Source organism: Dreissena polymorpha, chromosome 3, assembly GCF_020536995.1.
Source record: "Dreissena polymorpha isolate Duluth1 chromosome 3, UMN_Dpol_1.0, whole genome shotgun sequence".
In the NCBI taxonomy this organism is placed as follows: domain Eukaryota; kingdom Metazoa; phylum Mollusca; class Bivalvia; order Myida; family Dreissenidae; genus Dreissena; species Dreissena polymorpha.
Window position 1 is genome coordinate 148,781,161 of NC_068357.1, and position 72,089 is coordinate 148,853,249.

Sequence of the window (72,089 nt, forward strand, 5' to 3'; positions counted from 1 at the left end):
GTGGAATAAGAAGAAATTGCTCAAATGAGCAATTTCTCCTTTTCCCACAATGATTTCTACCCTACCAAAGCAATTATTTTATATTCTTTTACAATTTAAATTAGTGTCTGCAACCTCTTTCAATTTAGGACAGTACAAAAGTTATCGTTTGGTAAAGAGTTAAACTAAATGAGAGCCCTTGCCTCGAGGTTATAAAAGTTTGAGCATGCTCACACCAAAAAGGAACTCAAGGATTCCTCCTTATGTTTAGATATTATTTAACTTGATTAATATCTAATTTGGTCAAAAGTTTTGCCCAATTATGATCTGATTGAAGCAAAACAATAATGAACCGATAAACAAACTTTGGACTTTTTGAGTTAGCTTTGACTTGAGTTTGCTTACTTCAGGGCCTGGTTCTCAAAATGGTCTACAGTAAAGAATAAGTTATAAAACGCATTGAGGTAGTAAATGCCTAATGGTGTCGCAACATTTTGGATATAGTGACGTTAAGCATGTTAATAAAGTTTTCCAAATGAATTCATTTGGAAGACTTTGTCAACGTGCTCAACGTCACTATTTCCAAAATGTTGCGGAACCATTAGGCATTACTACCTTAATTTCACTGCATGTAAACTGCATTTAAAAAAAAAATGTAATTCTTGTGACAAATGGGGGAAATGCTTATGAAATTTTGATGTGGAGAAAACAAAACTGTAATAATGTGAGATGGTTTTATATTGCTTTCCTTTTGGGAAGTGTTTTTCTAGTATATTTCTAGGATGCATCAGGTAAGCAGTGTTTTGAAAGTGAACCAATGTCGGAATGTGCCATCTGGTTCAGTCTTTTTGAAGCACTGGTGACCTTCCAACATATACAGAGGCACATTCAGGACATCAAACGGAATGTTCTGTTCGCTTCCATTATTTGTTGAACGGATTGTTACATCGAATGGAAGTGAACAGAAAAAAGTAAAGTCATTCAGGAGCAAAAATTGTTCGATCGAACGTAAGTGCTATTGTTCGCTTCGGTTTTGTTTCTTGAACGGCCTCAGATGTGAACCACAGGTAAAAAACCCTGTAAGTAGTCTATTTTTTATCTAATATATGTTAAAAGACAATTTTTTTGTGATATAATATACTTTTTATTTTAAAATCACATTTTTTTCTGGATTGATGTAAGGTCAGATGTCATTTGTCACAAGAAGAATGTTAACAAATACTTCACTGTCACTTCTTTGTAATGAAATAAATATATTCTTTTCAAAATTTCACCTTACTGTTTTACCTACTTTTGTGTCATTAGGCACTCGAAAGCCTGAAACTTTAACCCTTTCCCAAATACAAAAGCCTTCCAATACCTTTACAGCAGAGAATATTAAAAGACATTGAGTCTGTAAATTATATATGTATACCTTTTCTCTCCGAGAGTTCTAATTTTCTGTTTCTGCTATATATTTCAGGATGATATTCACATAGCGTTTGACGTCACAAAAGTTCCCCCTATATGCTTGTGTTACGTTGCTGTCTTCATTGCCACAGTCTGCGTTTTGTTTTATTACCTCATTGATAACATGTTTGCTAAAAGTAAACTTTCCCCTAAAAGGATCAGAAGATGGTGAGAATTTGTTATTCCTGAATATCTGACTCTTAACCAATTACCAAATAATAACGAGATTTTTACAAGTTGGTTGCAGACACATCTAGAAATCATTGTGATAAAAAGAGAAATTGCTCAATATAATATGATTTCTTCTTTTATCACAATGATTTATACCCTATCAAATATACTTCTTTATATTATATAACAATTTAATTGTCGTATGCTAACCTCTCTATACTTTTTTGACACTTCAATATTTTTTGTTTGGTAAAGAGTTAATTATGATCAAAACCCTATGTTGTAGTTACTCATTAGAATCGTTTCGATGAGATGATTATAGTAAGCACCAACATCATAGGACTTTATGAACAATAAATGAGTTTTAAACTGGTAGACCCTTTTACTCCACCTTATCTAGACCCCTTTGTATTTGGTTGCATGCTGTCTGTCTTCATTTTGTAATGGTCATAAAACTATGAGACAATACCAATGAGCACCAACAACATAGGTTTTTATGAACAATGAATGAGTTATGAACTGGTAAAGACCTATTTACTCTCCATAGCCTAGACACCTGATTGCTATTATTGAATAACATCAACCCATTCACTTATACAAAAACCGTCTTGTACAGCAGACATTTATTTGAAAACATTGAGACAAAATGATAATTTTCTCATTATAAGCCAATTTTCGATATATTTCAGTGTAATCAACTTCAATTTATAATAAAGTGGTCATGGGGTAGAGCGTCGGACTCAAGATCCGAAGGTCGTGGGTCTGAATCCCGTGATGAGCGGGGTCAACCTTTGCGATTTTCACAATCCACGTTTCGGCGCGAGTACTGGTTATGTATCCAGGAAGCAGAATCGAGAGTGATTAATCTAAGTTGTAAGAACTTGTTTCATAATCGATGTAAAATAAATATGTTTAAACTAAACTAATTTATAATTCCACAGCTATTGATTAAGAATTTGCTTCTTTTTTCTTGACACATGAAAAGTTGTCCTTTGCAAAGTTCTTTAAACAGAACAAGAGCCATGTTGACAGGCCATCACCGCCGAAATGTGTTTGCTTGTATGAGAACATTTGTTTTGGACAATCATTTTCTTTGAAATTAAATAATAAAGGGCAATAACTTCTAAATTATGCACATTGGAGTAATGGTTATTGTACGCTGCATGTCTGCTCATCAAAATCTATCTACCTATGGAGTTTGATGTTAATACCTCTTATAGTTTTTGAGTAATGCTTCTTGTTACTTTTCCATTGCAGACAGCATTTGCAAAAATATTTTTTTATTTGATTCGTTGATAATTTCTTGCAAAAGTATAATTAAATTAAGACATGATTGTATGTGCATTTTAATGAGTATTTGACTTTTGCCATTTTTCCAAAATTCGGCAAATTAAGAATGGACTTGTTTGCACAGAGACTATATATACAATTGATTAGTGTTCATTCTAGACCGCTTGATTTGCGCTATTTTTTCAAAGATCACATACATTTTTAGCTCACCTGAGCACTCTGTGCTCAAGGTGAGCTATTGAAATCACCCACCGTCCGTCTGTCTGTCCGTCCACCGTCTGTCAACAATTGGTAAAAACATCTTCTTCTCCTAAACCATTGAGCCAATTTCAACCAAATTTCATGTGGAGCATCCCTAGGTCATGGGGAAAAAATATTGTTAAAACAAATTTGGCTTTGATGCCCATATATGGTTAAAACCTTAAAAAATCTTCTTGTCAGAAACTGCTCGTCGGATAAAAAAAAAATACAGGGATGATCCTTGAAGGCTCCCCTAAAAAAGTTGTTCAAGAAAATTATCTTCCCTTGAGATGGCTGATTTAAACATATTTAGAGTAAACTCTTTATTTCTTGGAGAAAGCTGGAAATATGGAGATTATGCATGTCATTTAATTTTGTTCCTACGTCAAGAATTCTGGTTGCTATGGCAACGAATAGACTAGCTACAGGTAGGGGACTTTTATTGCTTGGCAATAGTCTTTTTCTTCTTCTGTCAAATTGTTTCATGTGGGCGATTTAGGGCCATCATTGCCATCTTGATAGAATGTGTGCGAGAAAATGTGCGCAATCAATATCTGTTTATGGGTCTTCTAAGCTATTAAATTTTGATTCACGTATTATTGAGAGAAACACCGGGAGTAAAAGGGAATGAATTCTCTGATACTTGGGTTAATAAACTTTAAAGATTTTTCGTTTAAAATGATACTGGGGTAATAAAAAATAAGAAATTAGTTTAGAAAACCAGGGGATGGGACTCTTGAATGATTTAGGAAGAAAAAGCAAATGATTTTATACTTCGTAATGTTGAAGAAGCGGATTACTTATTTCTTTTATAAAACTGGAATCGGTGAGAGAGATTGGTGTTGAGTCGCAATCCAATACGCCGGAGTCCGAACGAAATGATAGCCCAAATAGTGAATCCGAACCCAGTTTGTCATAAAAAATGAAACCATCCACTTTCCAAAGTTCATGAATGAATGACTGGCCCTGGCTTTTTCAAAACGAAAATGGTATTTGATCAATTCCCCGTTTGTTGAAAAATCCCCCTTATTTTTCAAAGTGAGGGGGAAATTCCCCCTACTTTTGGATTTCTTGAATGAACACTGAATTGATATATACCATTAGTCCCAGATGTACACAACAATGACAACATTAAATTAACGACTATGATTCTTTTAATCTATCAAGACAAAATAAGAATTTTCTAATCAATAACCCTTTCCATGCTTTACAAAGTATGCAAGAGACTATTATGAAAATAAAAGATGCAACACTTCTGAAACCTCTATAAAAAAGTATGTTTCAATAGCTCAAGAGAAAAACATTGAAATAAAATGAAAATTTGCTTATCCTGAGCAAATTCACCTTTTGTCTCAAAGCTTTCTTATGTCGTTTCCTGCAAAGGTGTCAGAAGGCAATGCTGCATGTATAATAGGGAAATGGCTAACTCACTTGTACCTGTTACAATTTGCAGCAGATAACTTTAACATTATTTGTATCAAATAACTTATTGCAATTAACTAATTAGAACTGCTTTAGTATGCATTATAAACCATTGAAAGCATTGGGACAGAAGCATCATGAGCAATTTCTCATTTTGTCACAAAGTTTTCAAATGTTGTTTGCTGCAAAATGCAAAACACAAAAAAAACGTCTGCAGGAACTAAAGAGATAAAGATTAATTTTGTTTCAGGGCAATGCTGCTTACTGCTTCAGGAACTTGGACATTCTTACTAATTGTAACCTTGGTGATAGCTCTGAGGACAGAGGTCTCCATAGAAACCAATATACATGCTTTGTCTGATGCTTTGGTAAGTAAATTTGTGGTTCTCCTCCATTTTTGAAGCACTTGATTTGTCAAAGGCATTTCTGTAGTATTATCTAATAAAGAGTTTGTATTTGGCATTGACTCAACTTATTATTTTAACAAATCCTTATTTAAATCGGCAGTATCTCTTCACCAATTGACAAATTGTAAATTTTACCGATTTAAAGAGGTTGCAGACGACAATTAAAACTGTAAGACAATGTGAATCAATTGTTTTTGATAGAGTTGACACCATTGAAGCATAAGGAGAAATCGCTCATTTTGTGCAATTACTCCTTTACCCACAATAACTTCTTGAGAAGTCTGCAATAAACTCGTAAAATAACGTTACTGTTTGGTGATGGGTTTACTCTTTCCCATATCGAGGGTTCAACGCAAGACAAGAGTAAGTCCTTCACATTTGTGAAGGACTTACTATTGTCTTACGTTGAACCCTCGATATACAAACTTCTGACACCTTTTCAGCAATCGTTTGAAAACTTTTAGGGGAAAGGAGAATTTGATCAAGATTGAAAGAAAAACAAGGAATAGCTCGTAAAGAGCAATTTCTTATTTTCCCACAAATATTTAAAGAAGTCTGAAGCTGACATGTTAACCAATTTGTGTTATATGCTCAAAGGGACGTATTATATTATGAGGTATGTGTCTGGCGTCAGTCTGTCCTTTAGCAAATTATTGAATGCACTAGATCTCAAAAACTATACATTGGATTTTCACCAAACCTCACGCAAATGATAACAATGATATGTAGTTATGCATGAATTAAAAAATTTCCAGATCAGATATGTAACCCCAAAGTTATGTGCCCTTGACTATTAATTTTCTGGCATATATTGCTCCGCAGTGCTTTTGTTTACACTTTCCATGATACAAACTTCTGTTACTATCTCAGCAGTCTTGAAAACATTGGGGCAAAATAGCAAATTTTCCTTTTGTCTTAACCCATTACCACACAGTAACATGATTTTACGGGTCTGTTGCAGAAGACTCTAGAAATCATCGAGATAAAAGGAGAAATTGCTCAGTTTGATTTCTACCCTAACAACTCAATTTCTTCATATTCTAATTCGATTATATTTATGGTCTGCAACTTCTTTCAATTTTGAACAGTCCAAAATGTGTCGTTTGGTAAAGGGTTAAAGGGTTTCCTCTTAATCATTTAACCATACACATTTTAATGTAGATTTTCGGATATTTGCCTCTATGACTATGATGTTCTCTGCTGCAGATTTTGCAAATCAGGGAAAATGTTAACAGTCCCCTCATGTTTTTTGCAGGCAGATGTCATTTCATCCGATCTGAACTCCGACAAAATTCATGTGATATTAACATACTGGCGAACACGCTGTCTCCCGCCAATGACCCACGGCACTGTCCATATATTTGGATTTTTACCCGTCAGAGACATAACTTTTTATCTCAAGTATTAGTTTATTCCGATTGTCACCATTTTATTTGCTCCTATTTTTACTGCTAAGAAAAGGGTCAAATTCTCTCCCTTACCTAGACCCCTGATAATTTTGTGTTTACCCTTTTCCTGTTTTAAGGTAGTAGATACCTAATGGTTCCGCAACATTTTGGATATAGTGACGTTAAGCATGTTAACGAAGTCTTCCAAATGAATTCATTGAATTCATTTCGAAGACTTTGTAAACATGCTTGGGGCAAAATAGCAAATTATCCCTTTGTCTTAACCCATTACCACACAGTAACATGATTTTACGGGTCTGTTGCAGAAGACTCTAGAAATCATCGAGATATAAGGAGAAATTGCTCAGTTTGATTTCTACCCTAACAACTCAATTTCTTCATATTCTAATTCGATTTAATTTATGGTCTGCAACTTCTTTCAATTTTGAACAGTCCAAAATGTGTCGTTTGGTAAAGGGTTAAAGGGTTTCCTCTTAATCATTTAACCATACACATTTTAATGTAGATTTTCGGATATTTGCCTCTATGACTATGATGTTCTCTGCTGCAGATTTTGCAAATCAGGGAAAATGTTAACAGTCCCTTCATGTTTTTTGCAGGCAGATGTCATTTCATCCGATCTGAACTCCGACAAAATTCATGTGATATTAACATACTGGCGAACACGCTGTCTCCCGCCAATGACCCACGACACTGTCCATATATTTGGATTTTTACCCGTCAGAGACATAACTTTTTATCTCCAGTATTAGTTTATTCCGATTGTCACCATTTTATTTGCTCCTATTTTTAGGCTGATTGTAGCAGTAATGACCGTGCATAATTCTTGAATAAAAATGTTAGAATTTTATTAATGATGCTTTTAGGTATCAAGTTTTGGGGAGTATTTCCATTGCTAACCTTCTTGTTTGGGATCAATATCCTATGTTGAGTCAATTCTAATGAGCACAAAAAATACGTAGGATTTAGTGCAGAATAACAATGATACTGCTAAGAAAAAGGTCAAATTCTCTCCCTTACCTAGACCCCTGATAATTTTGTGTTTATCCTTTTCCTGTTTTAAGGTAGTAGATACCTAATGGTTCCGCAACATTTTGGATATAGTGACGTTAAGCATGTTAACGAAGTCTTCCAAATGAATTCATTTAATTCATTTCGAAGACTTTGTAAACATGCTTAACGTCACTATATCCAAAATGTTGCCGAACCATTAGGTATCTACTACCTTAAGAAATATGCAGCAGACGACAATAAAAGGTTAAAGGATATATGTGAACAAGTGTTTATATGATTGATTTAAGTTGAAAACATGGAGTCAAAAGGTGAATTTTCTCATCATGAGCAAATTCACCTTTTGATGCAGTGTTTTCAAATGCCGTCTGCTGCAAAGGCGTCAGAAAGCATTTGTTTTAGGGAAATGATTAAAGAAAATTCTTGCATGGAATTGGATGGGTTCATTTACTTGTTAGTATCATAAACCCATTTTATTAGCTCACCTGAGCGGTAGCTCAGGATGAGCTGTTGTGATCACTCACCATGCGGCGTCCGGCCATCCACATTTGGTTTATCATTTTCTCCTAAACCATTGAGCCAATTTCAACCAAATTTCATGTGGAGCATCTTTAGGTCACGGGAAAAATATATTGTTAAAATAACTTTGTCACATAACCAAACCAGGTGACTCTAAAAGAAATTGTAAGAAAATGACATACAGCTCAAAATTAGCAGTTTCTCTTTATCCCACAATACTTTCTACCCTACCAAAGTAATTTCGTCATATCTTTTTACAATTTTTGTCTTCTGCAAACTCTTTCAATTTGGGACAGTCCTTAACTTGTTGTTTGGTAAAGAGTTAAAGGTTTTGCTTACCTACAGAGATATTTGAATATATTGAGAACAAGACTATTGCAAAGCAATAAAAGTCCCCTACCAGTAGCTAGTCTATTTGTTGCCATAGCAACTAGAATTCTTGACGTAGGGACAAAATGAAATGACGTGCATAATCTCCAAATTGCCATCTATCTATTTATAAGTTTCATGAAAAAAAAGAACTTGAGAGTTATTGCTGGATCCAGAAAAGTTTGACAGACAGACACACAGAGCACAAATCATATGTCTCCTCCGGTGAAACTGGTTGGGGACTTAAAATGAATACAGCAGTAATGGCATTGCTCTTTACATCTTTGTTCGCCTTTATTTGTGACTGCTGTATTTAATCTACATTGTCTCATTGCATTTTAATCACAACCATATATAATTGGTCTTTTGATAGTGAAGCCCCGTCACAGCCTTACTTTTACGTTTAGGTTTCATTCAAAATATTTTTCGGGGCATTTGTCATCCTATGGAGACAGCTCTTGTTTATATATATTCTTTGCCTCCAAAATAACTTAGGCTTAAAAGTTATCAAAGGGCCATAAAAACATCATTCATTCCTTTAAAAAAAGGAGTAAACATTTGAAAGTTGTGATAAAGGAAAAGAAAAAGAGAAGCTTCTTCAACTGAAACATATTTGTTAATGTATTACTTTTATTGACATTTTCCCTATTTTAAGAGAACTGCAGTAGAGGACTTTGAAATTGTCAAGACAAAAGGAGCAAATTCTTTATAAATAGCAGTATAGTTATGGAACTAAAATTGAAAACTTTGAGAAAAATGACAATTTTCTTATTATGATCAAATTCTACTTTTGTCTCAAGGTTTTCAAACTGTTATCTGCTGCAAAGATGTCAAACAGTGTTTCTATAAGAGAATGGGTTAAAATTTATTCATTTATATATGTATCAAATTTGGAGCAGACAAATAACTTGTGTAAAACCAGGTGACTTCGTAACACAGGTTGCTAAGCATGCAGAAAGCTTCTATTGAAGCTTTCTATGTGCCAAGCATCCTGTATTTTGCTGCCATCTGTTTTTGAAGAAAGTTGTTTTATACAAAATGGATGTAATAGAAAAAGGAATAAAATACGTTGGTCAAAAAGAAATAATTGTTGGAGAAGGAGAAATTTCTAATTTTGAGCAATTTTTTCTTGTCCTTCAAATACTTCAAGAGTGATCTGCAACAAACTTGTAAAATCTAGTTTTTGTTTGGTGAAGGGTTATCTGCGGATATTTTAGATTTCGATGCTTTAAATAACCATAGATTGCAAGAGTTAGCTGCAAGATAACATTTTATTTGCATCAAAAACAACAACAACAACATGTATTATGCATAAATGTACACAGGAAACTTTAAATAAAAATACAATACACAAATACAGACTATGCTACTGTATGAACAGATAGGATCACAATTCCAAACAATAGAGGACAGTGGTCCAGGGTTAGAGTGATGGACTTCGGATCCGAAGGTCGTGGGTTCGAATCCCGTGGTGAGCTGGGTCAACCTTTACAATTGTTCACAATCCACATATTGGAGCAAGTGCTGGTTATTTATCCAGGAGGCAGAATCGAGAGTAATTAATCTAAGTTGTAAGAACTTGTTTGAGAATTAGCAAAATAAAACGTTTAAACTGAACTAATTGCCAATCAAGAACATCGACAACTCCAGAAATCATAGTGGGTAAAGGGGAAATTGCTCACCATGAGCAATTTCTCCCTATCCCATATTTATTTCTACCTTAGCAAAGCAGTTTCTTCATATTCCAATACAACTTGTTGTCAGCAACCTTATTGAATTTGGGAGAGTCCAAAACGTGTCGTTTGGTTAAGAGTTAACCAAATTGAAGGAGCTTGCAGACAACAATAAAACTTTTAATTTAATATGAAGAAATTTATTAGGTAGGGTATAAATCATTGTGATAAAAGGAGAAATTGCTCAAGATGAGCAATTTCCCCTTTTCCCACAATGATTTTTAACCGCAATAACTTCACGTTCTTTTACAATTGTAATTGTAGTCTGCACACCCTTTCAAAATGGGAGAGTCCAAAATGTGTCTTTTGGTAATGATTTAACCCTTTCCATTATGCAAACACATTCTGATGCATTTTCAGGAGACAAAATCACAAAACCTAGAGACAAAAGGAAAACTTACTGAACATGATCAACTTAATTTGATCAAACATGAAGTTTTTCATCAAGATTTCAGCTTATATCCATTCTTGATTTTCATGTGTGACAGAAGGACAAAGGGTTCATTTTGTTGTAAGGTTTTCAAATGCCTTCTTAAAAACACAAAATTTAACCTGCTTAACTAAGGGCCCAATGAGTTAAAAGACACAAAAGTAGTAGGAAGAATTTTAGATAAAATGTTATTCTTACTCATGTTTTCATGATACAAAATATTTGTTAACCCTTTACTAAACGACACATTTTGAAATACCCTAAATTCGAAGAGTTTGCAGACCACAATTCAGTTTCCAATACAGTTGAAGGTTTAGTACTATGTAAGATAGAAATCATTGTGATAAAAGTAGAAATTGCTCATCATGAGCAATTTCATCATTTTATTACACATATTTCTTGAGTTGCCTGCAACAAACACGTAAAATCTCGCTATTGTTTGGTAATGGGTTAAGAAATACATTTGGTGGGCGACAATGGTGCAGAGGTAGAGCGTCGGCCACTGGTACCCAGAGTCCTGAGTTCGAGCCCCGCTAAAAACAGGTAAAAATATCGGAACTAACCCACATATTAGCGCAAGTTCTGGTGTAGTGGCCAGGAAACAGACATCGTGAGTAATTATATAAGCTTCAAGCTTTCGTTACAATCGATGTAAAATAAATAAGTTTAAACTAAATACATTTTGGGACAGATCATGGTGTATGTTGATTCTGAATTAAGGAAAAATAAAAAGTTGCATATAACAAAATTTTCGGTTTTGGCACTGTCACCGACTGTCTCGGAGTCTCCTGCAGATTTCCCGCCGGTCTGGGAGACTATCTGGCATCGTCGCAGACTGTCTGGGAGTCTCCTGTTCGTTATGGCCACTATGAACGAAGCTCACATACACCGGAAGCTGGGATTGGAATTGCAGGAGACTCCCAGACAGTCTGCGACGGTGACAGAAAGTCTCCCAGACCGTCTGAGCAAAAGCAGGAGACTCCAAGCACTGTCCAGAGTCAGGCAAAGATCCTGATTTAGTAAGAGTCGTGACGTCATTACATTTTTTGCAAATTGGTTTTAAAACTGTAATGGACGTAACATTTTTACAAAACAGATATAATTAAGCCATGTCTGATAAGGCCTTAACCCCGACCATTTACTTGAACAATCGTATCATATGAATTTGGTATTAAGTTTTCAACGTCGCGTTCATATTGCTTTTAACAAGTTATTTATATGACACCATTGTTTTTCAGGTCCGGTTGTCTGTGAGGAAAATGTTTGGCGTTTAAAATAACACCATGAGTCACAATTTGTTTCAAGTTTAATTATACTATATTTATGCACATTTGTCGTCTTGAGCTATAGTGATATGTTATTTATATGTAATCATATTAATCGCAGTCAGCTCTATAAACATCACCATAATTATATAAGTCGATTTGGCGACAGTACTAAACTCTTTAAATAAAATCCAAAGTCTAATTGGGCTGCTATATGCAAACATATTTAGTGTTTGACGCCGGGTCGCCTATGGCCACAGTTACAGGTATGTATGATACGGACAAAGTTCTCGATGTCCTATCATCTATTGCAGCAGAAGTTGGTTATGTAAGTGTGCAACTACCGTGGCCAAGGATTACCAGACACGTTTAAGATATCTGTACAGAACTTTTGTTAAAATATATATGTGTAGACAATAGCTTAATGTAACTGATTAGTTATATATGTTTATGCATAGTACTGCAATGTTTCATAACATATATTTTAATTAATATTCCTTTACATATCTCTATATTTAATTATGCTGCGATAATGGGTATATTGCCATATGCGACCAGCGTTCCTCAAACCAGCTTGCGCATCCGCGAAATCTGGTCAGGAGCTACAATGTCCGCTCATTAGACCATCACACCTTTGGGAACGTCATAGCGTACCACGTAACTGCTGGCCAGACAATGCTATTGCGATTTCGCAGGCTGGTTTGGATCCCTGCTGGCCGCAAATGGCATAACGTTTCTCATCTAATATTTAATGAGAAACCCCGACTTTAAGAAAAGACGTGGATCGAACATTGCAATATGTAATCCGCACAGGCGGATCCACGAAGGGACTTTACAATACTGATGTTGGGTCGATATACATTCCTATAACGTCTTAATAAAAACAGATGATAACATTACGTATTTTTGTAAACTGAACTCAGGTTGTCATCATTTTGAACAGAATGTTTCATCTTGATTATGTGTTTACTCATACTCTATCCATTGCATCATTTTAAAACATCCACTGCGCTAGCACCACAACGTTGTTGCCATATGTGTCGTTATAAAAATAATATATCAACTTCATGTACAATGCCCCCGGACCACTCACTGGAATAAAAAGGGGTCGCGTTACGGGATGTAGAAGCCGTTAGTGTGGGTCACCTCCCGGTTCAAGAGATTGACAACGCTACAGTTGCTGCCGTCTCAACCTGCGGTCATCGCGTCTGCAATTGGGTAATGAAAAGAGTGCTGGCAATGGGGTTATGATAGAGGTCTGATAAGATACATGCAAAGAGACTGGGCATGCTTTTAGGCTTTATTTATAATAGAACTGTATTGCAGATATTCGCAAATAAAATATTAGAGCATGTTATCCGATTTGAACTTACGTTGACTGATTCTACCATTAAACTTGTAATAACGACTACACCTTTATAGTGGAAGTCGAAGCCGTTCATCCGGCCCCGGCATTAGCCGTACGCGCACGGTTGAGTCTGACAGGGGTGCCCCATGGGGCTGCAGCTGAATTCAATCCCTTGCAGGCGCTGGGATCGGATGACGCTGTGAAGGCCAATGTCTGATTTTTACCGGTATATTAGGCAGGCATGAATGAACTCATGATTGTTAACAAAGGCGGAATAGTTTATATTATTAAATGATAAACAAATGAATGCCAACTACTAAACAACGGCAAACAGTCGTGTGCTTAAGAACAAATGTACGTCAATGCCCGAAAAAAAGAATGTGGATTTGGCCCGGGTACTCAAACAAATTAACAAATTACACGTGTTTCAAAGGTTTAAACATTCAGTCACATGAATAACTTTGCTGAAAAATAAACAGCTTTATACCGTTTAAGTATTGACAATCCGGGCCTAGGACTTGAGATGATGTGATGATAAACGCTATGACATAACTGTATGCCTAATTAAAAGGAAAGATTCGACGAGGATGAGATTCGAACTCATGCGGGGAGACCCCAATGGATTAGCAGTCCATCTCCTTAACCACACGGCCACCTCGTCGCAAAGTGTTTTTGTCATTAGTTTTACTTATAGTTGTAATCTATGGTGTACGGATAGGTCCAAAAGTCGTATTCGTATCATACCATCGTATCAGACGGTTTAGCTAGAACCGTATCAGACGACTTTGGGGTCATAAACCGTCTGATACGATCGTATCAGACGGTTTTGACTTTTGGACCGATTGTACGCTTAAATGTTTGATGCGAAACCGTATGATACGATTCGTATCAGACGGTTTACGATTCGTATCATAGGGTTTAGCTTAAACCGTATCATACGGTTTACACTGAATACATTTATAAATTGGCTGATTGGACATTGAATAATACCCGTCATAAACCGTCTGATACGATTCGTATCATACGGTTTAGAATCATTTGTTAACGTACGAACCGGTCCAAAAGTATTTAAAGCGTATCATACGGTTTATAAACCGTATGATACGGTTCTAACTAAACCGTCTGATACGAATACAACTTTTGGACCTATCCATACACCATAGTAATCACACATTTACACAATTGAGCTGATATCTGTCAATAACAGATGGTGTAGCACATGCAAACATTTCACAGAATAAATAGTAATGCACCTTTTATAATGTATCTTTAACTATACGCAGATTAACTGTAAGTGTACCTATACGTAGTTTAATTATGAGTGTTAAGCTTAATGACGATTGCGAATTACAATTTAAGTGTTGCGAACGTAAAGGTATGTTGTCTTGCAAGTAAATAGAGCGAGCGTTAATCAAACTTATCATAGACGTTAATAGTTCATCCAATCATCAATGTTCTACATACAATATTATCACGCTGTAACTTTCTTTACATACAATTTTATATAAGTTAGTAGTGTGATTTAGCAAATACGGCAAATACGTATATTTATGTATATGCATGTGATTGGTAACGTTTGACTTTGTACCAACTAAATAATCATGCAGTAAACGGTACTTCATTAAAAGTCACACGGCCTTCACGATTGGGTCATTTTTTACATGCACTAGTATCTAAATAGTTTAATAAAACCGATGAAATCACAATCAATAACTTATATATAAACTGTGTTTTGTATCAAGTATTTTGAATTCGATCTAAAGGTCAAAATTATTTGATCAAAACAGAGAAACAATAATTTTAATAAGATGTTAGAGTTCAAAACTAGTATACATATTAATTAATACGAGCTTACCAATATACATCGTTTTTTCGCACGTCAATAGAACCAGTTTGTATCGAGCTATTTCATTTTAAGAAAGTAAACAAACAAATAAAGATGCATTCACTGGCTGGTAGGCATCACGTACAATTATATTAATATAAATATGGAGGCACAGCTTTTGCTTTTTTAACTTCATTGTTGAATTTGTGTTTGTTCAAAAGCATCGCTGTGTTTCAGTTTAGACGTGAATTGTTCTTTTAATATGAACCAAAACGCTATAATAATCTGTATGAAATTGTGAGGATAACTAACGTATGACAATCGCCAAGAATAGTCATTTTCATAGATCAGATGTTTATGCTCAACAAAAAATGTAAACGAGTTTTGCATTCAAGGTGCCTAACAAAAAGAAGGTAACATGATGAATAATTTGCAAGCACAAAAAAATAACTAAGTTTGTTTCTTTAATTTATGTGTTTTCGGTTTCATGAATCATATACTTTCCATCGTAACCTGTCGACTTTTGAAACATTGTCGTCGACTTCGGTTGAAGTCGAAAGATCCGCACATCCTAATGACATTTCAGAGCGATATAATATAATTAAATATAATCTTATGTCGTGTGTGTACAATTAAACAGCGATAAACTGTGCTTTAAAATGAAGGTATTATGCTATTAAGTTATTGAGTTATTGACTTGAGCCCGCATAAAATCCTGCTCCAAAGGGAGAACTAATCGAGATAATGCTGTCATGAAAGTACTGAACTGAAGCTTTCGTTTGTTTGTTAAATGTACAGCGGTGGTTAGTTAGTGCATTCGGAAACCAATTAAGCGGCTTCATTTCGGGGTCGACACTGGCAACTTGACCGAATGCTATATGCTATATACACAGCCTTTATTCCTATCTAATCGCAAGTACAGATAATTCTTAAATTATTCCACATAGTAAGTTGATAACACTTTCCATCTTGATTTAGTTATGTAGCTGTTTTTGTTTATGACCGTGGATAAAGCTTAAGTTTAAAAGTGAACTTTTGACAAAGATAAACATTATGGCATGTGCTGTTAATGCATTTGTGTATTAACATAGAGGTTTGATAGTTTCATATGACATAATACACTTCTTGCATATTCACTTAAAAATAAAAACGTACCTATCGTATAGTTTTGTTTGCTTTTTGCCCGGTTTTCGGGAAAATAAAATTAAAACAATATTAATATCTTTTCTAATCCAGTTTACAACTTTTAAAATGAATGTGTGTTTTACGTAAACTGTTCAATATAAAGTGAAACAGTTTAAAACAAACTATCTTGCATATGAATGTAGGTATCATTTTGCTTAAATAATGGTATTTCAGAATATCTACGACCATCCCGTTTTATTATCGCAGTACAATCAAACATGACATAATGTGAACACATCGCATATATTTTAATCCCGTTTTTACCCCCTTTTTATATTTTATTTTGAAAAAAATTAATCCCGACGACAATTACTAAGATAAGCATCACAACCCTTCATAAGATGACCTTAATCATTGACAAAGGGATCGACACTGCCATGTATTTATCCTGGTTTGCGTGATCATGCGGACCTAAAGTTAGTTCATCCTTACATCATGTCGTTTTGTGTATATGTTCGTGATATGTATACTGTACCATACAATATATGAATGAAGATTAATTATATAAACAATGTGAACACAGAAGCCGCTAGAAACGGCATAGTTAAGTATATTAATCTTATATTTGTGTTTGCTCAACTTGTATATGCGCCAAATCGGATCATAACGAATGCTCAACTACGATGTTACGCTTGAGTGTCGAGTTAAATAGAAAAGCACTGAATAAACTAGCTGATACTGATTGCTGTGGGTTGAGACAAGTTCACTGAGTCTCTGGCCTTTTTACAGTGCAGAACTACACACTTTCCCGTTCCTGTACTTTGTTCACAAGTTAAAGATAAGCAATGACATACATTTTACACAAACGCTCCCTATAAATGCCAATTGAATTAATGTCAACTATCTGCAGGATACTTGAAGGTACGACCAATCTCTCATTTTCTTATTTAATGCGTTATATTTTCCTAAACTTTTGTTTGTCATATACATAATATATAAGTTCATGTGACTTTATATTTTCACTTTTAAACCTGGCATCTTCGCATATATGTTTCGATAGCATTTATTCAAATATAAAAGAACAAAACACTGCAATGTCGTGATAAGTAAATATCTTTTTCAGAAATGGACCTTGTAATCCTCGTTGTGTGGTTTTTCCTTTGCTTCGATTCAGGTATTTGTTTAGTTGCAAAACCTACGTTTATTTCGCTGTTATAAATTATCATTGATTTAACTTAAAATGATTACAAAATGACGATCTTAGTTTACATTGACGTATAAACCGTCCGTATAGCAACCAATCATTGATTGTCAAGACGCAATCGCTCTACCTTCCGCTTTTAATTTGCGATACTCAAATGTTATAGAGCATTTACAGTGTGCATCATTTGTTTTTATATGGTGGCTAAGTGTGAGTTTTTGCATTTAAAAATCCATAAAGCTTTGCATTGACCGTTCCAAGGCGGTGGCGCAAGCTTTAATAACAACTTTACGTTTAATTACTCTTGTATGTATTGTATTGAATTATATTATTACTTGTTTGTGTCAAAAAAGCCTACACACATTTATCTCATGTAAATGTGTATGTGATTCTGGAGTTTGATTATTATTACAACTTTAAAATATACAGCAGATATCACACTATATTTTATCTTAACATTGTTTGAAATATTTAAAATCCCAGAATCATGTTATTGTAAGGCCACGATTTTGTTCTTCTGTAGTATGGCTGATTGAATGTGTTTAGTTTAAACTTCTTTATTTTAGCTCGATTGCATAGAAAGCCTAATGCTTATTTTTAAACGCGCTCGAGCCCGTTTTCTGTGACTAGAACCAGAACCTAAATGCGTTTAGTGAGTTATTGAAAGTCATGACAACGTATTACTTGATATTTAATATTTAAGGTAATCTTTGAGAGCAATCAGAACAATGTCATGATAGCTAATGGCTTTTTAGACGAGGCTAATTAATTAAGAACAACAGCAAACATGACTTCTCTTTTGCATCTCCTTCTGAATATCTCATTATATATAAATAACACAAGTACATGATACAACGACGAAACATTGTTTGCGTGTGAAGCCTTTATATGATTAGATAAAGCGTTTCAGTCATTAATACAATTTATAGTTTAAAAAAAATGGTGTTTTAAAACGCTCTTGAAAACAAATATCAACGATCTCAAAAAAGCTATTGGTATAATGATTATGTTATAAACTATCACCTACATATTTTGAATTATTTGTTCCAAGCAACTGGGACACACTGTCTAAGCTGTACATCTATGCCTAGTAGTTTCCCATGTGTTACCTCTACAACATGTTCAACTGGGCAAGTAAGTATTGTAATCAGTTTAACACTCCTTAATTCAATAAAATATATAACAATATCATTGCAATGTGCATTACACTGCTTAAATGTGAAGTTGTGTCTTAGGGTTTACCATAATATGCAAAATTTACGTGATGCGATCAATTTTTGCTTCCATGAATGCTATGCTAAGTACTTGTTGAAACCGAACGGAACGGTTAATTAAGAATTCGGTTTTCAGGACAGTAAGGTGTGTATTACATTAGATTTAAAAATGCAGTTAACACCCGTAGTGTGTGTATGTACATATTTTAATAATTATAATTATATATCTAAAAGGAGCACACAATTCTTACATGAGCAGGTAATGGAACAATGACCATTGACAAACTGTATCGATTGATTTTGCCTTAGCCTTTGAACACTTTATTATTCAACAAAGCATAATGATGTTTTTAGTAAGTGTTAATCTTTCTGCTATGAAATTTCTTTCTATGTATAGTCCATTGAACTTAGACCAATAGTTTTCTGGACAGGTTCATTGCTGTTACTCCAATTGTAATAACTATTGCACGATTATTGTCGTATTAAATTTATTGTATTACGTTGTGTAGGATATTGGTAATATGCTTTACTAAAAGTCAGGTCGACTTTTCTCCTGAAAAGGTTCATGCAATTAATGAAGCTCTCCACGTTTATACTATGTTACAGACTTGCCCCAGTCATTTAGGTACCAATGCGTTACTTGGCAAGCGTGCGACTGGCGATGTCGAATTATGTTACAAATGTTGCCAAGGAGATATGTGTAATCAAGGACCAATTTGTACAGGTTTGTGTCAACATTGATAAACATGTATTCTTTGCAATCTACTACCAATCACTAGCAAGCATCCATACTTCTAATCATATATATGCTATATATAAATGTATAGTTATGTAAATCACCTTCGCACTAGTAAATAGTAAATCGACGATTGTGGGACTGAGTAAACATAACAATTCAAACAATTTAAACCGTATTTGATGCGGTACTACTAAACAGAAAAACAATTATGCGAGGGTGGCATAAACGTCACATCGTGTGTACTTGGAGATATATAAATGCGGTTATCAATGTGAATCATTCACACACTATTAATTTTTAAAAAATATGTCGTAATATGTTCGGTATTGTTAAATAATAGTGATGCTAAATATCATGGATTGTATCATGATTGCAATAACGTCTGTCAAGAGCTTAAAATTGACGATTTTCGTAACTTATAGTTTACATTACTCTGACTAGTATATAATATGGTTAAATGTTTAATTTTCAGGCTCATCAACATCTGTCCAGCCAATGGTGGTTCCGACAACTGTGACCGGTAAGAAAATTTAGATCTTTGAGTAGTGAGACGTTTCTGTCGATGTCAATGTGAAATAAAATCCAACTGCGACACAGTTCACGATATAAACAAACAGAGGTCGCATCTTTGCTTTGTCGAACACATATAACCACAAACGCATTTTCAAAACAAATATAGGCGATACTCGCATGCGATGATAACTATTCAGACCCATTGCAGGAAAACTTATTCTATTTATTATATGCATCGAGTATCTATCACACTATAGCCAATCAAATAAACATATAAAGGGAATATCGCTAGAACCTGACGAAGAATTTAAACAGTCGATTTGCTGACGATGCAACTTATTTTTTAAATGACAGTAGTGACTCATTCAATAATCTTATAGAATCGCTAACCCTTTTTGGAATGGCATCGGGTCTTAAAGTAAACAAAAGTAAATGAACTGTGCTACGAGTAGGTAAATTTAAACAAAGTTATATTCATCTTAAAAAAGAAATGAAATTCAAGTGGACATCAGATGAAGCAACAACGCTAGGAATAACCTTTACAAACAATGAAAATTAATCAATTCTAAAAATCAATTTGCCTAAATTACACAAATTTAAAAATCGTTTAAAATCATGGCAGCGTCGTAAACTAACACTTATCGGAAAAAACACCGTGTTGAAAACGTTTGCGCTTCCTAAATTAATTTACACACTAACAGTTCTCCCAAACCCACCAAATGATATTATTGAAGATATAAAATCAGAAATATTTAATTTCATATGGGACGGTAAACCGGATAAAATTAAGCGAACTCAATTAATTCAACCAGTAGAGCATGGAGGTATCAGACTAACGGACATAGATTCATTCCTGAATGCAATCAAATGCAGTTGGGATATTTAGATAATACCAATACGAGTAAATGGAAATTATTCTACCAGAAAATTCTAAAAGCATATGGTGACTTCCTACTTTTTGAGTGTAATATCGACAATAACATCTTAGATGAAATTTCAACCAAAAACATATTTCTATCAAATGTTGTTTCGGCATGGTGTAAAGTTAATCAAAATTTGGAAACCAAAATAAACAGTAAAATCATTTTATGGAACAATAAAGATATAACTGCTAATAACAAAACGTTGTTCTATAAAGATTGGTTCGAACAAAACATAACATATGTAGATCAATTATACGACTACAGAATAAACGACTTCTATTCTTTTGAAAACTTGTGCTACATATACGGAATACCTACAAGTAATTTCCTGATGTACTACACATTGATAAAAAGTATACCCATACATATTAAAGCTGCTACCATTACAAATAACACACCATGTACTGCAAAACAAAACAAAACGAACAAAATATTTTTTACACTTCAAATTAAAAACCATGCCGAAATCTCCAAAGCTCAAACTAAATGGCAAAACCTTCTTGGAGAAAAAGAATTTAATTGGAAACAAATATTTGTCATGCCAAATACCAACTACTGATAGCTCACTGAGAAATTTTCAATATAAATACACCCAGAGAATCATAGCTACAAATAAATATATTTTTAAGTGCAACCTATCAAACACAAATCTATGTGATATGTGTAGTGAACATATTGAAATAATAGAACACCTCTTCTGGGAGTGTAAACATATTCAATTTCTATGGAATCAATTAACAACCTTTCTAGAGAAACAACACTTAAATGTTAAACTATCTCTCTTAGACATAAGCTTAGGGGTGAATACCTTCAAAATACAAGAGGTTAATAACGCTGTGAATTACATAATTACATTGATGAAATATTTTATATTCAGCATGAAATACAGAAAACAAAAACCTACAATGAACTGTTTTATTAATTACTTAAAACTGAAAATTCAAACTGAAAAAGAAATAGCCCTTAACAATGATACACTTCATATATTTGCACTAAAATGGAAACACATAAAACTTCCATAAACAAGCCAGTATGCTTCCTACCCACTTTATGAAACTCATCCTTATTCATAATTATTCTGTTGTTTTTCTTTCTTAAAAATCACAAACGACTAAAGAAAACAATACATATTAACCTTTTTTTTAATCAAAAGGTAAACCTCAAGGTACAAAAAGTATATATTAGAATATCTTGTATAACATGTTTGAAAATTATTGACATGGTATCACTTTGTTTTATGATCATATACATGTATACATTGTATGTATTATATTGAATAAAAAAAATAAATAGTGAAAATAATAATTAAAAAAATAAATAATAATAATAATAAATTATTATTACTATTATTATTATAATTATTTTATATATATATTAATTATACTACTACTAATATCAATGTAATCATATACAATTTAAGAAAGATACATATTTTAATAAAAAAGGTGAAATCCTATTTAGTAAAAATTGCTTAAATAAATTCAGAACGATACTTGTATAGATAGTAAACATAATAATCTTTCAACAGGTGTTTCAACGTCGTGTGAATGGATCTGTTGATTTCTTCCAAAACTTCTTCTCATATGAGAATGGCTTTGGCGACGTTCACGGAGAACACTGGCTTGGTAACATGTTCTGGCGTCCAGATGCCTTGTTGAAATCCGAAATCGCATGATGCAGCCTCTCATCAGGGTCTGCGCTGTTTGCTTAAAGGAATTTCTGTAAGAAATATTCTAAATATAGAAATAAATATACTAGAAATCCCTAATTTTGGAATTAAATTGATTTAATTTTGATGGATGGGAGAGTCCACTAGGCATAAATGGGTTAAATGATACGAACTCATTCTTGCGAAGTTGCGTCCATAATTGTCAGCATTCGCTTTTCAGTCGAAATAATTGTTATCTGTGATTTTCATTACAACCGTAAAGTCAAATAAATGTATGTGTCTTATTCTATTAAAACTGGGCTTAATGCATGTGCTTAAAGTGTCGTCCCTGATTAGCCTATGCAGTCCGCACATGCTAATCAGGGACGACACTTTCCGCCTAAACTTGATTTTCGGTAAGGAGGGACTTTCTTGAAACTAAAAATACCATAAAAGCGGATTATAGTTTATCCTATCACAATGGTAATAGCTTCTCCTCATACGACCACGACGGCGATCACGCCTGTGCCAAACAATGCGATGGCGGATGGTGGTATAATTATTGTGCATTTGTGGATTTTAATGGTCGATATGTAACGCCTGGAACAGTGGATACCTCGTGTGCACACGCTGGGATCATTTATTACAATTTCAAACAACGTGCTTCAATGACCGAGACTAAAATGATGTTTAGACGATTTTAGAATCGAATCTTATGAACATTTGCATACATCTATAATTGCAAACTAAATGAGCTGTAGAATTATACCTCTGCTATGATGCAGCTTTTAAACGTTTATCAAATAATACTTATATTTGTTTTAAGCTGTCGAAATCTTGATTGTATTAATATCGTCAGATCTTCTCTCTTGTTTTATTTGGAAATACAAACGCTAAATTTAATTATTCACATTTTCACCTATGATTGAAACACAGCTTAAAATGCATGTGCACTGTGAGAGCTTGTGCATATCGAATTATACATGCATTAATTAAGTTTCGATTAACGATCTTACACACATTTATTAGTTATCATGTAATAGTTGTAAGTGAACTGTATTGAGAAAAAGAATACAGTGCGTGCATTTAAATATTTAAACTCATAGTTAATAGTCCTTTCATTGTTTTGCAGTTCTTTAAATATGAGTGTGATAACAATTTTGTTTGCATGAAGTACATAAAACAAGAACAAGTACAAACATCATATCAATTTGCTTCCTTTACTTACTAACGGACGAAAAAGAAACACCAAGAATACATAAATGATATCAACTAGTTTATTTGTGTTTTAAAAGGTCTCAAGTAAATTAACTGAGTGAACGTTCTGTACACAAAGTGTATGCATTGTGTTGCATTATATCTTTAATTGAGAATAAACATGTGTCTGTCGTTCAAGTCAATCCTACAGTACAATGTGTGTATCTTCTTAGGTAATCTCTAGAACAAACCGATCTTAACAAAATGTAGCGAATCGAAATTATATATTTAATGAGTTATTTAAGAAAACACAACACCTGATAAAATTACGGTGTTTTCATTGCATAAACTTGACAACAATCGAGTTTTTACATTAACCAATGTGCATTGATTTAAGCAATCACTGAGTGATATGATAAAAGCAAGAATTAGTTTTATTATTTAGTTATTTGCTATATTTTAAACGATCTTTTTCTTGATCAAGATATGTCTTAGATCGAATGAAGTATGCCATTTTATAATAGGACGCTCTTTATTAGCTGGTGTTCTCTGTTCAAATAAACCGGAATTCTTCAAAACTTATTTAAAACATAAGGTTTCTGTCTTATTCGTTGCATAAAAGCCCACAAAAAATTGAATTTCTGGTGAGTGTTGGATATTTTATATAATAACATACGGTTTAGAGTTCCGGTAAGTGTGAATTACATAACGAGGGCGATAGCCCGAATAGTTTAATATCAAGTTTCGGAACCACTAACCATTGGCTGTTAACGAAATGGCAAACACTAAGTCGGATAATGATTTGATTCTTTTACGAATATATATTATTTGACACTATGATAAAATCTCTAATTTAATATATACACACACGCGTTTGATAGATGCCATTCGCAGAAATAATTCTAAATGGCGAAAAAGTTTTCATAAACAATAGATGAGTAATCGATGAGGCATCATATGTCTTGTAAACTTATGTGAACATGTATGGCAACTAATGCAAATGTACGCCAATTAAAATAAACCATAACATGTTGATAAACTTTATCATGACACATGTGCTGCATATATCTGTTGTTGGTCGTGTGCTTGATCGCGGATAAAAACACGTTCATTTGACTAAACTATATATTGGACTTTCCGGAACTACAATACGGCACCGCGCATGTTTTTGTTGCAAAATATCCCACACTTATTCGCAATCTTTACAAAAGTCAATGGTTGAACCATTTTTTGTTTTGAATGACCGAATGCGCAAAGAAGTCGAGCAAGCAGTCTTTATAAAGTAAATCGAGTCTGCTTAAGCTGACCAGTGCAATTACAGTAAATTCTTATCTGACACGCTAATTATATTATAATTTAATGTCTCCGACTGATAACTGCGAACATCTTCGATTGCTTGTGCTTAACAAATACATCTATTATATTCTATAAAGTAGGATTCGTTTTGTTGTCATGTGTTATGCTAACTTATCATTTAATTAGAAGCGTTCAGTTTATTGTACATAAGCATTAATTAACATTATGTCCGATTCCTATGCCGAAGTTGAGAGCGCTATATTTATACAAACCAGACACACGTTTGACATACGAGTCAGTATGCAAACCTCTCGTAACGTCCTTTAGCTTCCCATTTGTTTGGGCATATAATGTAGTTGCGATGTGATGAGCAATTATTAATGGGTTCGGCGTCTTAGACATTTGGGATATGATTGGTAAAGATTTATGGGTTCGTTATCCAGACATTTACGATTTCAGTTTTACAATATTAATTGGTTCGTCATCTCAGACATTTACGTTTTGATTGGACAATATGAATTGATTCGGCACGTTATACAGTAACTAGTTGATTTGTGCATTTTAATTTGTTCTGTATAATAGAACGATGCGATGTGATTGGTTAATATTAATTAAACGATTGCTGCATCCTTTGACCATAATCAGTTGATCTCACCTAGCGGAATGGTTAACTATTAACTAACTAGCAGAGTATGGTAACCTGGCCGGCAGGCTAAGTTGGTAAAACGCAAGAATACAAATTTAAGAATCACAGGTTCGATTACCGATCACGTTTTAGACCATTCCCATCCGTATCTCTTATTAAAGTAGGGCAGTTGTCAGTTACTATTATAAGTCTTACTACTTAGTACTGGTAAAACAGATTATGCAAGAAACTTATCGCTGGTCGTGATATGACTCAAATACATTAGAAAACATCGAATGTATCCACATATTAAACAAAAACAGTAGTCGCGTCAGTCATTGATTACGTCAGTGACATGAAAAATATTGTAAAATAGACCATATTCAGTCATACGAACGCGGTAAGTTATAAAGTATGTGCACGCTTGAAAGATCTATGAGTCTGACCAGTAGAATCAAGTGAACCAGTCTCCAAAGAAGTTGTGCGGTCGGTCTGGGATTACAACCCGCGACCCGCGGAGTGGAAGTCCAGACAAATAGTTTTCATGCTAATAATATGTTGTTTTTAGAATTAAAATATTAATGACGAATAGCCAAAGAACAACGATGAATCGAGAATCATGAACTATTAATTTGCTAATGATTGATATTATCGCCCAGTAATAATAAAAATCGCTTTGAAGAAGAGCATAAGCATGGTGGTTTTTTAATTTTTGAAAGATTGTACGAGTAATGCAAGCGATATTGGAAAAGACATTCGTTAGATTGAGATGAGTTTAAACATCTTCGTGACAAAACTCGAGTGGTTATTTATCTCTATCTTACTTTAGCGATCGGAACCGAACTGTTAATGCCACTATTCAAACAAAAAGTCAAATCTTAGCTATTCACATTTTGGGGCCTTTATATAAATGCTACCTTACCTATCTGGGTCTACGCTGTTTGCTTAAAGGAATTTCTGTAAGATATATTCTAAAACTCGATATACTAGATATCCCTAATTTTATAAATAAATTGATGCAATTTAGAAGGATGGGAGACACTAGGCATAAATAGGTTAAGGCAAAATATGCGAACAATCGGTCGCACTGAAATTCTATGTTTTTTTCTACGACCCTAGTTACAGTCTGAATCCTGATAATGCGTGCTCAGAAGCTAAGGGATTCTCATAAAATATTACAGGCTTTAAATATAAGAAGCAACAAGAGGGGTATTTAGTGTATGAATAAATATATGTTTACATTTACCCAGAGCATTTTTAGATGGATATTAATTAAGCGACGATAAACCTAAGATATACATGTACCAACAAACAATTATTCAGGACACGCTCAACGAAACAGCGATACACGGAGTATTTTAATCCATTTATGCCTAGTGGACTCTCCCATCCTTCTAAATTGGATCAATTTATTTCCAGAATTAGGGATGTCTAGTATATATTTCTATATTAAGAATATTTCTTACAGAAATTCCGTTAAAAAAACAGCGCATACCCTGATGAGACGGCTATATATCTGGCATTTATATGTCGAGCACCATGTGGTGTTCAAGATAACACTAATAGGCAGGTCATTTAGTTTAGTTTATCTCTTTAAAATCTAAATATATATGAAACAAACAATAGCCAGCTTGCCAATATTGGCTAACGTATATTTTTATTTAAAATTTTAAGATTTTACCTCGATACAATTTAGCATGTTATACCCATGTGTTTGTATGTAACGTAGTAATGAACGATAAGGCCATTAGTAGATAGTATGTAATACGTTTGAAATCGATCGTAAAAGTAGAGAACGTGTCATACTTGTACATATGTATCCAAACAGTCTGTAGAGGGCGTCCCTCTAATATTTTAGTATACAGTTTTGTACTTTCTCAATTATTTAACCACATTATATTATTTTATACGATATGTTATTCATTTAACAGTTTATGTGATCTTATGGTTTGTCAAATGTATTAACAAGATTCTCTTCTGACAGGATATCCATCTCCGATGGGCCCAGAGTGCTACAACCTTCCTGCTCAAATCACTGACAAGTTGCTCAAATATGTAAATGCATGTACCATCAAAAAAATGTTGTGAGCATTTTTTCTCTTAATGTAATTTTACCTTATTTAATGTTATATCGAATTTGTTTCCTATGAAACTAGTATATGTTAATATTTTACAGCTACGATAGTTGCTTATTTGCATTCTCTGAGGAGAACAATTGACATGAATTTTCAGATACAGTATCACACTATAAATGGATTTTAACATCCGGTAGTTATTATGTAAGGATATTCGACATTTCCGTAACACAATATGGCTCTGTGCATACAACTGAAACATTCAATAAACACCTATTATCAAAATGTGGGTCACAATCTGAAAACGGTCAATGTAAAGCATTGAGGGTTATAACTGCATCGATGTCTACCCAAACACAAATTACACAGGTGTAAATGAACATAATATAAATATTCATATTAACTAAAGCTCTTTTCAGGAAAAAGCCGTTATATAAGATGTTTATGTTCGTTTACGTTGCTTGCATTCATATCCATTTAGTGTTTATATAATCACAATCAATTAAGTATAACACTATTTATTCGGATATCGATTTAATTTATCACAGCAGGTAGATGAGAGTTTCTATCTTAAATACACATTGATATTTTTATCCAGCCTTTCATTATGTTTCTAAAGAAATTTTTGTTAATAGAATTTACCCTTAGAATATTTGTTTTTACCACTATTAATACAAACTTCGTAATGATCAACGCACTTCTAGAAATATAAATACACAAGAACTTAAACGGGGTCGCACTGATAAATGTTCAAACATGAATTGAATTATTCAGTCTTCTCCTATCTGTCTTCTGATAACAAACGGGGTGATATAGTGCTATGTTATTTTGAGTGATACAAATAATTGAGTCAACCGACCGATGTACACATTCATATATATCATATAAGGCTTTATTGCAGGCATTTTAAAGAACATATAAATTTCTTGTTACTTTACATATTCTGCGAGAAAGTCAAACACAACATACTTTTTAAATCGAAATATTATATATTCGACAACTCAAATCTGTGTTCAAGGTATGATTGATTGTGTGTATTTAGATCGAAATGCTTATGGTAATTGATAGAGGACGCTAAAAGAAACGCATGTGAAATAATCATCATTTTTACAGAATTGTAGTCATTCGTCTCATTATTAAACGTGATTAGTCTGTCATATCGTCAAATTATCACACATGCACATCATATGTTGAAACGTTATATAATTTCAAAGTTATACGTTCAATTTGATAGTTATTGTCGAAGCGTATAAACATAACTACTTGAAATTATCGAGTGATAAGTGTTTTAAACTATAAGCTTAAGCTAAATGCAGTTAACACGATTCGTTGCAAATTTCGGAAACACCGTTTGCATAATATTGCAGGTGTGCATTATCAACGAACACAGCGAGTTTGGAGAAAGAGTATACACATTGCAGTGCGTCGGCTTAACATACTGTTTAATAAGGTTTTGTTCGTAAACTTGTAGTTATTTTTTTCAGAACCGTCACTATATCTGTGTATAATATGTATAATTATATGGGTGTGTCTCTGAAACCTATCCCTACCAAAATATTATGTAGAGCAATGTAAATACCAAACACGTCCATAACGAATAATTTGTAAGCGTGCATACGAAAACCTAGGAAAAAGACGAGCAGCTGTAATAAATGAACCGTACATAATGATATGATAGAAATATAACATTTTAGCACTGTCTCGGGAGGCGGAAAACGACAACGGGCGAGGCATGGTATGGTATTGCGCAATGGGGGGTTAGAGGGTTAAGGTTAGGGTTTGGGTTAGTGTTAGGGGTCGGGTTAGGGTTTGGGTTCGCCTAAACCCAACCCTAACCCTAACCCGACCCCTAACCCTAACCCTAACCCTAACCCTTTTTGGGGGTTATCACCACTGACCATGCCTCGCCCGTTGTAGTTTTCCACCTCCCGTGAACGACACACCATGGACTCTCACAAATAATTGGAAGATCAATCTCGGATTACACAAGATCTTTGGCTGAAACCGTTTTGGCTTTGGGCGTAGCCCCAAGGCCATAGTTATGATACAAATTTCTGAGACAGTCAGAATTTGCTGGCTACCTAAACCCACATTCCCAAAACTCCGGTTTACCCCTTAATTCATGCGCAATAAAAGTTCTTCGCAGATCTCAATAATCCGCCTTGTAAATACAGAAACATCACTATAATACATCACCGTGTCATAAAAGTTGTAAAAAAACAAAATTGCTAAGCATTGGCTACGACATAGTTTTTATTATTGCATATTCATGCGAGAATAAGTTCCTCTCTCGACGGTTTAGGCCGAAAAGATACGAGTGTCTACGGAGACAGTAAGAAGAATTTTGTTCTGATATTTTTTTTAAGACATTATATTCGGTATTTATAAACATATTTCAAGATATTGTTATTTTATTTTGCGTTAAGGCGACATTAAAGAAAAAAGAAAATGAAAAAACAACAACAAATATTATTGATCATTCTCGGAAATATACGAAGTTACCAGATATGATATTTCACTGCGCAGATCGTGCGCGCAAATCGAGCATGAAAAGTTCTACGTGAGACAACGTTAACAATATGTAAACCGTTCTTTATCAGGGTAAAGGCCCAGTCTCACTATGATGCCGGCGGAGCCCCGTTGCGTGATCCGGGATCTACCCGGATTAAGCGGGGCTCCATCGGGGACGACCGGCAGAAACCGGGGCACCACAGTATGAAAATGTTTAATACCTCCTGGATGAACCGGGCGTCACCGGGAAGGACCGGCCACGACCGGTGCGGCACCGGGAACAACCGGAACGGCACCGGGAACAACCGGGACGGCATCGTAGCTCCATCGGGGCCTTTACAGACCCCGGCAAGGCTACGGAAAGCCTACGGTGGAGTCCCGTTCGCGGCCGTTAGAGTCCCGGTATAGCTACGGTACCGTTGCTCTGCTGGTACGCCTTCGGCATTCACCGTGGCATTACCGGTGACGACAGGGGTGAAACCGGGGCGTTGCCGTAGCTCTGCCGGGCTCTTATGCCGGTATGGCCCCGGTGAGTGCCGGCGGTGTTACGGTATACCAGAGCTCTGCCGGGACGCTGCCGGCTTTCACTGGGGCTCAACCGGGGCACTACCTGCGACAACCTTCACCGGGATAAACCGTAGCTAGTCCGGGTTGACCGGGACTCTGCCGGGCTGTTGACCGGCTATAACCGGGGCGGCACCGGGAATTAGTGTGACTGCTTAATTTTTTTTCTACAAATCATCCCGGTCGACCGGCGTTAGCAAACCGGGATGAACCGGGGCTCTACCAGCAAAAGTGAGACTTGGGCTTAAGTGGATTTGTTTTTGTATACACATTACAAAGGAAGTATGAGTGTTTTCCTGATCTGTTAACTATGAGATAGAAAGTGATTTATTTGACGCCAACAATAACAGTTTTTTGCGGCCATGTTGTTGTTGTTGTATATCTTCACCGCCTATGCAGACGAACCACTACCAGAGTTGAACAAAAGTTTATCGTTCCCACAACCAGTATCGTCTTGTCCTCCACCGTCTATGTACACTGTAGTAAATACACAAATAATGTCTTTTCTTACAGTTTTTATCTGATCTTCTGCACTCAACCGTTAGGGTCAATCCGTATAAATTCGGACAAACGGAGAAATTCGGACAAAACATCCTAAATGCATTTTACGTCACACTAAATCTAGCCCCAGGCCTTTAGCGCCTACAGCGCTTTGATTCACAAGTGTTGCCATGAAGATCTTTGCAACGCAAACTGCGGTATGAATAATGTGAACAAGTTGTTAGTAGTCTCTTTTGTTATACCGTGAAACTGTTTATTATGATTTATATATTTGTTTATTGATCGACTGATTTGTTAAAAGACTTAATGATATTTTAATCGATTGAGTTTAATTAATTCATTTATATAGTTAACCTCCATCCCTCCGCCAATTCCCTCCCGCACTTTCTCCCTCACTTAATCACTCACCTACTCACGTACACACTCACTTATTAACTAACTCACGTACGCAGGTACATACTCACTTAATTACTCACGCACGCAGCTACACACTCACTCACTCAATCATTATCTCTAACTGACTCGCTTTCTCACTCACACGCTCTCTCGCTTACTTACAAACTCACTTACTCACTTACTCGTTATCTTACTCACTCACTATGTCACTCATATAAACATCCGCACACACCCAACGACACTCATCAGTCCATCCACCCATCCGCCGACTCACTCACTCACTCACTCACTCATTCAACCGTTCGCTAATTTACTCACTCAACCACTCAAATACTCACTCACTCAATCAGTCAGTCAATAACTTGCACCGTCGCTCACTCACTAGCTCACTCTCTCACTTATTTACCAATTAATGTTATTAATGTATTTCTACTTTAAAAAATCATACAACAAAATTTAAATTTGAGATGAGAAGAAAAATGATATTGCACATGTTTTACTTTAGAGTTGAAGTTAATGTATAACCTTTATATACTCAGGTAGTTAACATCCTAATGTATGCGCGTCTAATCCCTGCGTTTGTGGGATATGTTTGAACAACAGTACAGGTTATGCATGCGTGTGCGATTCATCTTACAATGGCCACAACTGCTCTGGTAAATCGTTGTTAAAATACAGCTCTTTTTTCTCTTTGCTTAGTTTATTTTCACACTGTTTTTTTTTCGCACTAACGTCCATTTGTTGTGTTGCTCTTCAACATTTAAATTATATGTTTTATTTATTAAAAGCCAGTTAGCATAGAAGTTCTATAGATAGCTACAATAGCGTCAAACAGGATCTATCGCGCAAAAACACCTTACTGGAAACACTTCTTAAACATTTTAAATAAAGCTAAATTAACTTACATCAACCTGTTTTTATTTATATTTTATTTTAAACGTGGCTAAATGAAATAAGAACAATGGAATAATTTTTTGGTTTCGGTAGATACCGATTTTAACACCCTAATTATTAGATTAACAATACTTTCACGTGTGGCCTTGTGATTGTTATGCTAAAACATTTATTAAAATCGAAAATCTATAGAATCAAATACATTTTCTTTTTATTTAATACTTTTTCAGTTGGTTACATTTCAATAAAGTGACACGGGAAGCACTATAATGTCATGACGTCAAAATACGCCATATTAACATAAACCAGTGCACAGAGCAAATAAATAACAAAATTGCCGTTACAAAATGGCACCTCTTTGTTATTACATCTTTTTATCAAATAATTTGTCTTGTTGAATCTGATTTTATTTTACTAAAAATGATGACTTTAACGTTGATTCCGAGTAAAATGACCTACCTCCTAACATCGACTGATATAACAACTTCATGTTCAACTGATATAACAAATATATCAGCGATATATCAGGCAGATATCAATGTAGCGGAATGATAAAGAATTATAATTTATTTGTGAGAAAGTCCATGACCTTCGCTGACGATTTGTTCATTCGCTGGTTTGAAGATAGTAATACAATATGTAGTAGCTATCTAATTCACTAGTTATTATTACAAGAATGTGATAACGATAACGTACTATATTATTCAAATAGGACGTGTGCGAAGTTTCAAAGTCACAAGTGTAAACGTTTATCAACATATGATCGATTTCATATCAAGTGTATAAATGTTCGGATAAAATAAAATCGATCAACATAAGCTTGTCAAGTCCTGATTCGTGTTTTTATAGATCAATTAGAAAAAATGTAAACTTGTTATAAATATCACAAACAAATAAAAATGACTTGTATACATAACATTATTTGTAAACAAAAGTTAACATAAAGTATCGGCGGTTTCAATGGTTTCTGCCACTATGCATGTAGAGATTGAAATTCAATACTTGATTACATGTTTTGCTTAGTCGTTAAAACACGTCGCTGTCTTGAGAGACGAGGAACACATACTTATGTTATAAATTGGCTCAAACATATTTAGTTTTTGGTGATCATTAACTTATGGTTTCGACGCGTAAGCTGGTTTTATAAGCAAAAACTTGGCAAGGTAAGACCGACAAATCTGCCAGCCGAAACGACACATTGAGTCCATTTGTTTGCGCTTCCGATTGTTGGCGACCTTCACCACGCCCCCCCCCTCCCCCCCCCGCCATCGAACCAGAACAACTACGTCGACAAGTTTATACCAGCCAGCTTGAAACCACGAAACACACATTTCTTGTTCTTTCCCACATGTTTGCGTATTGGCGCCCCTGATTTAACGCATACAGAAGGAAGCAACACATTAAAAATGAATTTCGTTCACGTACGAGAGATAACGCATAACACTTTTGATCCAGAGATCAAACTTATTTTTATATTATGTTCTTGTTATGTATATAGTACTCACTAACCCTGTGATGGGCAATTCAAATCGTTGACATTGCAGGTCGCTGTGGTGTAATGGATATGGTGTCCGCCTAGCGACCGGGAGGTCACGGGTTCGATCCCCACCCTGGGAGCGTTCTTTAGATCTTCCCCAAAGACACCAAGTACTGGTTCTAGGCCCAGGAAACGGACTCGAGAGCGTTTATATAAGCCTTAGGCTTTCGATGCAATCGAGCTAAAATAAATAGGTTTAAACTAAACTAAATCGTTGACAAATATATTAAGAAATCATAACATGTGAGTATTTGTGTGGTCTTCGCTGCTCAATTCACCATTAGTACGTCGTCTAGTAGCTGTTACTACATGTACAGTGTATAGTAGATATCTCATTTCTCAAGTTATATCATATGATCGTGATAATGGCTTCTTAAGTTCACAAGGGATGGTTTTGATTAATCTGATATTAAGTACTTTGCCCAACTCTTTATCTAATAGTACAAGTATGCGATTAACAATTGTGTCTCATTAATTGTATTCTGTTAGATCAGTAGAGTGCATTGACGAAAAATCAAGTTATTTAGTTTGGTTTTGCTGACGATAATTGGAAAATATTCATGTAAGTCTATTTTTTACTACAATGGAAATCTTCATATAAATAAAGTTACGACACATGTTTGACGTTTTGCATAATAATAATGATGATAATAATAATAATATGTTATTATTATTATTTTTATAATTATTTTTGTATTATATTATTATTATTAGTATTCTTATTTTATTATTATTATTAGTAGTAGCAGTAGTAGTAGTAGTAGTAGTAGTAGTAGTATTTGTAGTAGTAGTAGTAGTAGTAGTAGTAGTAGTAGTAGTAGTAGTAGCAGTAGTAGTAGTAGTAGTAGTATAATTATTATTATTATTATTATTATTATTATTATATCGTTTTAAGTATCCATGGTGAGGAATTTGCATCATGGTATGCATCAATCTAAGTATAGACAATGAAATTTTAAGAGCATGATGGATTTGTTATATGAATCATGTTTGAAAAGCAAAAATCCTACGTATATATTATCAATAGAGCGCGCACAAAATTAAATGTTTAGATGTACAAAATGCTAAAAATTCCGAACACAAGTTCAATTGATGTATATCATATACTTATTTTACAGAAAACGATTGAAATATAGTTAATTATACTATGAACATTTTCATTTTCACAACGCTATCAAGATAAGTACTACTTGAACCAAATATAACATTTACAAATAATGAAAAATACCAATAGCAATAAAAACACATATAATTCCTTAAACACAGAATCTCTTGAAAACAAACCTCGTTTGTTCATTTCGTACCTGATGCAACCCAAGACTCAACATTACGTCGTTAAGTGATTGCATAATGAGCGAATGCGATATCAGTGCGTACCTAATGCACGAACTCATCCGCGTTAATATAGTATTTTTTATCGGATGCACGCAAGCTGGTCATCACGTGTCCGAATGAAACCGCCGTTTGTTCCTGCCTTGCTCACCGCGACTCGGCTTGCTGAAACGCACATGCATAATAATAACGTGAGCACTATGAGCGAATGCGCCATCGATGCGTTTCTGCTGCAACACAAGACTCAACATTACGTTGTACGCGATTGTATTATGAGCGAATGCGCTGTAATCGCGTATCAGCTGCTTCACATCACTCGATATTACGTCGTTACGTGATTGCATTATGAGCGCATGCGCTAGCATTGCAAGCAAATAAAGAAAGTCCGGAAACTATGCGGAGAGAAAATCTTGTCCTTATCCACTTTTTTGAACCGTGACGCTTAAATCGAATACCACACACACACACACACACACACACAATTTTAGTGTACAAGTGTCGTTCGTTTCTTAAATTTATTAAAATGATGAGGGGAAAGGTTTTAAAATGTATCAGCATACAAAGAAATAAAGTATATCTATAAACTATTTTTACCTATCAAGTAAGCGATATTTCCCTAAACAAACGACAAAAACAGGGTGTAAAAAACGTAATTATGTTTCATCCACATTACCACAAATAGCTATACTGCCTTAAGCATCTGAAGACTGAAATATGACTACATTGAAGATATGTAAGGGGATAAGGTCTGCTGCATCCACATAACGTAAATCAAACTATTGAAGTATTTTATGAAACACACATTCAAGGAAGTTGTGAGAAACTCTCCCGAAAGAGACATTCATGTCCTTATCCACTATTATTACAACAGTTATAAACATAAAGCCACCATCAATGCTTAGGAACAGGCGCTTAAAAGCATAAGTTGTTTAAACCGATTCGAGGGTGGAGCCAAACCTAACACTTACATCAGAAAAAAAAAACGCTAATCTCAAACAACGTTTATCAAATGCAGACAGAACATGAAAACATGAATGTCACAAGGTGACGCGTGAATCGAATTCTAAACACAATATTTAAGTGTTATAAGACCGTTATTATCAACATTCTATTAAATCAATTAGGTGGGGGGTATGTTTTAAAGTTATTAGCATAAACAAGCATGGTTCATTTATCAAATATACGAAACTATAAAGTTAATGATTTATTTACAGAACATTGTAAAAAAACTAGATGTACGGATTATCGTAAATATGTTTCATCCACGTACCAAAAACTAGCTCTACCCCCTACATCCTTTGACAACTGAAATATGACAACGTTGAAGAAATAACATTTAAAATTAATGCATATATTTTTACACAACTTCTGCATAATTGTCATTCTGTCGGTAAATTTAGTGTTTACTTTTGCAGGAGAACAACGGTATGTCTGCACATACCACGTTGAAGCAACTGCTGGTTGTCTTTGTCCTATCAACAACTCAGGGGCTATCAGGTATGATAAAAACTATTTATGATGATCGTGTTCGAGGAGTTTAAGTCTCAAATGCGACAAAGCTTTAAAAAGGCCGTTTTCAATCGGTCGCTTTGTTGTAATGGATATGGTGTCCGTCTAGTAACCGGGGGCTCACGGATCGATCCCTACTTTCGGAGCGTTCTTTAGAACCCCAAAAATACCAAAAACTTGTTCTAGACCCAGGAAAAAAAAGGACCCGAGAGCGTTTCAATAAGCCTGGGGCTTTTGATAATATCGAGTAAAAATAAACATATTTGAATTAAGACGGTGAACCCAGCTAAAATAGTTTTCATTTTAATATTGTGTTTTATTTTTGTTAGCATCCTGTATTGCGTACAACTAACTGATGTTAACAAGAGAGTGTCTCCTGATAATGTTTCTAGAGTATTATTTCGTGTGCGTCGTAAATAACCTTTTCAAATGTCCCTTAAAGTTCCAAAAAGCTCAAAATACAATATTTTTCGAAGACCCCATTTTTCTTTTATCTTTTTGCCGTATAATTGCCATCACGATCGCTCAACCCATGTTGGTCCATAAATTCATATGTCGAGTCTTGTGATGCAGCAGATACGCAATGATAGCGCATTTGCTCATAATACAATCACGTAACGACGTAATGTCGAGTCCTGTGATGCAGCAGATACGCAATGATAGCGCATTCGCTCATAATACAATCACTTAACGACGTAATGCCGAGTCCTGTGATGCAGCAGATACGCAATGATAGCGCATTCGCTCATAATACAATCACTTAACGACGTAATGTCGAGTCCTGTGATGCAGCAGATACGCAATGATAGCGCATTCGCTTATAATACAATGACGTAACGATTCAATGTCATGTCCAGTGTTGCAGAAGATACGCAATGATAGCCTATTCGCTCATAATACAATCACGTAACGACGTAATGGTGAGTCTTGTGTTGCAGCCGATACGCAATGATAGCGCATTCGCTCATAATACAGTTATTTATTGGAGTGCTTAATTGCTCAATTTATTGTATCGTAAAGTACACGCAAATAGTGTATACAAACGCATACAATTCAAACTGTAGAGAGCACATAGAATCCTTTAACACGGTGTAGATGCATATCGGTGGCCTCTCTGTCAAAATGCTGCCTCTCTGTTTATTCTTGGCTGCCTCTCTGTTATAAACATGAAAAATGGATGATCGTAATTCACAAAACAGATAAGAAAATCTAAAATTAAAACCCGTAAACACATTTTTGCATAAAAAGAGGTGGTCCATGAGTTGAAGCATATATCCAGCTACAGGTTCACAGTATTCCGCAGGTCCAAACACTTATCACAAACTCTATCGAAGATGGAATGATGACGAGGGTGGTGGAACAATCGTGCATACATGCCACTTTGATGACTTTTTAACATAGCTTTTCCGTAATATGTCAAAAATCTTATATCATTGATAACATCTTTATGATCAAAACTTTACGTTCAATGTACGCTATATAGTAATTATCGTAAATTTTACTTAAAAAATGCCTACTTTCCCTTTCGTTGTGGCAAGGAAAGCCTCTCGATCGGCTCACTTTTCTGGCACGGGAAGCCTAGTCGTCGATTAACATTGTTATTTTTGTAAATAAAATGAGTTTAACACTTGTTAAAAGTATTGATAGTAAAAACTTAAATGTCAGAATATTGGATGTAAATATCAAAGGCGAAAGGGGACTTTTAACGTAATTATTTGGACTAACGCTATCGGCTACATATAATCGACGAATAGGCTTCCCGTGCCAGAAAAGTGAGCCAATCGAGAGGCTTTCCGTGCCACAACGAAAGCGAAAGTAGGCATTTTTTAAGCAAAATTGACAAAAATTACTATATAGCGCGCATTGAACGTAAAGTTTTGATCATAAAGATGATATCAATGACATTATATATTTGACATAATATAGAAAAGCTATGTTAACAGTCATCAAAGTGGCATGTATGCACGATTGTTCCACCACCCTCGTCATCATTCCATCTTCGATAGAGTTTGTGATAAGTGTTTGGACTTGCGGAATACTGTGAACCTGTAGCTGGATATATACTTCAACTCATGGACCACCTCTTTTTATGCACAAATGTGCTTACGGGTTTTAATTTTAGATTTTCTTATCTGTTTTGTGAATTACGATCATCCATTTTCATGTTTATAACAGAGAGGTAGCCGAGAATGAACAGAGAGTCAGCATTTTGACAGAGAGGCCACCGATATGCATCTTCACCGTGTTTAAAGCCCCATTAACATTCAAAATCAACGAATATTTCGTAAAATATTTCGTAAAATAATATTAAACCATAAAAAATCAGTGTTCCTTAGGGAAATAGCCAAACTTTCAACGCTAGATGTGGTCTGGTAAGATAGATTTAACATGATACAAATTGCTCATTTTTATTTGTGTTGTGGTACAATATTTTCCATTTTAATTTTCCGCAAGGATATATATTCATACGACACTCACACACTAACATGGTACATTAACATGTGTTGACTATATTATGCCACAAAAAGTAAATCAAAAAGAGCATTTTGTATCTTGTTGAATCTATGTTACCAGACCTCATTCAGCGTTTAAACTTTGGCTATTGCTACAAGGAACACTAATTTTTCGAGGGTTTACTTATTTTTTTATATAAATATTTTACGAACTATTCGTTGATTTTGAGTGTAAATGGGGGTTAAAAAAAACTATTTCATTGCATTTTTTACCATCATTCAGCTGCGCAAGAAGTGACCCTTTATGCAGACACGACAGACGTGTCTGCTGGTCACCCACTACATCTGACCTGTAACCATGACTACTACCACGTCGTCTCGTGGTGGCTAAATGGAGAAATAGCTCTGACAGCGCAAGTAAACGGAGATGAATGCATCAATAGCCCAACGGATCCGGATTATCTGGCCGACTGTACTTGTGAAAACTCAGTGCACACATGTAAACTTGAGCACTTGTCCTGGTCTAACGTTGGTGACCAATGGGCATGCTCTATTGGAAGTATGAAAAGTAACATTCTGACATTAACATTGCCAGGTATTTATGACACCATATTTAGTTATACATTTATATGTGATTTTAAAAACATTTGTTCGTTTACATCTAGCAAGCACAACATATATGTCAATTCATTTTCTGCATATGATTGACAATGACGCAAACATATGTCATACACTCGCAACCCCTTAAACCGGACATTCCCTGTATCATCATGAAAGTCCGGTTTAGAGGGGATTCCGATCTAGACGTGAAGTATTGTAACCAAGTAAATATTGAATATCTAAATGGTTAACGATTGAAACACACATATCTACGAGTTAAAGTTTCTATGATTGTTTTTCATTAAAGCACTTTTAACACCCAAAATCAACGAATAGTTCGAAACATATTTCATAAAATATATGTACCCATAAAAGCTCAGTATTCCTTATAGCAATAGGCGAAATTTAATTTCTAGATGTGGTCTGGTAACACAGACTTAACAAGATACAAAATGCTATTTTTTATTAGTTTGTGGAACAATATATTCAACACATTTTATTGTAACAATTTAGTGTTCATTTGTCATATGAATAAATATCGTTGCGAGAAATTAAAATGCAATATATTGTACTACAAAAATAAATAAATCAAGCATTTTGTATCTTGTTAATTCTATGTTACGAGAACACGTCTAGCGTTGTTATTTAGGCTTTTGCTATAAGGGACATTGATGTTTTTTGGGTTAACTGTATTTTACGATATGTTTTAAGAAATATTCGTTGATTTTGAGTTTTAACGGGGCTTTAAATAATAATTACAATTTTATTGCAATTTTCCCCATCATTCAGCTCCCAAATCGGTGACCCTATATGCAGACACGACAGACGTGTCAGCTGGTCACTCACCACATCTGACTTGTCACCATGACAAGTACCCAATCGTCTCGTGGTGGCATAATGGAGAAAAAGCTATGAGCGCGAAAGTAAACGGAGGAGACTGCCTGAATATCCCAACGAATCCAGCTTATCTGACCGACTGTACGTGTACATACACAGTGCACACATGTACACTTAGCAACTTGAACAGGTCTAACGTTGGTGACCAATGGGTGTGCTTTATTAGCGAGTGGGATGGTACTGTTATAAAAAGTAACATTCTGACATTAACATTACCAGGTATTTATGACACCATATTTAGTTATTCATTTATACATGTGGCACTAAAACATTTGTTCGTTTACATCAGCAAGCACAGCATATATGTCAATGCCTTTTCTGCATATAATTGACACTGACGCAAAGTCATGTCATACATTCGAAACCTCTTAAACCGGACATCCCCTGTATAATCATGAAAGTCCTGTTTAGAGGGGATTCATATTTAGACTTGAAGTATTGTAACCAAGTATGTTGAGTCTCTGAATAGTTAACTATTGAAACACACATATAATGAGTTAAAACGTCTTTGATATTATTTCATTTAAGTCCCATTAACACTTATATTCAACAAATATTTCGTAAATTATTTCCTAAGGTAAAGTTAACACATACAACCTCCGTATTACTTATAGCAAAAGACACACTTTCATTGCTACATGTGGTCTGGTAACATAGATTTAACAATATATAAAAAGCTCTTATTTTATTTGCTTGTGGTATAATATGTTCAGCACTTATTCATGTACCAATTTGGTGTTCTTGTGTCGTATGAATATATATTGTTTCGGGAAATTAAAAGGGAATATATTGTACTACAAAAAATATAAAAAGCATCGTGTATCTTGTTGAATCTATGTAACCAGAGCACATCTAGCGTTGACATTTTGGCTATTGCTATAAGAAACACTGATTTGTATGGGTTAACTGTATTTGACCTATTTTGTTTACGTAATATTCGTGGATTTTGAGTGTTAATGGGGCTTTAAAAAATAATTACAATTTTATTGCATTTTTTACCATCATTCAGCTCCTAAATCGGTGAACCTATCTGCAGACACGACAGACGTGTCAGCGGGTCAATCACTACATCTGACTTGTCAACATGAAAACTACACAATCGTCTCGTGGTGGCTTAATGGAGAAATAGCTCTGAGCGCGCACATAAACGGAACAGCCTGCCTGAATATCCCAACGAATCCAGCTTATCTGACCGACTGTACATGTAAATACACAGTGCACACATGTACACTTAGGAACTTGTCCTGGTCCAACGTTGGTGACCAATGGGCATGCTCTATTAGCGATTGGAATGGTACTGTTATCAAAAGTAACATTCTAACATTAACATTGCCAGGTATTTATGACACTATATTTAGTTATTCATTTATACATATGACACGTAAAACGTTTGTTCGTTTACATCTAGCAAGCACAGCATATATGTATATGCCTGTTCTGCATATAATTGACACTGACGCAAAGTTATATCATACATTCGAAACCTCTTAAACCGGACATCCACTGTATCATAATGAAAGTCCTGTTTAGGGTTAACCCTAACCCTAACCCCTGGGATTCCGGTTCAGACGTGAAGTATTGTAACCAAGTATATGTTGAGTCTCTGAATGATTGAAACACACATATATACGAGTTAAAGTTTCTATGATTGTATTTCATTAAATCCACATTAACACTCAAAATCAATGAATAGTTCGTAAAATATTTCATAAAATATATGTACTTATAAAAGCTCAGTATTCCTTATAGCTATAGACGAAATTTTATTGCTAAATGTGTCTGGTAACACAGACTTAACAAGATACAAAATGCTATTTTGTATTAGTTTGTGGTTAAATATATTCAACACATTTTATTGTTACAATTTTGTGTTCATTAGTCATATGCATAAATATCGTTGCCAGAAATTTGAATATACTACAAAACAATAAAATTATTTTGTATCTTGCTATTCTATGTGACAAGAACACATCTAGCGTTCAAATTTTGGCTATTGCTATAAGGGACACTGATGTTATATGGGTCAACTGTATTTTACGAAATTTTTAAAGAAATATTCGTTTGTTTGTTTAGTGTTAACGGGGCTTTAAAAATATAGACATGATTATCGCAATTTTTTCCATCATTCAGCTCCCAAATCGGTGACCCTATATGCAGACACGACAGACGTGTCAGCTGGTCACTCACCTCATCTAACTTGTCGCCATGACAATAACCCAATCGTCTCGTGGTGGCATAATGGAGAAATAGCTCTGAGCGCGCAAGTAAACGGAGGAGACTGTCTGAATATCCCAACGAATCCAGCTTATCTGACCGACTGTACGTGTACATACAAAGTGCACACATGCACACTTAGGAACTTGAACAGGTCTAACGTTGGTGACCAATGGGCGTGCTCTATTAAAGCTTCGGATGGTGATGTTATTAAAAGCAACATTCTGACATTAGAATTGCCAGGTATGTACGACACCATATTTAGCTATTTTATTTGTCAATTCATTTTCTGCACATGATTCGCATAAAATAGAAATGATAACTTTTAAACAATCGCTCCAAAGCGATTTATGTATGTAGTTTTCCCTTTCTTTAAAAGATTTTTTAATGCATTTATAAACATTACATAGTAAATCCAAATAATATTTTATTTTAAGAATTGCCAAGAGGAAATAGTGCCCAAATAGCAGTGATTGCTGGTTCGGTTGGTGGTGCTGTTGGTGGACTTATAATCATCGTTGGTGTGGTCATCATATGCAAGCGTAGAAAAAACTGTACATATCTCTCACATTCTCAGTTTGTTGTACACTATGAGTGTTTCTGGCAGTATGCTTGTTATACATGTCTTATTATATCTCAATAAAACTTGGATTATAAGAACTTACGTAAAATGCATGATACATAATCAACAGTACGTTGATTATGTTCGTTGATATTTATTTTTCAAAGCCGCATTAACACTCAAAGTAAACGAATTCTTCGTAAACTATTTCGTAAAATAAAGTTTACCCAACAAATCAGTGTCCCTTATAGCAATGGCCAATATTTAAAATCTAGATGTTGTCTGGTAACATAGATTTAACGAGATACATAATGCATATAATTTCCCGCAACGATATCTTTGCATACGAAACACGAACACTAACATGGTAAAAATACATGTGCTGAATATATTGTACCACAAAACATAAAAAAGAGTATTTTGTATCTTAATCAATATCAATAATATTTATTTTTAAGATATTCCAATGTGAAGTCGGGGCCCTGCAGCCATGTCAACAAAATCAACAAAATTGATGACAGACGAACTACAGCGTATTAGCCGATAGCAACTATTTTATGTTAAAGCCCCATTAATATCCAAAATCAACGGAAATTTCGTAAAGTATTTCGTAAAATAAAGTTACACAATAAAACAATCAATGCTCCTTATAGCAAAATTTCAAAGCCAGATATGTTTTGGTGACATAGATGTTTGTAGATACAAAATGCTTGTTTTATATTTTTCGTGTCACAATAAATGTCATTTTAATTTCCCAAACTGATATCTATTTATACGACACATGCACACTGAAAAGGTACCACTTCTTCTTCACTTCTTTATATGAATAGATATATTTGCGGGAAATAAAAAACCGTGTATTTTATATCTATAAACATCTATGTTACCAGTCCACATCTGGCGTTGAAATTTCGGCAATTGCTATATGAAACACTGATTTTCAATTTTTTAACTTTATTTTACGAAATATTGTACGCAATTTTTGTTGATTTTAAGTAGTAATGAGGCATCAAGCTTGTTAAACAAATTAAGTAAATATGTGTTCATCAAAGCAGTTGTGAAAATAAAGGAATTACAGTTTAATCCGTTTAATACATTTCCGTCGCCATATACTCCCATGTGAGTGTGCCGCTACTGTGGTTTATGCCAAATCAAAACGTGTGTTAGGAGATATACGTTTTTTGTGTAGTTATTATTTGTGTAATGTCCTCATGAATTGATGTTCTTAATTAATGTGATTCTCCATTTACTTCAGGCTAACACAATACAACCCCCCCCCCCCCAAAAATAAAATAATAAAATAAGATATATATCCAACAAAAAACGTTAAAATGCGGACTGAAAGCGTGAAATTTGTGTGAGTTAGGTCAATTAAATATTGAAATAATTAACCATCATTTTGGAAATGCAGTAACATTCAAGAAGTATGGACAAAACTGCGAATTTTTCTGAAAGACGTGAACATTGAAATAAAATGAATAAAATAAATGGCCTTTTTTGGCATTATCGACAAAAAGTATACAATAATGTTCTGAACTGTATACTAATTTTTAATGAAAATGTTTATATTTAACATGAACATTAAAAAGTGCATCTACAATTTTAATATATTTATTAATTAGCTTTATATAAAAATACAGACAAAAGCAGAAATTGCCCTTTTAAAAAACAAATATGAAACAAATAATAAAAAATGCATCCACTTCATACAATATTTCTCAACCAACAGAACTTGGAATATTCTTTTTAAGTACATATTAAATTGTATAAAGGTGCCCATGCTCTCAACAATTGGAACTTGTTTATGTTTTAAACGTAAACCTGTGTGTGTGACAGCGAGTGTGAATCCGCCTGATTGCATGCATAGTGTTTGCCTCTCATATAAAATGATTTTTTCTGACAATATATCGTGTATATGTGTGTGAACTATTATAAATGCTTGCAGTTTATTTTTATTTTGTTTACAATTATTTAAAACTCAAAACAATTCCATATGATTCCTCATGATGTGTGCCATACATGTTATATATTGTTTCACCAATGTTGTATGTATGCAAATGAAACTGGTGTCTTTGTAAATGTCAAACATGGTAAAATACATGAGAAAAATGGTATGTGTTTCCATGAAAAGAACTGTATATCTACAGAGAACGTATCACTCATAAGAAACAAGCATCATGGATTGGAATATTCCAAACGGCACCTGAAATGTTCATATGGACTTTGTGTGGCCAGTGATTAAGGATTAAAGGCACTGATCATTTTATTGAACATACAATTGGGTACAGATTTGTGCTTACAGTTACACTTACTATATATGCTAATACAATACATTTACTTATTTGATTTAAAACTGGAGAAGTTATTGTTTTAATATCGCACTTTAATATTACCACATATGAAGCGGAAGAGGTTAAATCAACCGCTAAGAAGTAGTAACGATAATACCTATAAATCGTATTCATAAACAGATTGACTAAAGAAATAATATGCTAATTTAACTGTAATCAATTACTCAAAATTATATAACGTATTGTTAAGTATTGTTTATTAGAATGGCTTTGTTCGGTATAATTAAATGAAAATGTAACATACGTTTGTCGTTTGTATTAATAATCTGGATCAATAAAATGAGAGTTTGGACCATATCATATTTAATACATCGAAATTTTGACGTGTGCTAAAGGAATCGGTCTTTCTAGCAATACGTGTTCAATATGTACTAGCAGTTGTGTTTTGAATGCTACTGGTCAGACATGCATCATGAGGTATCAACATCTACCCATGGGTTGGTGACAAAATGCATTTATATAACAGTATAAATATGCAAAAAAAATGTTGGAGTTAAATTGTTCAAATTGGTCATATGTTGCATTGTCACTCCTGTTGGATATGGAATTATTTTTTTCTCCTCAAACTGCCATTTTTATAATATGATTTTTGTCCATATTATATGGCTAGCAACGGGTCTGTGTTAACAGAAAGAACAACATTTTGCTCGGTAGCATGTGTGACATGTACAGATGGATTGATTCCCTCTGCTGACAGTCTTTCAACTAGTTACAGCAGTGTTATTTGGAATACTACTGGTCAGACTAGAATGCACAAAGGTGCGTTCTTTATGTAAAGACACGTCCTAATAACCTTCGTTTGTCAAGCAAACAATCATTGTCAACAGCTTTAAACTGCTAATTTGGCTTATGGATAGATATCAAAAATATGTTAGCTTTTCTTTAAGTTTATGATTGAAGAGGTTGATTGAGTAGCACAACACAAACGTGGTCATTTTAGCTGATGTAGAAATATAAAGCGTATACTGTGTGTATCGAAGTTGGCGAAAAATTAAGATCGTACCTTCCGTCATTGGTATGATCACGGTAGTTGTTTTATCAAACTATAAGTAACGCTTGTCGACTATTACGCTTGTGCGTGCGAATGTTTAATGTTCAAAAACCAACAACATGATACTTCATAATAGTCATACGTTAGATATATAGCGGTTGGCAAGCATAGACCTTCGAACATACCTATTATTGCAATGCATAGCTGCTCCTTTGAACAGTAAACCATATTAATATAAATTACATGCTCGTTTCAACAGTACAAAGAGAAGTACTCACAGTTTTATGTTCGCCTTAAAAATAATTATTCTAAAATAATGCACTATTACAGACTGTGGATCACTAGCTTCTCCAGACAACGCTTTATGTGTATGGCCAGAAACAATATGTTCAATCGTTTTCGGTACACATTTTTTGTATTTAGAAATATAGTATTAGTATCGGCTTTTGGTCTGCAATGCAGCATGGTGATTGGTATGTCCTCGTGGGCTTGTTTACAGTATTTCCGTGGTTAATCGGTGACTTAGTATTGTTTTAAAGCAACTTGCTCATTCTAAAATGTTCTGTTGCTTCTAAGATTATCAGTGTTCTCTGAAAAGAATGCGGGCGCACTTCTTAAGGGTAACGTGTGCTTTATAGAATCTCATCATCATATGCATGTTTTTCAGATCTGTTTAAAATAATTACAGTCAAAGTTGGAATTCATTGTTGTCTCTTTCTCGCAATTCAACGATGTACTTCATTGTATGAAAATGTATTGAGTATACTGTTATAATGACACGATATTTTATGACAGACCGCAAAGTGAGTTAAATTAATAATTGCAATCTCTTTAAATATGGTCATACCGACACAACAGTCGAATTACACTGACATATTGATATGTTAGTAGCGGTCTATTGTTGCAATTTTTTGAACACAAAATGTTACGGATACGAAATTAATATAATTGATTGCAAAGTAAATGTCTTTCTGTAAGTATGTGTAGTTAATAGGTGTTGGAAATGTGAGTGAATGATACAGTTTTAACAATGCTATCTGTTTACACAAGGTGTTGCAAGATAAAATACGCTTTGAATAACTTTGAAAGGTGAAGACAATAGATATATGTAGATAGGCGAAGATAAGTGTTGATATCAATTGGTCGTTTAGAGAGATCGTGCGTAAGCAATAAAAACAAATACGCACTGAATAACACTAAACTAAGCTGTAAAAAATTCATAGTTTTGTGATTATCAGATAGATAACTGTTAGTTAATTGTCACCTGAAATAATTTAACAATTGAACAGTAGTTCGTGTAAGTTAACATACGCGTGCGATTTAAATTGCGGTGTACTTAAACGGCTCACTAATAAGGCATTTTTAAATTGTAAAGCATTTTAATACTGTAAGTTTGGAATCATCCAAAAATAATAATGTTGTATTTGTTTTGCTTGCTCCGCACTGTTCAAGCATTGAATGCACTCGTGGGATGTTATTTAATACCGGTGGCAAGTTTTACTATATTCGCCTAAATGTTGATTCTTCGGTAGCTTTATTGTCAATGTGAATTATATAAATAATTATATTTTATATAATAACCTTTGCTGTTATCCTCATTGACCCCGTGCTGTTGTCTAGAGGACACAACTTTGGATTTGGAAGACGCTAATAAGACTGGTGTTTGTGTGTTTGTTGGCATATTTACCAAAATTAAGTAATATTAGACGAACAATTAAAACAATGCCTGTATGTTTACGACGATTTGTAATATAATATCGGTTTGTATATTATTTGTAATACATACTATACAACACTGTACTGGTCATGAGCATGTTCATATTGCTATGAGTTTATATCAACTAAGGAGCGTTGTTATTAAAGTCATGTGTGTAGACATACAACATAATATTTCATGAACACCAACGTCGTACCCAAATACATAACAAAATGTCAAGATGGCTCTTTCATAATTTTATTTATTAACATGGCCATTAGCTTGTAAAATGCTATGATATATAAACTGCCAAACATTTAATGAAGATGGAATTACATTATTATGCCAGTAACTACACATTCAATGGAATACATGAACATAATAACTTTATTTATGGCATTTGTTGAACTGATCAACGTGCGTTTCTCTAAACAAGGTGGTGTCCTGTATGACTTGTCACTGTCAGTGTGTTGGTCAAAACATACTATTCACTCGTCATGACCTGAAATGACAAATAAGCAATAACATATTTAAAATCCTGACACGATATTCATGGTGTAAAATAAACAATGTATACGGTGGCAACATAACGAGATATCACGCGTACTATCACCGACTTACATGGAATCGCTCGTTAAACCGTTAAATATTCGTCACGGTTCGACATGTCTAATTTCGTATTTAAGATCGTGCATTGGCCGATCACTTACCAGATGAGAAACTGCGTCGCACTGCATGCTGTTGCAGATTAACTCTTGGCTGGAATCAATTAATATGTGTCAATAAAGAACGTCATAAGTGACTCATTCAGATGTTGCATTATATATATTTTATAAGGGTTAATTTTACTCGGAAGTGCTTAAACCTTTAACAGTTAGTTTAGCTTAGGTCATGCTTTCTTTGAACATCAATACAAAAATGCTTTTTAAATCGTTGACCATGTATAAGCATTGCTTTGATTGACTTTTGAATTTTTATAATCGCAAAGTTCGTAAGGTAAACTATATGTTAAAATTTAAAGCAATACACCGACATAAAATGACAAATTTGATTGATGACTGAAGATTTTCATCAGCAGGTGTGGATATTTCTCATCGAAAATGGCATGTCGTTAGAAATAGAGCCATGTGTTATTAAATTTATGTAAATGTCAATCAAAAGATGTTACAGGCTTTTTAATGGGTGTGTATTATTGAACACAGCTAGCGAACCAACACAAACTGTTAAATTGCCCCCTTGACGCCAGACGTCGATATGTAATAAATTAATACTAACATGAAATTATATACCTTGAGCGAAGCCAGTTGTATACACATTGGCATTGTTTTAAACAATTGTGTATATGACCACTATACACATTAAAATACTGTGTATTCATTGGTTGAAGAGAAAACAGATTGTTTAAGTTATTTTGATACATATGTCTATATAAATAATGGTAAACCGGGTTGTGGAAAGGTTTTATATAAGGTGTAATGTGCTGTTTCATACCTAATATTAAACATTGAGGTATAGTGGTTTCACATACAAAAATGGTTAAGTCATTGTGCTATACAACCCGGTATATCGTTTTACTGCTACCAATGCGTATTGAGTATTCAAATAAAAAAAACGTATTCGCAATTAGCGCTTTCGGTTTCCTTTCATACTTGTGGCCAGTCTACTTACTGGTGTTAAAACAAGCACTCTTCCGGCTTCGGTCATTTTACTACATGCAATCTTATCTTAACATGAAACATTTCGTGATTTGTTTCTTTGAAAAATATGTTGAAAAAGTATAAACTAAATGGAAAATTACAACGGTATAGTGTTACGCGATCCGTATATCAGTCTCGTTAATCGTGGCTGCATCTCTCATGCGATACGACTTGACAAAACACACTCGACTGAAATCTCAGAAACAGTACTACCAGAATGATCTACAGTATCATTGTGAACCCAGCATCATAGTTAAATCAAAGCGGTGAAGGCACTGAAGTTGTTCGCTATTGCATAATTTAAGACGCAACTCAATCTTCAAAATTAATCACCACAAGCCATTCTTTACGCACGGGTCGAGATGTGTGTGCACTTTTTATCATCCTATTTATTTTATAAAGATAACTTAGACAACATAACAACAACATGGCCCTTTTTTGACGTTCAGAAAGCATAGAAAGTATTATGAAAATGGTAACGAGAACTGAATATAAAGACAATTTGCAATCACCATTATATTAAATGAATAATGTTGGAATATCGAATACGTATCTTACTAAGAATATAATTTCTTTACGGAAATTCGCTGTACAAAACTTTTTATTTTTGACACCATATACACATTCTAAATATACAATAAGATAATTGATGAAAATAAATAAAAAATAAATCTGCGAACAATACTTTTTACTCACGAATTAGGTAGTCATAAAGACAGCCCTGTCGACTCGTACTTTGTTGTTTATGCATTACTTGTTACCCTAGCAGTTCACACGGTGACAACAACTCTGACCTAAACATGGGTATAGAACACTTATGAGCTTTTTCGGCGTAGCTGTTTTAACCAGCTTTTCACCTTAAATGACTTTTACATAACGCCAGCAGACACGCATAAATATATTCGAATATTTCATAGGCTGATTCGAGATAAAACCTCTGAACTTTGGCAACAACACCGTGTCTGTGCTCAGCGCAAAGCATGTATCACTATTCAGTGTAAGGAATTACAGACTACTCTCTGTATGTTCAAACGACACAAATTGTGGCCCAGTTACAATTACGCGTTAAAATCCATTTCGCAGAATTCCAGGGTCAGTACTCGTTCACTAAATCGTCCGGGGAATATATAATTAACTATCGATAAACACAGTTATGCTTTCAAGATGAGAAAACAAACAAATAGTATAGTGTCACGATAAGAGGAAAATCGTTTAATTATCCAACCACAAATGTTTGCCGTACTCGGTCAGCACGTCTGGAAATCGTTCCTAAACGCCTGGATAGGCTGCCCTTATTTACAAGTTTGCTATTTTGATTTCAATTTTGTATCGAAAAGCATATTGCTAAAATGTGCCATTTACAATTCGCAATGAGATTTTTAATGATCCATGTCATGCGAAAATGGGTCTTATTCCATATGCGCCCATTATATGTATAGCCAACTCTGCCTGCTCATCTCTCAGTCTGGTCAGGAGATACATAATGAGGCCATAACACAATGGGTGATTTTATGGCGAACAGCATTGCCTCTGACCAGACTGCGCAAATGCACAAGTTGGGCTTAAGATACGCTGGCCAAAACGCATTAGACCCATTTTCGCATGGCGCGGCTATTAAAGTGTGATTTAAATGTAAGTATTTAAGTATGCGTGTTAAGGCTGATACATGCACAACTTCATATCAAACGGAGCAATTCCTGCAAGTTTAAATGTTGTGGCTTGGCAAGTGTAGACGAACGTCTTCGGACAAATTAATTTCTATGGACAGACTGATAGACAGGCAGACGGATAGACATAATGGCGTATACCCCCCTTTACTTCGGGGTATAACACACAATAAGAGTAGACCTAACCTCACATTTTGCTCGGATTTTATTACAGTAAATACAATTAATTTAACATCAAAACATACCAGAGCAAGCGAGTCTTCAGTGAAGCTCGTTGACACAAAGGTCTTGTTCGTAGACATAAACGACTGACTGTGTTTCTTGCGCTTTTGTTTTTGCAAAGCATTGCGTATCTGCAGAACAAGTAAGTACTTATGTCAAATTAAAGTATCGTTTAAGTCACGGTATGTCTTTTTCTTAAGTACAATACAGTGCATCGAATGTGATGCAAATCGGCTTTGTGCAGAACGTTTGCGTATAATAAGAATATGCAGCAAATAATTTAGAATAAGCCTAAAGCGGATACCATTTAACAAAATTATTCTATACCTGTACGTTCAGGACACAGTGGAAAATAAATATCACTAGTCCCTGAAAGCAAATCATGAATGTTCATCGAATGCCACAGTTATTGTTTTTACGTAATTTTAGTGAAGAAGTAAATACACATACGAGAAATGTCCGTTATTAAACACAATTGTTTTTGATATATTGGAATAACACACGTCCATGTGCGTCACAAGGAAAGAAACACATAGAAACATCAATAAGCACTTATTATTAAAAGCACGCGACACATTGCCTTTAATATTCATATACAGGCGATTGCAATTCCTGTTTACAACTAATCATATGTAATGTCTTATATAGGTATGTCCGCCAACACAGTACGTAATACGTATTTCAGTGCGTAAGATTCCATACCTGTAAGCTGTTGCACATTGCAAACACGTACTGTACCCAAGCAATGCTTTCGTTCACGTAAAAGAGACCAATTACCCACGTGCAGCCCATCAGCGGCAGTAGTAGGCACAGACAGCGAACCCCAGCTCTACAGCAACATAAACATAATATCCTTTGGAACTACATGTTTACGATAACTTGTACAGATGGAGAAGATTTATTAACGGATATTTAAAAAAAAAAACAAGAACCCATAATGCACGTTTTGGAATGTTCCGATTAACATGCAATCTAACGCACAGGAGCTATATGCTATAATAGAGACAATGAGTTCAACTTCGCTGTAAAACTAGACCACCTCTACTGTTAACCATGTAACTCGAATAAGTTTTAACGAATCACATACACCGGTTGTTTTCGAAAGCTAATACAATAATATATCAAGAAAATTAACATCAGTACCATTGATCCAGCAGTATTTTGATACAAGCCCTTAGAAGTTGACACTCACGGTACAATTTTTGGTCGGAAACAAGTGTGTCCAAATTAGCTTCAATTTCCAATCATTTCAAACAGCAGAAAAAAAGATTACATGACTGTTCGTCATTTAAACGGTTATTTCTCGTTCAATAAACATTAATGAATCGATAACAATACATTTTGTAGTCATTCACACATCAAAAGTGATTTTCACTCCGATTTGTAAATAAACAACGAAGAGGTTTAATTTTTGAAGGAAGAATGGGAATCCTCTGACGTCATTCAATAAAGCAATGTGTTCGCATGCGTTTGTTGCGGGTCTTGTTATTGGTTGGGCGGAATTTCCCGAGGATCTCCGTAAAAGGTGAGTGAGAAATTGATGAAAACCGACTAAACGTATTTTGTGTTTACAAAATCTGTGACGTAATCAAAGGGTTTCCCAGAGTCAAAATATAACTTTTCTGTTTAGATTTTGTACTCGCGGATCGAAAGACGCGATAAAATGGTGTTTACCATAAATTTTCTATAACGATATGTATTGTAACCGATTTAAAAAATGTTTAATTTGCATACAGGTGCTGTTAATCTACCGTTTAATGACTTGACTATTGAGTTCTAGCTATTTTAAGTGATCGACATTGAAAATCTCTAAGTGGATACACTTGTTTGGAAATGGGTCAGCTTTTGAGGGCTGGTATCGAAATGCTGCCGGACCAATTGTACTGATGTTAATTGTTCCTGATAAATTATTGTATAAGCTTTCGAAAAAAACTAGTGCGTAGTTGATTCGTTAAAAAGTGTTCGAGTAACATGGTTTACATTAAAGATGGTCTAGATTTACGGCAAAGGAAGTTGAACTCCTTGTCTCTATTATAGCTTATGTATAAAGAAATATGGGCTTCCCTCCTTTGATCTAACGTATGAAATATTTATGTTCATCTCATAGTATTGAATAATTACCAAACATTGAGGTCAAAAAGCGACTATACTATAAATTAAGTAATGCGCACTTTGATCTCTCCTATCTTGACTCTTCGGATAATGACTTCGCACGAAACATTGCGTTGATCACCAAAATGAGTACAACAAAGTTCACCTGAAATCTCCATACACTTTATTATTCAAATACTAGTGTGTTTTGTTTTTATATACTATTTTATTATAAAAATATGATTGAACAATAATTTTAATCAGAACTTTGCAATTATGTGTTCGCTGTTCATATAAAATATTAATTTAATATCATGCCATATATTAAAAGCAATATTTACACAATTCAGGACTAAATATGTTGAATGCGCAATGGTATCTAAGCATTCTAACTGTATCAAATTTCAAGACACTTTATAATAAGCAAAGTGGTTTATTCAGAACAAAATCAGAACTGTTCTATATGGAATGAGTGATGTATTGGACGTCATCATTGATGACGTTCATTCGAACGAATGATAAAGGGGGCTAAGTTTCGTTAAGTTGAGGCATATAGCCGCGATTTGAGTTTCTTGAAAACTGGCCCAGCACGTTTGCTGAAATTTGACGTGTATATGGACAAGAATGCGATCTACCTGTTGGCGTAGGCGTTATACCTGGCAAAAATCAAGTTTTCGAGTATTTTGTGTTTAAATACTTTTATGGGAAAGGGCACGCGCACAGATAAACATTGTGACGTCACTTCACAAACAGCGTTAGACATCCGCCATCTTGTAACGCGACAAAGAAACTCAGTGTTATTAATTCAATAAACACAGAAAATATGATTGTGTTTAATTATCATTAATACAAATGTCTATATTTTGTGCAGCGGATGTTTATTCAGACGGATACGACAGAATTACGTAAGTATCATTGTGTACTTTACAGTAGATTTTACTACGGAAGAAATTTATTATATCTCACTCAGTCACTGACAAAATGAGCTTGACACATAAACAACAACCGGATCAGATTTACATCCACATAATATTGTGCGAATCCGATGCAATTCAAATTACTAATGTTTGATAACGTTTGATGAATTCGTTATATCAATATGCATTAACTTTCAAGGGGAATAATTATAATTGAAATGTGCGATTCAATGACAGTGTTATATTGGGATAATTAGTCGTTTAGCCGTAACAGATAAGTATTTAGTAGGTTGTGTTTCATTTTCAACATAGTTTTACCGTTTTTTCCTTAAAGTAAAACAGTTCAGTCGTCATTATTTCTTGAATTTTAAATATTGAAATACATGTCGGATATTTCATATTTTCGGACGTTGCTACGTAAGCTAGTTGTCAACATAATTATTAAGATACATATTTACCTTTTACCATACAGTTGTGCAGCTGTTGTCTACTTAATGACGCGCTGTTTAATGTCTATAGTGTTTTTCTGCCCGTGATGATAATAAGTCTTTAAATCAACAAACCCCAGCAATGTCAATGTTCTGTCAACATTAGAAAAATATTAGCTTAAGAAACTTCAGCGTACAATTTATATGGTATTGACATACCTGTACTCTGAAGCCAACTCTGTATCGAAAGTCAACCAGAGTAGTAACATATTTATGTCACACTATAAATCAAAGAATACTCATTTTCTTGGATACATTTCTACATATATTGGTGAATGAATATAAATTACTGCATCGAGGAATATTTTAAGGTTTAAATGTTTCAAATGCATCTAACAATAGATGAAAATAACTCTCATCAGTCTGAAATTCACAATTTTGAAGCCATTGTCGCTTTGTCCAAGACTAGTTTTCATTTGGATACTGTCGGATCATCCTTGACATCTTTTGCTGATATTGTAAACATTACCTTTGTTTTCTGAAATCTATTATTTGTGATTAACAACATACGTCTGGTGGATTATAAAACTGATTTTAGTGTGAATCGGGTAGTTTTAAATATTTACTTTGAGTTTGTATTTACACTACAATTTGTTAACAAAACAAGCCAGAATATTCTAAAATACCGGGAAATGTCATTCTGAATTTGAAAACACTTGAGCACATGGTATACAAATATACAAATACAAATTTTATTTTAAATCAGTTTGTACATTACAAGTATAACATTAGCGATGTATCGCTATTGACCGACATATGGTATGTTACTAAAAGTAGAAATACTGTGAAATCTCGGGAGATTCGCATTTCAAGAAAGTCTGTCACATCGCTGTTTTTCTCGATATGAAAGAGCAGAATAGATAAATTTTAAATGTTTAAGATAGTATTTTGTGAAAGAATGTATTGGTTAAATGTGAAAAATGTCAATCTTTCCAATCAAGTGATTGATTTGGGCCAATAACTGCATTTAAAACCTGTTTTGGACCGGTCTTTGTTAACTGTCAACTTTTCGGGATTTTCTGGTTGACTTTCCTAATGGGGTTGGTCCATAACTATTAAGTCGCGCCTGTCAAAAATCATAAGCGACATTTAAAGTTATGGTAACCAGAATTAGAAAAATATGTACAACTGATCAATATCAATCATGACAGACTGATGTATCAGGTTAGTGCAGTGATTTTTCATCCAGATTCTCACAAAGGTGATCCCGGTTGATTTCTCCACAATTGAATATATGTCAGTACACAAATAAATTATACAGCAGGTAATGACAATCGATAAATGTCTAAGTTTTAATTTAATTGTTTGCACAAATTTGGACACTCTTTGTGTCTGGGATCTGTTGGGTTAAATGACCTTTACAACAAAACATACATCTCTGAATCTGCGATACATTACAGTTAAAGTTTAAGACATGTAAAATACCAGTATTCAGATCTGAAAATATCCCAAAAAAACTCGTATGGTATGCAATACATAAATCTTGTGACGTATTTTCATTTAAAATCTTGAATTTAATGACGACTTGAATGTAATGACGACAAGTCGGACATGCAGTTGTTAAATATTTTAATACGTATATCGTGTGACATAATTTCATTTAAACTCTAGATTTTAACGACATTAGTCTGACGCGTTATTTTATTTAGCAGTAAAAAAAATATTAAGTAGACTATCAAAAGAATACAAAAAGTGTACTTGTAAATAAAGCTCCTTCATTCTGTATAAAGATTGTACGTTACAGCAGAGCTCTAGATAACTTTTCTGAGTAATTGGGTTAATACCCACTTCTTTTGAGTTCAATTGGGTATTTTCATATTCAATTGGGTACAAAAAAGTCGGTACCCATTTCTTAAATTGACAATTGGGTACTTTTGTTTTAAAATTGGGTATGTTCATTGTCTAACTGTCTTAAATTCGCACCTGCTTACCTGAATAAGCTGGTTGAAGTTCCACTCTTAATTGATTAGTTTCAGAGATTTTGTGTAATTATGTAGATGTATCCATATTATACAGTCTTGATTTAAAAAAAAAGTTCAACGATTTTTTCCACCAGTTTTCTTACAATGTAAGCACTGACAGCAGATTGCCTCCGACACAATATCGTCAAAAATTAGTTTCACTATATTTTCCGCTTCTGATTTTGTGTTGCCTGCAGTTGAATATCTTAAAATTGAGTTTGTTAGTGCTTGGGATACGATGTTTCCATTTTTTAGGCCTCACGGTTTCTACATTTTCACAACAATAACACGTATACTGAAAGCGCTTGGACAAAGCGGAAAGAATCCGGGTATTTCGGACCAGGGTATTTCTGGGACAGATTTACTCGTTATGCAAGGAAAAATATGATATGCGTAATCGACAAGTTCAATTGGGTTTCGGAACGCATGGTTTTATTTTTCTATGCGTAATCGGCAATTTTACATTGGGTATTTACACAAATGCGCACCTAATCTGTAGCTCTGTTACAGTAATCTGTGAAACAACGTCATTAATAAAACAAAAAAATATGTTTGACCACAACGGTGGCTAATAATGTTTAGGAAAAATACAAACAATATAGATTTATCTATAACATAACATGTTAGAATTTTATCATGCATTTATAATCACTCATAATGAGATTTCAATATACAGTTACATGCATAGACAGTTTTTTTAATCCAGTGCCTTTTGAATTCAGAAAATAAGCAAGATAAACCATAAAATTGGGAAAAATAGATAGTAAACCATAAAATGGAGAAAAATGAGGCATTATTAATATGATTATAAATAACAGAATCACAATAATATTGTTTTTAAGTGCATGATTTAGTGCATTTTTAAATTTATATTATAAAATGCTGCTTGAATTTCTTTTTACCTTTCATATGTAAAAAAAGAAATATCATCTGCAAGTGCAAAATATGACTGGTCATTTCGTAGCAAAAGAGAAGAAAATAAGTGCATTAAATAAATGAATTAATATTTTTGTATCTGGAATAGTTGTATTTTAAATCGATCCTCCACCCTATTATGGCCGAATAAGGGCTAAATTGCTTTCCAACTTGAAATGAAAAGGCATATTGGTTGATCGTGTAGCGTTTATGTGCAAAATTTGAGGGCCAATTGATAACGCTTGTTGATGCCAAAACAGGTAATAATAATAATTTATTATCAGGTACATGTACACAAGCAAATAAGTATATTTAACCCTTTCAGTGCGGGAACCGAATTTTAAAGGCCTTTGAAAACAGTTTGGATTCAGATGAGACGCCACAGAACGTGGCGTCTCATCAGGATCCAAACGGTTTGCTATTCTGATAGTATTCTTTGAAAAAAAATCGAAGAAAATGCTAATTTTAGAAATTCAGCAGACGACATTTTAGCAGACGACAAATTTCCCAGCATGCAAAGGGTTAAGATGCTTAAGGTGTGGAAGACTCATAATCAGGTTTGGTGTCCCTCAAACCCTAAGCGTCTTGTTATTTCTTATGCAGTTTGTATAGATAGTGCCACATCCTGACACGTAAAGCTTGTGCTTTGTTGGCAGCGTTAGTTGGCTGTTAACAGGTTCATTGTGGTTATCTCCACCATCAGTCTGTCCGTCTGTCCTAGCCACTATCTCTTACACCATAAGCACTAGAACCTTGAAACTTAAACACATGGTAGCTATGAGCATTATGTGCGACCCTGCACTATTTGGAATTTTGATCTGACCCCTGGGTCAAAAGTTATAGGGGTTGGGGTGGGGACGGGTCAGAGATTTTCACTCATTTTTAGCTCGACTATTATATATGAAATATATGTAATGGAGCTATCCTGATCACGTCGGCGTTACCGTTAGCGTGCACATGTTAACGTTTGTGTACTACCCCAAATATTTAACCAGGTTTTCCGAAGGAAAAAACTGGTTATTAGATTGGCGAATGCGGGCGGGCTGGCTGGCTGGCTGGCTGGCGGGCTGGCTGGCGGGCTGGCGGGCGGGCGGAACAAGCTTGTCCGGGCCATAACTTTGTCGTTCATTGTGAGATTTTAAAATCATTTGGCACATTTGTTAACCATCATTAGACGGTGTGTCGCGCGAAAAAATTACGTCAATATCTCCAAGGTCAAGGTCACACTTTGAGTTCAAAGGTAAAAAATAGCCATAAATGAGCTTGTCTGGGCTATAACTATGTCATTCATTATGAGATTTTAAAATCATTTGGCACATTTGTTCACCATCATGGGACGGTGTGTCGCACGAAAGAATCACGTCAATATCTCCAATGTCAAGGTCACCACGACTTAAAATAGATTTATTTTAAAACAAACTTACAAAGGGGGTTAATTTTTTTTGGTCATTTAAAAGTTCAGTTTGAGTTGTCTCCCTTTATCAGATTTTTTTTCACAATGAAAACCTGGTTTTGTGACAATTTTGTCCCTTGTTTCTTTTTACTTTAACAAATTATTTATATATTTTTTTATGCCCCCCCCCCCTTTGAAGAAGAGGGGGTATATTGCTTTGCACATGTCGGTCTGTCGGTTGGTCGATCTGTCCACCAGGTGGTTTCCGGATGATAACTCAAGAACGCTTAGGCCTAGGATCATGAAACTTCATAGGTACATTGATCATGACTCGCAGATGACCCCTATCGATTTATAGGTCACTAGGTCGAAGGTCAAGGTCACTGTGACCCGAAATAGTAAAATGGTTTCCGGATGATAATTCAAGAACGCTTATGCCTAGGATCATGAAACTTGAAAGGTAGATTGATCATGACTCGCAGATGACCCCTATAGATTTTCAGGTCACTAGGTCAAATATTAAGGTCACGGTAACCCGAAATAGTAAAATGGTTTCCGGATGATAATTCAATAACGCTTATGCCTAGGATCATGAAACTTGATAGGTACATTGATCATGACTCGCAGATGACCCCTATTGATTTTGAGGTCACTAGTTCATACATGTACTTCTTTACCAACATGACCCTAATCTATAAACAAGAGCAGACAACTGTATCAAGCATTTTGACGGAATTATTGCCCCTTTTATACTTAGAATATGCATATTATTGATAAATCTATGATAAAGTTTGCATACCACCTCAAATATTTTCTTTGTCCTTTGACATATTGCATTCATATTTTGCATACTTCATAACCAACATGATCCCAATCTATAAACAAGAGCAGACAACTGTATCAAGCATTTTGACAGAATTATTGCCCTTTTATACTTAGAATATGCATATATAATTGATAAATCTATGTTACAATTTGCATACCACCTCAAATATGTTCTATGTCCTTTGACATATTGCTTTCATATTTTGCATACTTCTTTACCAACATGATCCCAATCTATAAACAAGAACAGACAACTGTATCAAGCATTTGACAGAATTATTGCCCCTTTTATACCTAGATAATTGAACATTTTGCTTAAATTGCCATAACTTCTTTATTTATGAGCACATTTGATTCATACTTTGACAAAGCAACACTTACCTGACATACCACAATGCACTGCACCCAAACTATCCCACATGCCCCACCCCAGAATCCCCCCAATTTTTTTTTTTATAATTATTTTTGAAAGTTCATCTTTTAAATTACCATCAACCCACATAAACCCCCCGCTCTCCATGATGGCTTACAGTAACCTGTCAAGCACTCAAAATCTCTTATGACAATACGGTCAATCTCAACCATGCATGGCCGCATTACCAACCCTTGGGGCGCCCCCTGGGTCAAACATGCGGCGTGGGAATACGCGTCGGCCTCTGCCGCACCATTCTTCACCAATTGACTTCAAATTAATACTTAAGATTTCTTATGACAACACAGTCTATCTTGACCATCCATGTTCACATTACCCACCCCAGGGCCCCGCCCACTTTGGTGGTAAAGATCCCAAGCTATTTCAGCATAGTTAAAATCCAAGCCATTTTTGTGATCAAGACCCGAGCTTTCTCACCATAATTAAAATCCAGGCCAGTTTGGTGGCAGAGACCCCGAGCTTTTTTAGCAAAATAAAAATCCAAGTCAGTTTAGTGTTCAAGATCCTGAACTTTTTCGGTATAATTAAAATCCAGGCTAGTTTGGTGTTCAAGACCCCAAGCTTTTTCAGCATAATGAAAATCCTAGCCAGTTTCGTGGGGGAGACCCTGAGCTATTTCAGCATATTTAAAATCAAAGTCAGGTATAATTCGGTATAATTAAAATCAAGGCGAGTTTGGTGGTCAAGAAACCGAGATTTTTCAGCATAATTTAAACCATAGCCAGTTTCATCGCCGAGACCTCGAGCTATTTCCGCATATTTAAAATCCAAGCCAGTTTGGTGGTAAAGATCCTAAACTATTTTGGCATAATTAAAATCCAAGCCAGTTTGGTGGTCAAGATCCTGAGCTATTTCAGCATTATTAAAATGCAAGCCAGTGTGGTGGTCAAGAACCCGAACTATGAGCATAATTCAAATCCAAGCCAGTTTGGTGGTAAAGATCCCGAGCTATTTCAGCATAATTAAAATCCAAGACAGTTTGGTGATCAAGACCCCTAGCTTTTTCAGCATAATAAAAATCCAAGCCAGGTTGGTGGTCAAGATCCTGAGCTATTTCAGTATACTTTATTTCTAAGCCAGTTTGGTGGTCATGACCCCGAGTTATTTCAGCATAATTAAAATCCAAGCCGTTTTGGTGGTCAAGACCCCAAGCTATTGTAGCATATATTGTTTTCGGCATAATTTTTTCTTACCCAATTGTTTTCGTACACACATTTTTTCGTACCCATTTTTTTCTGTTTTTTGACAGAATAATGCCCCCTTTTATAGTTAGAAAATTGAAAATTTGGGTAAATTTTGTGTTCAGGTCTACTCTTATCCTATTTGTGTTAAGGTCTACTCTTATCCTTAAGTATCAAAGCGATATCGTCTACTTAATGTTATAAGTCATGTAAATGACATTTTTATACATTTTATTTCTTTCCCATTTTTGTGTTTTTTATTAAGGTGACATACATCAACTGTTTAATAATATTAAGTCTACCTTTTTGGTATGAATAATGTTTTTACCAAATTTTCAAAATTGACATTACTGACACATGTCATTTGCTGAATGTAAAAAGTAGCATAACTGACATTTAGTTAAATTTTCAGGAGAAGGAAAAACTGCTTTATTGAAATAAAATAGGGATACTTACAGAGTAAAACAAACACATGGGTTATTTTCAGATTTGAAAACTGGTATTTTACGCATCTTTAGGCAGTTCTGTGTACCAAGGATAAGTACAATACTTAAACATTCATGTACAATGCACAATACTAAAAACCTGAATTGTAACTGTAATGTATTTCAGATTCAGAGATGTCTGTTTTGTTTCTAAGGTCATGTGAAAAATTAAGTTTATATGTTTATAGGTTTAAAATTGCAAATTGTCCTCTTACTTGCCCTTGTATTTCAAGATAGAATACTTTCCTTCCCAGAGGAAAGAGATCTGGGTTTGAATCCCAGTGGGGGCTTCAGAGGATGATTCATTTTAAGAAAAATGAATATATTTGCTATACATTGTCTCTAACTTAACCAATTAACTCTGACAATGCCTTTAAAAGTATGCAGTTTTTGATTATCCAATTATGCAAAAAAACATGTATAATTGTAGGGTAGACTAAGTCAATACAACAATAAATGCATATAGGAACACATATTTAAATTAAAAATGCAACAATCAGAGGACATAATCAATTAAATAGAAAATGACTACTTAAAATATTTTTTAGCACTGTTTGTTTTCCAGAGATTTGTGAATATGCCGTTTTATGTTCTTCTCCTTGAACTAATGCAATATGTGCTTTGGAACTGGAATCATATAGTGTTGGAAAGCTTGTGTTTCACGTCCAGAGGGTCCTTGCGTCCGGAAGCTGAAAATTGTAACATATGATCTCCCCACTCATTCCATCCCGCGAAACCCTTAAGGTGTCGCAAGTCTAGTATGGAATGAGTGATGTTTTGGACGTCATCATTGATGACGTTCAATCGAACAAATGATAAAGGGGGCTAAGTTTCGTTAAGCTGAGGCAAATCACTGCGATTTGGGTCTCTTGAAAACTGGTCGGTAACTTTTGCTGAAATTTGACATGTGTATGAACAAGAATGCGATCTACCTGTTGGCGTAGGCGTTATACCTGGGAAAAATCTAGTTTTTGATTAAATCACGAAAAAGTGGTGTGTTTTTATTGCGCAATCGCTATAAAATGAGTTCTCGCCGGAAGCCGATTCACCCCAGGAGATATTTCACGCGCTAGGCAATTCAAATTTGATTTTTAATAATACATATTGCGTTTTATTCCCAAATTAATTAATAATTTCATCTTGCGTTTAACATACGTTTTAGAAAATATTAACAAAACAAACAAAAACCAAAAAACCGTTAAATTTTATTGTTGTAAATATGGTAACCTGATTACATATCCACTAGCGTCTATGCATATTTACACATAAAAAATAGTTCGCAAGTAAGCAACAAACAATCAAATTTAAACGCAAATTATTTAACAAAATATATTAATTTAAGCTAGAAATCGAAACTTAAATACAATTTCTGCACTAAAAACACAATACCAATAGTTTTTACAATAACACATTCGACATGTACATGTACTTCCAACAACACGCCAAACGCTATTTTCAAAGCGAATGTGTAGAGTAACATTTCAAACAATAAAGACAAAATGGAACTGGAGTTTAACGTAGTGCGCAAATTGGAAGTGATTAGAGTAATTTATTTTTTAACTTGTCAATCTCCGTAGTATACGTTTAGTTGTGAGATGTTAAGGGTTTCCCCCAAAAAACATGCCTTCGCTGCGAAGTCAACGTGGGTGGGGAACGAGACTGCTTGTGGATTTCGAGTTGCTGGAAGTTGGTAACGAAGCTGCTTTTGGGCAATATTCAGCGATTTTGCAAGCTGTGTGTTTGAAGTCTGAGATATATATTGCTGACATTAATGATGTTGTGTACGTTCTTGTGACCACTGATCTGCATATGATACCAGTGGGAGAGAATCCCGAATCCCATTTCCCACATAGTCTGCAACGGATGTTTCCTGGTCGAGTGGTTGGTAAGTTTCATCGTTATACATGCATATTACACATTTTACATTATTTGTGCAATTTTTGACACCCATTTTTCATGCTGATGAACCAACAGTCAGTGCCAGTAGTCCTACTGTCATTGGTCTGTGTGCTTGTTGAAAGTACATGTAGAAAGGGTTGTTTAGCTCCAATAAGCCATGTTGCTATTTTTTGGATAAGATTTATGGCAGTGGGCTTTTTTATCTTTGTGCAGCAACCTCGGCCGCCTCATTTTTTGAAAACATTAGGCGCACACTGTTCATATTGTGGTAAAAGGAGTCGCGCAATGTTCAAAGTGAGAAAAATTGGTGTTGACTATTCAACATTGTGAAAAATTTGTCGCGCATTGTTTAAAATTCCTAAAATATCAGTAGCAAACTTTTAAAAATTGTGAAAACAAGTGTCTCGCAATGTTGAAAATTGTGAAATATGAGTCGTGCAATGTTGAAGATTTAAAAAAATGAGCCTCGCAATCTTGACAATTATGGAAAAATAAGTTGCACACTTTTCAAAATTGTGAACAAATGAGTTGTGAAATTAATTAATTGAGCATTGTTCAAATTTGTGAAAATATGAGTCTCAGTAACGACATCAGCAACCATATGTCACTCAGCGTAACAACATCAGTATTACTCGCTAACTGTTGAGAAATGTGAAAAAATAAGTTGCACGCTTTTTAAAACATTGACCATTTTCATCGCGAATTCCTTTAATTTGTGCAAAAACAGCTATCACTATTAATAATTTAGGAAAAAAAACAAGTCTATTATAAAAAGGGTTTTCAGTTTAAAGAAATTCGTATTTATTTTTTATTTAAAGTTGTTTACAGCCATTTCATATGACTATCATATTTTTTTATAATGATATTGTGTGCCTGTCTAATTTGTAATTTGTTGAAGTTGTGCTATAAAGGTGTTATTTTAATAATCTTTATTTGACATTTTGTCTCATGTTGGATTATTTGTTATATTTTATTATTATATAAAAATGGCATCGCATGAACCAGTAGTCATAGTATAAGCAACATTGAAGCCTAACATGCATTCATCTATTATTATTTGGGCAAAAATATTTTTACCGTGTGAAGACCCTACATAAAAATGCTGATTTTTTTCTTACTTGGTACCTGGCGACACACATTTTCAAGTCTATTTCATTAAATTTGGCATAGATATTTTTAAAAATGGCATCGTATGAACCAGTAGTCATAGTATAAGCAACATTGAAGTCTAATATGCATTCATCTATTATTATTTTGGGCACAAATAATTTTACCATGTGAAGACCCTACATAAAAATGCTGATTTTTTTCTTACTTGGTACCTGGCGACACACATTTTCAAGTCTATTTCATTAAATTAGGCATAGATATTTTTAAAAATGGCATCGTATGAACCAGTAGTCATAGTATAAGCAATATTGAAGCCTAATATGCATTCATCTTTTATTATTTTTGGCACAAATAATTTTACTGTGTAAAGACTCTACATAAAAATGCTGATTTTTTTCTTACTTGGTACCTGGCGACACACATTTTCAATTCTATTTCATTAAATTTGGCATAGATATTAATAAAAATGGCATTGTATGAACATATCGTCATAGTATAAGCAACATTGAAGCCTAATATGCATTCATCTATTATTATTTGGGAACAAATAATTTTACCGTGTGAAGACCCTACATAAAAATGCTGATTTTTTTCTTACGTGGTACCTGGCGACACACATTTTCAAGTCTATTTCATTAAATTTGGCATAGATAATTATAAAAATGGTATCGTATGAACCATTAGTCATAGTATTAGCAACATTGAAGCCTAATATGCATTCATCTATTATTATTTGGGCACAAATAATTTTACTGGGTGAAGACCCTACATAAAAAAGCTGATTTTTTTCTTACTTGGTACCTGGCGACACACATTTTCAAGTCTATTGCATTAAATTTGGCATAGATATTTATAAAATTGGCATCATTTAAACCAGTAGTCATAGTATAAGCAACATTGAAGCCTAATATGCATTCATCTATTATTACTTGGGCACAAATAATTTTACTGTGTGAAGACCCTACATAAAAATGCTGATTTTTTTCTTACTTGGTACCTGGCGACACACATTTTCAAGTCTATTTCATTAAATTTGGCATAGATATTTATAAAATTTGCATCGTATGAACCAGTAGTCATAGTATAAGCAACATTGAAGCCTATTATGCATTCATCTACATGTATTATTATTTGGGCACAAACAATTTTACCGTGTGAAGATCCTACATAAAAATGCTGATTTTTTTTTCTTATAAATTTGGTACATGGCGACACACATTTTCAAGTCTATTTCATTAAATTTGGCATAGATATTTATAAAAATGGCATCGTATGAACCAGAAGTCATAGTATAAGCAACATTGAAGCCTAATATGCATTTATCTATTATTATTTGGGCACAAATAATTTTACTGTGTGAAGACACTACATAAAAATGCTGATTTTTTTCTTACTTGGTACCTGGCGACACACATTTTCAAGTCTATTTCATTAAATATGGCATAGATATTTAAAAAATTGGCATCATATGAACCAGTAGTCATAGTATAAGCAACATTGAAGCCTAATATGCATTCATCTATTATTACTTGGGCACAAATTATTTTACTGTGTGAAGACCCTACATAAAAATGCTGATTTTTTTTTTACTTGGTTCCTGGCGACACACATTTTCAAGTCTTTTTCATTAAATTTGGCATAGATATTTTTAAAAATGGCATCGTATGAACCAGTAGTCATAGTATAAGCAACATTGAAGCCTAATATGCATTCATCTATTATTATTTGGGCACAAATAATTTTACCGTGTGAAGACACTACATAAAAATGCTGATTTTTTTCTTACTTGGTACCTGGCGACACACATTTTCAAGTCTATTTCATTTAATTTGGCATACATATTTTTAAAAATGGCATTGTATGAACCACTAGTCATAGTATAAGCTTCATTGAAGCCTAATATGCATTCATCTATTATTATTTTTGGCACAGATAATTTTACCGTGTGAAGACTCTACATAACAATGCTGATTTTTTTCTTACTTGGTTCCTTGCGACACATATTTTTAATTCTATTTCATTAAATTTGGCATATATATTAATAAAAATGGCATTGTATGAACATATCGTCATAGTATAAGCAACATTAAAGCCTAATATGCATTCATCTATTATTATTTGGGAACAAATAATTTTACCGTGTGAAGACCCTACATAAAAATGCTGATTTTTTTCTTACTTGGTACCTGGCGACACACATATTTAAGTCTATTTCGTTAAATTTGGCATAGATATTTATAAAAATGGTATCGTATGAACCATTAGTCATAGTATAAGCAACATTGAAGCCTAATATGCATTCATCTATTATTATTTGGGCACAAATAATTTTACTGTGTGAAGACCCTACATAAAATGCTGATTTTTTTCTTACTTGGTACCTGGCGACACACATTTTCAAGTCTATTTCATTAAATTTGGCATAGATATTTATAAAATTGGCATCGTATGAACCAGTAGTCATAGTATAAGCAACATTGAAGCCTAATATGCATTCATCTATTATTATTTGGGCACAAATAATTTTACTGTGTGAAGACTGACCCTACATAAAAATGCTGATTCTTTTCTTATTTGGTACCTGGCGACACACATTTTCAAGTCTATTTCATTAAATTTGGCATAGATATTTATAAAAATGGCATCGTATGAACCAGTAGTCATAGTATAAGCAACATTGAAGCCTAATATGCATTCATCTATTATTATTTGTGCACAAAAAATTTAACCGTGTGAAGACCCTACATAAAAATGCTGATTTTTTTCTTACTTGGTACCTGGCAACACACATTTTCAAGTCTATTTCATTAAATTTGGCATAGATATTTATAAAAATGGCAGCGTATGAACCAGTAGTCATAGTATAAGCAACATTCAAGCCTAATATGCATTCATCTATTATTATTTTGGGCACAAATAATTTCACCATGTGAAGACCCTATATAAAAATGCTGATTTTTTTCTAACTTGGTACCTGGCGACACACATTTTCAAGTCTATTTCATTAAATTTGACATACATATTTTTAAAAATGGCATTGTATGAACATATCGTCATAGTATAAGCAACATTGAAGCCTAATATGCATTCATCTATTATTATTTTTGGCACAAATAATTTTACCATGTGAAAACCCTACATAAAAATGCTGATTTTTTTCTTACTTGGTACCTGGCGACACACATTTTCAAGTTTATTTCATTAAATTTAGCATATATATTTATAAAAATGGCATTGTATGAACATATCGTCAAAGTATAAGCAACATTGAAGCCTAATATGCATTAATCTATTATTATTTGGGAACAAATAATTTTACCGTGTGAAGACCCTACATAAAAATGCTGATTTTTTCTTACTTGGTACCTGGCGACACACATTTTCAAGTCTATTTCATTAAATTTGGCATAGATATTTATAAAAATGGTATCGTATGAACCATTAGTCATAGTATAAGCAATATTGAAGCCTAATATGCATTCATCTATTATTATTTGGGCACAAATAATTTTACTGTGTGAAGACCCTACATAAAAATGCTGATTTTTTTCTTACTTGGTACCTGGGGACACACATTTGTAAGTCTATTTCATTAAATTTGGCATACATATTTATAAAATTGGCATCGTATGAACTAGTAGTCATAGTATAAGCAACATTGAAGCCTAATATGCATTCATCTATTATTATTTGGGCACAAATAATTTTACTGTGTGAAGACCCTACATAAAAATGCTGATTTTTTTCTTACTTGGTACCTGGCGACACACATTTTCAAGTCTATTTCATTAAATTTGGCATAGATATTTATAAAATTGGCATCGTATGAACCAGTAGTCATAGTATAAGCAACATTGAAGCCTAATATGCATTCATCTATTATTACTTGGGCACAAATGATTTTACTGTGAGAAGATCCTACATAAATATGCTGATTTTTTTCTTATTTGGTACCTGGCGACACACATTTTCAAGTCTATTTCATTAAATTTGGCATAGATATTTATAAAAATGGCATCGTATGAACCAGTAGTCATAGTATAAGCAACATTGAAGCCTAATATGCATTCGTCTATTATTATTTGTGCACAAATAATTTAACCGTGTGAAGACCCTAGATAAAAATGCTGATTTTTTTCTTACTTGGTACCTGGCGACACACATTTTCAAGTATATTTCATTAAATTTGGCATTGATATTTATAAAAATGGTATCGTATGAACCAGTAGTCATAGTATAAGCAACATTGAAGCCTAATATGCATTCATCTATTATTATTTGGGCACAAATAATTTTACTGTGTGAAGACTCTACATAAAAATGCTGATTTTTTTCTTACTTGGTATCTTGCGACACACATTTTCAAGTCTTTTTCAATAAATTTGGCATATACATGTATGTTAATAAATATGGCTTTGTATGAACCTGTCGTCATAGTATAAGCAGAGCCCTTGTCAAAAAAATAACCCACTTTCATACCAAAATACACTTAAACAAACATAAAACTGTGTTTTTTCTGAGTTTTTCTCAGCGGAAGTTGGTTTTTGCTATTAAAAGCGAGTTTTATGTGCGCTAAACTGTGCTTAACTGAGTTTAAAGTTGGTTATTTTAAGAAGATGTGTGTTTAAGCGAGTTTTTTCTGTAAGGAGTCAGTTTATTGTGTGTCAAAAGTGAGCCTTTTTATTTATGAGTTGGTTTATGTGTGTTTAAGTGTGTCTTTTTGTTTTATAAGCGGGTCTTTTACAACAGAAGTTGATCCTTTTTAAACAGAAGTGGGTTTAAGCGAGTTTAAATTGTGGTCTTTTTGTAAATAATTTGAGAGCTGAAACCAGGCTAAAAGACTCACTTTAACACACTTTTCAATAAGTTGGTATTTTGTTTTCAAATAATACTCATCAATGAAACAATAATTCTTCAACTAGGTCTTTGTTTCATGTTTTTAGCCATATATAATACAAGTCAATTGTAAAGGGGCTTTTTTACAGCTTGTTTGCCATTGTCCCTATTGTAAATGTGTGTGCTCCCCATAATTTTTTAGTGAATATTGGATGAAAATGGCTCTTTCAGAACATCACAGGTTCACAGATGGACAACAAGTATCACTGCCAAAAACTATAAAAATGATAAAACTTAGTTTTATACCTGAAAATGAAAGAGTTTGTGTTTCGCTTTGATTTTTTCTTTATATTTGTTTTTATTATAAACAATATCTTATGATTGTTTTATGTCTTAAAATTATTTTATTTTTTTAAATTTTAAAACAATCTTATATGATTGTTTATATTTGTTTAAAACAGTATTTACTTGTTAAATCTGCATATTTAAATAATTATGGTATTGAAAACATTATTTTGGAAATAATCTATTAATTTGTGTACATGAGTTATGCAAGATTTTGATATTTTCATATGATACCATTATATCCATTTTCTTAATTTGCAATAAAATAATAAGATGCCAAACATGACCTGTGTTACATAAACAGTCAACAAAATAACAAGACAATACCTAAAAACACCCCTTTTCACACCACTAACAATAAACAGATAACAATCTGTCAGGCATTCAGAGCTAAACAGGGTACTGATTATCAGGGGCAGATAAGGCTACTGATAGGGTTTGCCCAGACATAAGGCTGGAATGAGGTATAAGACTTTTGATTGGTTCAATTTTTTGCACAGGAAATTATTTGAAAACAACAACTTTTGAAAAACAAGCTGGTTTCAGCAATTGAATTGAGCTAAATTAAATTAACATTAAGACTTATAATTGTTCTGTAAAATGTATTGAAATACTGTCAGCATGAAGTATTGTGTGATGAAAACAATGTGTATTTTACTATAATTTGGAAATCAACAATAAGTTTGTTGGAAAAGAAGTTCAACTGTTTTTTTTTTGGAATACTGAAGAACAGTTTTAACAGGTTTGTATTGTCATTTCTTCATCCTTTTTTTTATTTAGTTTACTGAATTAATTATGATCATTATTATGTTTATGTATTGTCACTGGGAAATGTAAATTGATAAGTTAATGTATTGCAACTTAAAGGAAAAACAACACAATTTGAAGCAAAAATAGATGAACATACACATGACAAAGTGTAAATGTTGTGTACAGTGAATTATTGTGGTTGTGTTTTATGATTATTGTCATCTTTATTGTTATTTATAGATATTTCTGGTTATTACTGAACAGATTTCTTTCCCTCATATTTTAATTTTGAAGGTTAAACTCTTGCCCCAAGAGCAAAAGGGGTAATCATACTACCTGATGTATGGACTTTTACACCAGGCTTTTACCCTGCACGAGCTGGCCAACTTGAGGGGAACTGAAGTGGGCAAACCTCGCCCTGTCCTTGAACAAGAAAGCTGGGT

General features: G+C 34.2%; 1 protein-coding gene, 2 long non-coding RNA genes and 1 other non-coding gene across 8 annotated transcripts; 2 read left to right on the plus strand and 2 right to left on the minus strand.

Moving 5' to 3' along the window:
* Window positions 1–13,621: 13,621 nt before the first annotated feature.
* On the minus strand, window positions 13,622–13,703 carry Trnas-gcu (transfer RNA serine (anticodon GCU)). The gene has a single exon. It is a non-coding gene; the product is annotated as a tRNA-Ser (tRNA).
* A 3,069-nt stretch (window positions 13,704–16,772) lies between these two features.
* On the plus strand, window positions 16,773–28,874 carry LOC127871950 (uncharacterized). 2 transcript variants are annotated; one of them, XR_008045646.1, is made up of 4 exons: window positions 16,773–16,913; window positions 17,116–17,166; window positions 27,333–27,432; window positions 28,791–28,874. It is a non-coding gene; the product is annotated as an uncharacterized LOC127871950 (long non-coding RNA). The 2 variants fall into 2 exon arrangements; XR_008045645.1 differs by lacking the exon at window positions 28,791–28,874 and having other exon boundaries at window positions 27,333–27,523.
* Window positions 28,875–34,223: 5,349 nt separating this feature from the next.
* On the plus strand, window positions 34,224–45,987 carry LOC127871937 (uncharacterized). 4 transcript variants are annotated; one of them, XM_052415213.1, is made up of 8 exons: window positions 34,224–34,388; window positions 36,574–36,655; window positions 39,404–39,715; window positions 40,510–40,836; window positions 41,627–41,953; window positions 42,748–43,074; window positions 43,269–43,385; window positions 43,852–45,987. In XM_052415213.1, the coding sequence occupies exons 2-8, from the start codon at window positions 36,586–36,588 to the stop codon at window positions 43,863–43,865; spliced, it is 1,494 nt and encodes a 497-aa protein (XP_052271173.1). In that variant the 5' UTR covers window positions 34,224–34,388; window positions 36,574–36,585; the 3' UTR covers window positions 43,866–45,987. The 4 variants fall into 4 exon arrangements, with proteins under 4 accessions (XP_052271173.1, XP_052271174.1, XP_052271175.1 ...); XM_052415214.1 differs by having other exon boundaries at window positions 41,654–41,953; XM_052415215.1 differs by lacking the exon at window positions 41,627–41,953.
* A 2,795-nt stretch (window positions 45,988–48,782) lies between these two features.
* LOC127871953 (uncharacterized) lies at window positions 48,783–52,151 on the minus strand. The gene is made up of 3 exons (XR_008045649.1): window positions 52,041–52,151; window positions 49,142–49,190; window positions 48,783–48,933 (listed from the first exon to the last, which is right to left on the minus strand). It is a non-coding gene; the product is annotated as an uncharacterized LOC127871953 (long non-coding RNA).
* Between the last annotated feature and the right edge of the window lie 19,938 nt (window positions 52,152–72,089).

Excerpts from the sequence above, each read along its gene's own strand:
- LOC127871937 (XM_052415213.1), top strand. The coding sequence starts at position 36,586 with ATGTCTGCACATACCACGTTGAAGCAACTGCTGGTTGTCTTTGTCCTA. Across the intron at positions 39,716-40,509 it reads TCTGACATTAACATTGCCAG|CTCCCAAATCGGTGACCCTA; the intron begins GTATTTATGACA and ends CCCATCATTCAG. Across the intron at positions 43,075-43,268 it reads TCTGACATTAGAATTGCCAG|AATTGCCAAGAGGAAATAGT; the intron begins GTATGTACGACA and ends TTTTATTTTAAG.